The sequence below is a fragment of the Chiloscyllium plagiosum genome, unplaced genomic scaffold, assembly GCF_037043375.1.
Source record: "Chiloscyllium plagiosum isolate Xiang-an unplaced genomic scaffold, Cpla_swu_hap1 HiC_scaffold_7, whole genome shotgun sequence".
NCBI classification, from domain to species: Eukaryota; Metazoa; Chordata; class Chondrichthyes; order Orectolobiformes; family Hemiscylliidae; genus Chiloscyllium; species Chiloscyllium plagiosum.
Genome location: NW_028270145.1, coordinates 42367149 through 42439237, shown reverse-complemented (window position 1 = coordinate 42439237; position 72089 = coordinate 42367149). Strand labels below are relative to the sequence as shown.

The following is a 72089-nucleotide window of genomic DNA, read 5'->3' as shown; positions in this document are numbered from 1 at the left end:
GTCAATATAATCTAGAATTGTCAATTGCTGCAAAAACAGATCTGGTTCACTAACACCCTTCAGGGACAAAGTTAAAAATCACACAACACCAGGTTATAGTCCAACATGTTTACTTGAAAGTACAAGTTTTCGGGGTATTGCTCCTTCATCTAGTGAGGTAGGATCATAGGACACAGAATTTATAGTAAAAGATCAAAGTGTCATACAACTGATGCAATGTGTTGAACAAACCTAGATTGCTGTTAAGTCTTTAATCACTTAGAATAGGAATGCATGTTTTGATTGATAAATATGTAAATCCCAAAACTTCTTTCAAGTCAGAGTCCCGAGATAACTTAAGATTTTATCATTACATAAAAAAGGTTAAAAATCACACAACACCAGGCTATAGTCCAATAGGTTTAATTGGAAGCACTCTAGCTTTCGGAGCGACGTTCCTTCATCAGGGGATGAAGGAGTGTCGATCCGAACGCTAGTGTGCTTCCAATTAAACCTGTTGGACTATAACCTGGTGTTGAGTGATTTTTAACTTTGTACACCCCAGTCCAACACTGGCATCTCCAAATCATAAAAAAGGTGACATCTAAGCTCAGACAATGCATTAAAGGTGTGAGGATACAGTCTGTCTGCATCCCAACCTTGAGTCAGACTGGCTCTATTTCCAAAGTAGGAATTTATAAAATGTCACATAGACTGACTGCCTACAAATTGTGTGCGTTTTGAACAAAATAGAATGTACCTGCAAATGCAAATTTGCAAATGCAAATTCACCCCATAGACGTGTGCGTGAGAGAGGGAGAGAGAGTATGTGTGTGTGTGGGAGAGAGTGTGTATGTTTGTGTGTGGGAGAGAGCATGTGTGTGTGTATGTGCGAGAGAGGGAGAGAATGTGTGTGTGTGTGCATGCTTAATAGAGGGTGTGCGTGAGTGTGATGGAGGGTGTGCGTGTGTGTATGTGTGAGACAGAGAGAGAGAGAGAGTGCATGTGTATGTGAGAGAGTCTGTGTGAGTGAGATCGTGTGTAAAAGTGTGTTTGTATTTGTGCTACTGTGTGTGTATAGTATAGTGGGGTCACCTGTAGTGTGATATAAATCCAAGATCCTGGATGAGGCCATCCTCATGGGTACCAAACTTGGTTATCACCCCTCTGCTCAGCAAATCTGCATTACTGCCTTTCGCAATGACCACTTTGGAGGACATTCACCTTAAGATCCTAGGCTGAATGTCCTTGACAGCTGAAAAGTTCACCCACTGAGAGGTAACATCCCTGTCTGGCTATTGTTGCGTGGTGCCCATTCATCCACGTCTGCTTGGTTTTGCCAATATACCATACCTCAGGGCATCCTTGCGTACAGCGTATGAGATAGACAACGTTGGCCAAGTCACGAGTACCTACCATGCACGTGGTGGGTAGTGTTCCCACATGTAATGGTCGTATCCATGTCGACACTCTGATATGTCTTGCAATGATTGCCATGAGAGAGCTGTATGGTGCTGTGGTTGATGTTGTCCTGAAGGTTGAGCAGTCTGCTGTGAACAATGGTCTTTTTAAGGTTTGGCGATTTAAAAGCGAAAAGTAGAAGAGTAAGCAAGATCTTGGCAAGGTGCTCATCCTCATCAATAATGTGTTGAAGGCTGCAAAGAACATGGCATAGTTTCTTCGCTCCCAGGAAGTACCAGACGATGAAGGGTTCCCTATCGGTTGTTTCCTGTGTTTGTCTCCCGAGGAGGTCATTACGACTTCTCACTGTGGTGCATCGGAACTGTCAATTGATGAATTGGGGAGAATTTGCATTTCCAGATTTGTATTGGTGACTACATTCTATTTTGTTCAAAAAGCACACAATCTGTAGGCAGTCAGTCCATGTGACATTTTATAAATTCCTACTTGGAAACAGAATCAATCTAACTCGAAGGTTGGGACGCAGACAGACTCTAACCTCATACCTTTAATTCATTGTCTGAACTGAGAGATGTCACTTTTTTTAATACTGATAAAACCTTAAGTTGTCTTGGGACTGTGACTTGAAAGAAGTTCTGCAATTTATATATTAATCAATTGAAATCCCCATTCTAAATGATTAAAGACTGAACAGCAATCTAGATTTGTTTAATACATTGTATGACACTTTGATCTTTACTATAAATTCTGTGTCCTATGATCCTGCCCCACTACCTACCTGACAAAGGAGCAGCACTCCAAAAGCGCAAACTTTCAAACAAACTTGTTGAACTATAACCTGGTGCTGTGTGATTGTTTGCAAAAGTGAATACTGCAGATGCTGGAGATTAGAGTCAAGAGTGTAGTGCTGGAAAAGCACAACAGTTCGGGCAGCATCCGAGGAGCAGGAAAATCGATGTTTTGGGCAAAAGCCCTTCCCAAAACGTTGATTTTTGGGCTCCTCGGATGCTGTCTGATTTTTAACTTTGTCCACCCCAGTCCAAACACCAGCACTTCCACATCATCGCTCTCTTTTAGGGAAGAAAATCAGCAATCCTACTTGGTCTGGCTGACCTCAGGGCCACATCAATATGGTTGACTCTTAACTGCACTCTGAAATGGCTTATTGAAGCACTCAGTTGTATCAAATAAAGTTTAAAGACAATAGACAATAGACAATAGGTGCAGGAGTAGGCCATTCTGCTCTTTGAGCCAGCGCCACCATTCATTATGATCAAGGCTGATCATCCTGAATCAGTATCCTGTTCCTGCCTTATCCCCATAACCTTTGATTCCACTATCCTTAAGAGCTCTATCCAACTCTTTCTTGAAAGTATCCAGAGACTTGGCCTCCACAACCTTCTGGGGCAGAGCATTCCACATACTCACCACTCTCTGGGTGAAAAAGTTTCTCCTCAATTCTGTTCTAAGTGGCCTACCCCTTATTTTTAAACCGCGTCCTCTGGTTCGGGACTCACCCATCAGTGGAAACATGCTTCCTGCCTCCAGACTGTCCAATCCTTTAATAATCTTATACATCTCAATGATTCCCTCTCAGCCTTCTAAACTCAAGGGTATACAAGCCCATTCGCTGCAATCTTTCAACGTTGCCATTCTGGGAATTGACCTCGTGAACCTACGCTGTACTCCCTTAATAGCCAGAATGTCTTTCCTCAAATTTGGAGACCAAAACTGCACGCAATATTCCAGGTGCGGTCTCACCAGGGCCCTGTACAGCTGCAGAAGAACCTCTTTGCTTCTATACTCAATTCCTCTTGTTATGAAGGCCAGCATGCTAATAGCTTTCTTCACTGCCTGCTGTACTTGCATGCTTGCTTTCATTGACTGATGTACAAGGACAGCTAGGTCGCATTGTACTGCCCCTTTACCTAACTTGACTCCATTTAGGTAGTAATCTGCCTTCCTGTTCTTGCCACCAAAGTGAATAACCACACATTTATCCACATTAAACTGCATCTGCCATGCATCTGTCTACTCACCTAGCCTGTCCAGGTCACCCTGTAATCTCCTAACATCCTCCTCATATTTCACCCTGCCACCCAGCTTTGTATCATCAGCAAATTTATTAATATTACTTTTAATACCATCATCTATATCATTAATGGACATTGTAAAAAGCTGCGGTACCCCACTGGTCACCGCCTGCCATTCCGAAAGGGAGCCATTTATCACTACTCTTTGTTTCCTGTCAGCCAACCAATTTTCAATCCAAGTCAGTATTTTGCCCCCAATACCATGCGCCCTAATTTTACTCTCTAACCTCCCATGTGGGACTTTACCAAAGGCTTTCTGAAAGTCCAGGTACGCTGCATCCACTGGATCTCCCTTGTCAATCTTCAGAGTTACATCCTCAAAAAATTCCAGAAGATCAGTCAAGCATGATTTCCCCTTCATAAATCCATGCTGACTCTGACCTATCCTGTTAATGCTATCCAGATGTGTCATAATTTCATCCTTTATAATTGACTCCAGCATCTTTCCCACCACTGAGGTCAGACTAACTGGTCTATAATTCCCTGCTTTCTCTCTCCCTCCTTTCTTAAAAAGTGGGACAACATTAGCCACCCTCCAATCCAAAGAAAGGAATCAATCTGGCTGGACCATCATGGCATTGACACAGACACTGGAAATGACAACAGCAATTGCAGCAAATTTTTCCCAACTTTTAAAGCTTACCCCAAAATTGGGAGAGCGATCCCATAGACAAGTTAAGTGATAGCCTGACATTGTTGTACTCACATTTATCTAGCATCTTGTTGTGTTATAACCACTGTTTTAAGTGAAACAGGTAATTCACCTTGAGCAAAACAGAAATGCATAAAAATGATTGGCCAACAGAGTAGAATGAAGCTTGGTGCTAGCCCCAAGGCTGTTGAATATACATACAAACGACCTGCTAAAACCACATCTCACAAGTTCATCCATGCTGATGACATCTGGTGTGCCACCCAAGCTCCAGCCTTCTGAATATTAGACTAGAACCTTAATGAAGGTATTCTAAAGTTTCGAGACTATTGCAGCACAAGATGCCTCTCATTGATTCCATCTCCAGCTATTCAATTCCATCTCCACAATGCCAGTGCCTAAAAGGAACTGCATATCTACTTGGATGGATGGAAAGTTGAACTTAATCCCAATGCAGTATCTTTGGGAATGATCAGACTTTAGCCTTCGGGGAGCTATAACAATCCAGATTTCAGCACATGACCTCTCCTTCTCCACAAATGAATACCATGCACTTTTGAGGCATAAAGTTAAAAATCACACAGCACCAGGTTATAGTCCAACAGGTTGAATTGAAAGCACTAGCTTTCGGAGCGCCGCTCCTTCATCAGGTCATTGTGGAGTACACAGTTGTAAAACATAGAATTTATAACAAAAGTTTACAGTGTGATGTAACTGAAATTATACATTGAAAAATACCTTGATTGTTTGTTAAGTCTCTTATCTGTTAGAATGACCATGATGGTTTTATTTCTTTCACACGTAAATCACAAAACATTTTTTTTAAGAAGTCACATTCTCAGGTTAACTGTAACAATTGGTGTCAGCGCAGATAAGATGTTGAGATGTTGAAGGTGTTAGCCCTCTGTGTTTCCTGTCTGTGCCATAATGTTTAGACTGATTCTAATCTAAAAAGTGAGTTAACAGAGTCTTACATGGATTCATGCAGTTTTTGAGCAAACACAACTTATTGACACTCAATCAACTGCAACAAAGTGCATCACATGTAACCCTCTGCTTTACACCCCTCCTTGGTTTCCTGTCCTCGCAAATATCATGACCATACATTTGCTGACTGATGAAGACTCACAAGCTAGTTGAAACCTTACATTCTACACCTCCATGATGATCTGTTCAATTCACCTACTGCCTGCCTTCTGTCTTGGTACCTCACATAAAGCAACCTTTCTGAACTACAAGCAAACATCCTTTGAAGCAAAAATTGGGAAACACAGGAAGTCACTAATACGTTCCTCGTTACAAACACCATCTAGCAACTAGCAATCTTTTAATGACCATGGAGAAAGAGGTTGCTAAACAGATTCAGAACAAATCAATGTCTGTTACACACAGCACTTTCCATCACTTTCTCCATTACTTTACACTATGTGGACCTTGCAATTGGTTTCTCTAAATTACCGGCATTGTAAAGGCCATGTGGGTATTAGGGTCTCCATTGTATGATATTCATGACCTGAAAGAGCCATTAATATTTAAGTGGTGTCACTTACCACAAAAATGTTATTATGGATGTAAAGGTCTGTTATCCATATTGCAGCCACTGTACTTGTCTTCCACAGCCCTGCGTAATGACTGGGTAGTTGGAAATTTGCAAACTCTAAACAATGACAGCACTTCTTTAGACTGCTTTGGGAATCCTCTCAGAGCATAGGATGTCATGAAGCTGTATTTTACCAGGACCATAAGTAGATATGACAAAACACTACTTTATGCCAGGTAGTATTTACACTGGACAGTATTTACACCTAGCTGTATTTATTTTGTGCAGGATTTACTACAGGTGAATTTACATTAGACAGGATTTACACCAAGTGGGACTTACTTTACTGGGGTTTACACTGGCAGGTTTACACTGAGTGGTATTTACTCTGGGTTGTATTTACATTGTAGGACGTACTCCATCAGGTTTTAGTTGATAGTGTGGTGCTGGAAAAACACAGCAGGTCAGGCAACATCTGAGGAGCAGGAGAATTGACATTTCGGGCATAGACCCTTCATCAACTCATGCTTGATAAAGGGCTTAGGCCCGAAATGTCAATTCGTTTGCTCCTCGGACGCTGCCTGACATGCTATGCTTTTCCAGTATCACACTCTCAACTCTGATCTCCAGCATCTGCAGTCCTCACTTTCTCCATCAGGTTTTATATTGAAAGTTTGTGAGAAGATTTGTAGCTCGGGTGCTCGTTGCCTAGCCAGAGAAACAATAGCCAACCTGCTGAACAGACATAACAGACAACAGGACGTTGAACCCATCAACAAAGACGGCATACTTAAACTACTGGACTTGTGCCTCACAACACACTTCACATTCAACAACCAGATATACGAACAAATCAACGGAACATCCATGGGCTCACCGATCTCGGGACTCATAGCAGAAGCAGTAATGCAAAGGTTAGAACAAACAGTCTTACCACAAATTCAACCCAAACTCTGGGTCAGATACGTTGATGACACCTTTGTAATCATTAAAAACACGGAAATAGAGAAAACACACCGGATCATCAACTCCACACTCACAGGAATCCGATTCACGAGAGAGGAAGAAAAGGACAACCAACTCCCATTCCTAGACGTGAGGGTACACAGAACACCAAACGGAGAATTAACCACTAAGTTACACAGGAAAGCCACACACACAGACCAAGTCCTGAACTATGAAAGCAACCACTCCAATACACACAAACGAAGTTGCATCAAGACACTATTCAAAAGGGCTACAACACACTGCAGCACACCAGAACTGCAAAAAGAGGAAGAGGAACACCTATACAAGGTATTCGGCAAAAACGGATATCCTCGCAATTTCATCAACAGATGCCTAAGGGAAAGACAACGGAACGAGGACATGCCGCAACCCAAAGGACTAGCCACACTACCATACATCAAGAACATCTCTGAAATGACAGCCAGACTACTGCGACCACTAGGACTTATAACAGCACACAAACCAACAGCCACACTCAGACAACAACTCACTAGAACGAAGGACCCGATACCCAGCATGAGCAAAACTAATGTAGTGTACCAAATCCCATGCAAGGACTGCACAAAACATTATATAGGACAAACAGGAAGACAGCTAACGATCCGCATCCATGAACATCAACTAGCCACGAAATGACACGACCAGCTATCCCTAGTAGCCACACACGCAGACGACAAGCAACATGAATTTGACTGGGACAACACTACCATTATAGGGTAAGCCAAACAAAGAACAGCCAGGGAATTCCTAGAAGCATGGCACTCATCCACAAACTCCATCAACAAACACATCGACCTGGACCCAATATACCGGCCACTACAGCGGACAGCTGAAACTGACAACCGGAAGCAGCAAGGACAGGCCACTATAAATGCCGGAGGAAACACCACAGAAGCGCTTCACAGGAGGCTCCCAAGCACTGAGGATGTCACCTAGACAGGGGACGAAACATTTGCAACAAAAACTTCCAGCTCGGCGGACAGAACCACAGCAGGTTTTATATTGGGCAGCATTTACACTGTGTGGCATTTACATTGGATAGGATTGACCTTGAAAGGTTTTAGCTGAAAATATGTTGCTGGAAAAGTGCAGCAGGTCAGGCAGCATCCAGGGAACAGGAGAATCGACGTTTCGGGCATAAGCCCATTTCCTGAAGAAGGGCTTATGCCCGAAACGTCGATTCTCCTGTTCCCTGGATGCTGCCTGACCTGCTGCACTTTTCCAGCAACACATTTTCAGCTCTAATCTCCAGCATCCGCAGTCCTCACTTTCTCCTTGAAAGGTTTTACACAGGGTGGGTTTGGCACTAGATATGATTACTCCACTGGATTTTGCATTGGGCCAGATATACACTGGGTACGATTTACTTCAATGGATTTTATACTGGATCGGATATACACTGGGTAGGATTTACTCCACTGGGCGGGATTTACTCCATCAGTTTTAAACTGATTTACAGTGAGTGAGATTTACTTCAATGGGTCTTACACCAGACGGGATTTACAGTGGGCTATACTTACACCAAGCAGCATTTTCATCAGGCTGTATTTGCACTGGGTTATATTTACACTGAGTGGAGTTTACAGTGGGTAATATTTTTTTCCTGCCGTGATGATTTTATTAACTGAAACGCTTATGCCAGACAGTATTTACACCTAACAATATTTATGCTAAGTGGTATCTATATTGAACATCTTTATGTTGCGCTGTATTTAAACATGATCACATTTACACCAAGTGGTGTTACATCTGGTTGGACGTTTGCTGACAGGATTTATATTTAGCATTATTTATACTGGGTATTATTTATGCTGAGTAGTCTTTATGCTGGACAGGATTCACAACTGCACCGAGCAGTTTCAAAGCTGAATGGTAATTAAGCTGGATGGTATATACAGGGAAGGGGGAACGGAAATGAGGAAACTGGTGAAATCCACATTGATCCTGTGTGGCTGCAGGGTCCCATGGTGAATATGAAGCATTCTTCCTCCAGGCGTCGGGTGGGATGGGTTTGGCAATGGGGGAGGCCCAGGACCTGCATGTCCTTGGTGGAGTGGGAGTCACCAGGTGCAAGATTCCCCCAGGTGCTGGATTTTCCATGGTGGAGGATTCCCCCAGGTGCTGACTTTCACCATGTGTGGGGTATCCCCAGATACAGCATTCTCACCAAGTGTGGATTCCCCCAGGTGTGGGACATTAACCAGGTATGGAACTCTCATGAGGTGCATGATTCACACCAGGTGCAGGACTCTCACCAAATGTGACATTCCCCCAGGTGCGGGACTCTCACCAGGTGCATTATATCCCCAGGTGCGGGACTCTCACCAGGTGCAGGATATACCCAGGTGTGGGATCTCACCAGGTGCAGGATATACCCAGGTGTGGGACTCTCACCAGGTGCATTATATCCTCAGGTGCAGGATATCCCCAGGAGTGGAACTCTCACTGTGCGGAATTCTCCCAGGTGCACGACTCTCACCAGGAGTGGGATTTCACCAGCTACAGGATTCACCCAGGTGCGGGACTCTCACCAGGTGCGGGACTCTCACCAGGTGCAGGATATACGCAGGTGTGGGACTCTCACCAGGTGCAGGATATACCCAGGTGTGGGACTCTCACCAGGTGCAGGATATACCCAGGTGTGGGAATCTCACCAGGTGCAGGATATTCCCAGGTGTGGGAATCTCACCAGGTGCAGGATATCCCCAGGTGTGGGACTCTCACCAGGTGCAGGATATCCCCAGGTGTGGGAATCTCACCAGGTGCAGGATATCCCCAGGTGTGGGACTCTCACCAGGTGCAGGATATCCCCAGATGCGGGACACTCACCAGGTGCAGGATATCCCCAGTAACAGGTCTCTCACCAGGTGCGGGACTCTCACCAGGTGCAGGATATCCCCAGTAACAGGTCTCTCACCAGGTGCGGGACTCTCATCAGGTGTGGGACTCTCACCAGGTGCAGGATATCCCCAGGTGCAGGATATCCCCACGTGTGGGACTCTCACCAGGTGCAGGATATCCCCAGATGCGGGACACTCACCAGGTGCAGGATATCCCCAGTAACAGGTCTCTCACCAGGTGCGGGACTCTCATCAGGTGCGGGACTCTCACCAGGTGTGGGATATACCCAGGTGCGGGATTCTCACCAGGTGCAGGATATCCCCAGGTGCGGGACTCTCACCGGGTGCGGGACTCTCATCAGGTGCGGGACTCTCACCAGGTGCAGGATATCCCCATTACCGGGACTCTCACCAGGTGCAGGATATTCCCAGGTGTGGGACTTTCACTGGGTGCGGGACTCTCACCAGGTGCAGGATATCCCCAGGTGCGGGACTCTCACCATGTGCAGGATATACCCAGGTGCGGGACTCTCACCAGATGCAGGATATCCTCAGGTGCGGGACTCTCACCGGGTGCGGGACTCTCATCAGGTGCGGGACTCTCACCAGGTGCAGGATATCCCCAGGTGCGGGACTCTCACCGGGTGCGGGACTCTCACCAGGTGCAGGATATCCCCAGGTGCGGGACTCTCACCGGGTGCGGGACTCTCATCAGGTGCGGGACTCTCACCAGGTGCAGGATATCCCCAGGTGCGGGATTCTCACCAGGTGCAGGATATCCCCAGGTGCGGGACTCTCACCAGGTGCAGGATATCCCCAGGTGCGGGACTCTCACCAGGTGCAGGATATCACCAGGTGCGGGACTCTCACCAGGTGCGGGACTCTCACCAGGTACAGAATTTGCCCAGGGCTCTCACCAGATGCAGCATTCCCTCGGATGCAGGAGTCTTGCCAGTTGTGGGACTCCACCAGCTATGGGACACTCACCAGGTGCAGTATACTCACCAGGTGCTGGATACCGCCAGGTGTGGGACTTTCACCAGGTGAGGGAATATCACCAGGTGTGGGCATGTCACCAAGTGTGGGTTTCTCACCAGGTGTGGGAATGTCACCATGTGCGGGATACCCCAGGTGTGGGACTCTTATTAAGTGCGGGATAGCTCCAGGTGTGGGATTCTCATCATGTGCTGGATTCCCCCAAGTGGGGATACTCCCAGGGGCGGGACTCTCACCAGGTGTGGGAGTCACCCAGGTGCGGGTTTTTCCCCAGATGCAGGACTCTCACCAGGTGCGGGATTGCCCCAGGTGCCGGACTCTCATCAAGTGTGGGATAGCTTCAGATGCAGGACTCTCACCAGGGCAGGGGTATCACCAGATGCTGGATTCCTCCAGGTGCGGGACTTTCACCAGGTGTGGGACTGCCCCAGGTGCCGGACTCTGATGGAGTACGGGAACATCACCAGGTTCTCACCAGGTGCCGGGGTCTCATCAGATGTGAGATTCCCCCAGGTGCAGGAGTCTCACCAGGTGCAGGATTCCCCCAGCTCTCGGGCTGTCACCAGGTGTGGGATTCCACAATGTGCAGGACTCCCACCAGGTGCAGGATGCCCCCAGGTGTGGGATTCTCACCAGTTGAGGGATTCTCCCAGATGCGGGATAACCCAGGTGTGGGACTCCCTCAGGTGTGGAACTCACACCAGGTGCAGGATACCCCCAGTTACAGGACTCTCACCAGGTGTGGGATACCCCTAAGCGTGGGACTCATACCAGATGTGGGATACCCTTAGGTACAACTCTCACCAGGTGCGGGACTCTCCCCAGGTGAGGGATTCCCCCGGGTGCGGGATACCCCCAGTTGCGGGACTCTCAGCAGGTGCGGGATACCCCTAGGTGTGGAACTCTCACCAGGTGCAGGATTCCCCCGGTGCGGGATACCCCTAGGTGTGGGACTCTCACCAGGTGCGGGACTCTCACCAGGTGTGGCATACCCCAAGGTGCGGGATACCTCAAGGTGTGGGATACTCTCAGTTGCAGGACTCTCACCAGGTGTGGGATTGCCCCGGTGCGGGATACCCCTAGGTGTGGGACTCTCACCAGGTGCGGGACTCTCACCAGGTGTGGCAAACCCCCAGGTGTGGGATACCCTCAGTTGTGGGATTGCCCCGGGTGTGGGATTCCTCCAGGTAAGGGAACGTCATCGGCCGGCGCGGGACGATATGCCGGTGGCCCCGCCCTCTCCCATTGTGGTTGCCCGGGGCGTCGGCGCGTGCGCGGCGCGCTGAGCTGCAATCACCCACAATCCAGTGCGGCGGCGGTGTGGGACCGGGCCTACGCCTGAGGCCGGCTGTGGCAAGCAGGAGGAGCGGACACTGACACCCAGGCTGCGATGCCGCCCAAGAAATCCTCGAGTCAACCCAGCAAAAAGGCTGAGCAGAAGAAAAAAGAGAAGGTCATCGAGGTGAGTCGTGGGAGGCGCGGGCGTTGCGCCATTCGCAGCGCCGACAGTTTCGGCCAGGCCAGGCCAACAGAACGTGCGGTCACCCTTCGGCCGCAGCGGAGACAGAGCCAGGGCTGGGAGGAGAAGGGCCCGATTACACACACACACACACACACACACACACCTGTTTGTCTTCTCCACTGCCCTGCTCTGTGCTCAGTTTAATGACCCTGTTAACTCGTGTGTGTTAGGCCCTGAGTGTGTGTGTGTGAGAGAGAGAGAGAGAGGTGGCTCTGTGGGCATGGGGAGGAGGCATGTGAGGGAGGTGGAAATGCTGTGCCCACCCCACCACAGCCTACGGTCAGCGTCTTCTGTTTGGCAAGAACCTACCTTTCGGTTAACAATTCTGATAAAAGCCCAATGACTGTAAATGTTAACTCATGTTTTACAGTTTTTCCCTCTTCCCCTCCCTATCCCTCCGCCCGCCCCGCGCCCCCCATGGCAAGATGCTGCCTGACCCACTGCACATTTCCAACATTTTCTGTTTTCATTTCCTATTTCTTCTTGCTTTTCACAGTGCCTGTTTATAATGGGAGGGGGAACAATGTTTTCTCTGCAGTCCATGTGGTTTTAAGGGCATATTAATCAGAACACTTGGGATAATTTGCAAAATGTCAGCATTGTCTTTTATTTCAAAAGCAAAATATTAGGAGAACTGAGCACATGATGGAATACAAAATATTGGAAATGTTCAGACTTGGCAGTATATGTGGGAAAATTGGATAGCTGATATTTCAAGTTACTGACTTCTTCATTGGCTTGAAATGCAAGCCCTGTTTTGTATATAATTTGTCTGTAGACTGAAGTGATATTAACATTCTTGCATTAAAAATTGTGGCTACTTTAGTATTGCATTATAACATAAGGTGTGTTCTGAAATAACTCCTTATATGTGGACTAAATCAAGAAATGTTTGACAATATCTCTTTTCTAGTGAAAATGAAGACTGGGTGACCAGGACATAAAATTTGGATAGTGGATATAGAGAAAATGTCACCCCTCATGAGGAAGAGCATAATGAGATGTCAGCAATATAAGAGTCATCAAGAAATCCAGTAGGGCGTTAAGATGTGAAACCAACTACCATGGAGTGGGTGAAGGACATGGTATTGGTGTATCTAAAAGAAGCTAGAGAACTATGTTATAGAGAAGGGATAGTTATGGTTTTAGATGAAAACAGATAGGAGCATGTTTGACTGGAGTACAAATACCATCCTGGACCAGATGTGCTGAATGGCCTGCTTCTTTTATTAATTCTGTAATTGCAGGCAACGTAAGGTGTATAAACATAGGACCAAGTGGATGCTATTTAATCTTTTGAGCCTGTTTCACCATTCAGTAAAATCATGGATTCTGCGCTCCATAATTGTTTACTCCCTGTCTAAAGAACAAAAATCTAAATAAATACTTAGTAGCTTTAATAATCTTCGGCTATTGCAAATGTTTTACAGCCAATTAAGTAATTTCAATTAGTCAGTAATATAGGAAGGATTGCATCAAATTTGTGTATCAAACTCCCTCAGATAACAATGTTATAATTATGTAATCTGTAGTAATATCGATTGAGAGATAATAATTGGACTGGACACTTCGAATAACTCCCTTGCTCCTCTTCAAAATAATGCCATTAGATCTTTTACATACTTCTGAAAGAACACTTGGAACCTCGGTTTAACATCCTGTCTGAAAGACCGTACCTCTGACAGTGCAGCACCCCCTCAGTACTGCACTAGATTTCTGAGCTCAAACCTCTGGAGTGGGACTTTAACTCACAACTTTCTAACTCCAGTGTGATCACTATGAATTGAACCACGGCAGTTGTTAGAAATTCTAACATCCACTAAATAATGTTTCAATTTGGTACCATTATCCATCTATGATTATTAGGGAGATGCTTCTTATGTAATAACTTGTCAGATGGTAATTTTGGGAGATTTAGGATGTGTGAATTCAAAAGCAATGACAGAAAAACTAAAAAAAAATACAGGAGTAGCTCATGTCTAGCAACAGCTGTGGAGATAGAAACAGTTAATGGTTAGAGTCTGTTGTGACTCTTTAGAATGGAAGGGAAAAGCGAAGGCTGTTGAGAGTGACGATTTCGATTAAAGTTGGCGAATGATTTACAAAAAAACTGATAGCTTAGCAAAGGTGAAATGCATTAGTGACTGAAATGGCATTGGAGGAAAAATACTTAAACCTAAGGACATCAGCTCAGAATATGCAGACGTAAAAATCACGGTGACTCAGTGCTTAACACTGCTGTCTCACAGTGCCAGGGACCCGGGTTCATTTCCACCCTCAGGCAATTGTCTATGTGGAGTTTGCGCATTCTCCCCATGTCTGTGTGGGTTTCCTCCCACAGTCCAAAGATGCGCAGTTAAGTGGATTGGCTATGTTAAATTGCCCACAGTGTCCACAAATGTGTAGGCTCGGTGAATTAACCATGGGAAATGCAAGATTGGTGTGGGGGTGAGAGTCTGGGTGGGATGCTGTTTGGAGATTCGGTGTGGATAAGACGTTGAAGCAGAAGTAAGCCGTTCAACCCATTGGGTTGTCTATGCTATTCAACAGGATCATAGCTGATCTGATAATCCCTAATTCTACTTTCCTGCCTTTTCCCCATAATCCTTGATTCCTTTACTGGTATTGGGTAAGATGCTGGAGTTGACAAGGTGCCAGCGCCAGATAAGATGCATTCAATGATATTGAAGGCAGTGAAGGTGCAAATAGCAGAAGCACTAGCCATAGTCTTCCCTGGACTTGGGCATGGTGCCAGACATCTGGAGGATTGCAAATGATATGCCCTTGAACAACAGAAATTGCAAAACTTCGACTAGTCAGTTGAGCTTTGGTAATGGGAAAACCTCTGGGAATAATAATTCTAGATAGACTAAAGTCACATGGGTAAATGTGGGTGGAAGTGATGGTGTGGTGGTTTTATCCAGCTGCTAATCTAACTATTGTCCCTTGGCTTATAATCATGTTACGAACACTAAATCACCCACTGTCAACATTCTAGGGGTTCCATTAAACAAAAATTGGTGGCATCAAGAGCAGGTCAAAGGCTAGGAATCCTACCGTGAATAACTTTCTGTCTGACTCCATGTAGCCTGTCCTCCATCTAAAAGTCAAGTGTGATGAAATGTTTCCCATGTGCCTGGATGAGTGCATCAAGATTCCTGATGAAGTGCTTTTGCCCGAAATGTAGATTTTCCTTATCCTCGGATGCTGCCTGACCTGCTAGCTTTTCCAGCCCCACATGCTTGACTCTAATCTCTAGCATCTGCAATCCTCACTTTTGTCTGAGTGCACCATCCATCCAGCAGCTCTCGAAAGCTTGATACCATCCATGACAAAGCAACCTACTTGATTGCCACCACGTCCACTCCCTCTACCACCGACACTCAGTAATAGCATGTGTGCCACCTACAAGTTGCACTGCAGAAATTCAAAGATTCTTAAGAGAGGAGTTTCCAAACCCCCATCCAGAAAGACAAGGCCAGCAAATACACAGAAACACCATCATCTGCAAGCTACTCACTATCCAACTTGAAAATCATTTGTTCAGTGTCCCTAAGTCAAAATCCTCGAACTACTTCCTTGACAATATAATGGATACCTACTGCAGTGGTTCAAGAAGACAGCTCGGGCCCTTGGCTATGAATTAATGATTTCTTTAAAATATTAGGAGATTTAGCATAGACGTTTTTAAGGGAAAATCATGTTTAATTTTCTGGACTACTTTGCATGGATGAGAGGAATCGGTTGATGTGGTTTACATGGATATAATGCAAAGCCATACAGTGGGCTTGAGAAAAGTTAGTTATTGGAATAAAAGGGACAGTAGCAAAATGAATGCAAAATTAGCTGAGTAACAGTTAATTGATATTTTTCAGGACTGAGGAAGCTTTGTAGTGGAGTTCCCCAGTGTGTTGATATTGGGACTCTTGATTTTTCTGATTTATACTCAATCTATTTTAATGTTCAGGGAACAATTTCAAAGCTTGTAGTCAGTACAAAACATGGCAGAACTGTAAACGGAGGAGACAGTTTAGATCTTCAAAAGGACGTTGACAGGTTGGTGGAGTGGGTGGATAGGTAGCTTAGAGTTTCATGGGCAGAGGTGAGGTAACATGTTTGGCAGAAAGAACATGGACAGATAATATAAAACAAACGGTACTCTTAAAAAGTGTACTGGAGCAGAGAGACGTGCATAACTCATTAGGGGTGGCGAGTGCAGTTAAAGCAGACAGTATCTTCGGCTTTATTAATAATGACATAGATTAGAAGAACAGGGAGGTTATACTGAACGTGTGTTTCACATCAGTAAGGCCTCGACTGGAGAATTGTGTATTCTAGTGTAACACTTTAGAAATGATACATTTGGTGAGAGTGCAGAAGAGGTTTTTGAGAATCATTCCAGGGATGAGAAATCTCAGTTCTGAAGATAGTCCCATTTTTCCAAACTATTTGCTTGGAGAGGAGAAGGCTAAGATTGAAGTATTCAAAATCATGAGGTCCAGACCGAGCAGATGGGAAGACACTGTTCCCACTCTTTCAAAAACTCAAGATCAAGATGACACCAATTAAAATTGATTTGTGAAAGAACTAAGTGCCAGAGAAAAAATGTTTTCACATAGTGAGCACTTCACGTCTGGAATGCATTACTACAAGTATGATGGAGGCAGGTTCACGGCATTCAGTTATTAAATCGAAATAATGCGGAGAGGACAGGCGAATGACACTAAGTCAGGATTTGGAGAGCCAAATGTGATGGGCTGAATGGCTTCTTTCTGCTCTGTAACAGTTGAGATTTTCCATCACATCTGCTGGGTACTAATTAATTACTTTCCGAATTGTCTTCTGATTTTTGATTTTTCAGGCAAGACCTCCTTAGGCATTTACATTGAGGTCTGGTAAAGTGATGGCATTTACATTGAGGTCTGGTAAAGTGATGGGTCACATAGCTGAAGGCAACTGCCAACATGATTTCTTAGTATGCTTTATCTTTGGAAGGTTTTCCAATTTGGGGACTTCTTTCTCAAAGGACTGTATCCAAGCAATGCTTGTACCTTTCTTGCTGTGTGCCATGAACTCTCATCGGATATTGATGCCCTGTCAAAGATGCAATTTATCCATCCACACCGCCAATGTATCCTTGCTTTTGCTACCTGAGTACTGATACTTTGCAGTGAAGTGATGTTGTAACAGTAATGTTGCTGTAACGGTAATCTAGAGCCTGGGCTAAATCTCTGAAGCCACAAGTTCAAACGTCATCAAGGCAGCTGGAGAAATTTAAATCTGGAATTGAAATGTAGTATAGTGTAATTCAGTATAATCAATTGTAAAAACCCATCTGGTTTGCTAATGTCTTTTAAGGAAACAAGTTCAGTCCTTGTCTGTCCTACACGTGACTTGAGACTCACTCTGAGCTGTCTCCTCGATGCTGCCTGAATTGCTGTGCTCTTTCAGCACCATTAATCCAGAATCTGGTTTCCAGCATCTGCAGTCATTGTTTTTACCTTGTCTCCTAAAATAACCTAGCAAGCAATTTCATTCAAACACAATTAGGGCATGTCAACAATGCATACATCCCCAGAAAAGAATGTATTTTAAAGTCAGCCTTTCAAGAGCTACTTGTTATCTTGGGTTGCTTATATGAAAATGCTTTTTTTTTGTGGTATACATAAATTTCACAAGTATAAAGCTGGCTTGGCTTTGATTCCTTAAAAGACTTGCAAGAGGTGGAACCTAGGTAAGTAAATTCATCTGCAGTCTGAGCTGTGATATTTTTATCGTGGTGATAGTTGCATTCAGTCTTCATTTGGGACCAGTTGGAAGTATATTGCTGACATGTATATGAACGTTATGCAACTTACCAGCATTTGAGCATCATGCCATCATCCAATCTTAAAATTCTTCTGAACATCCTGTCAGCAATGTTGAATCCCATCTCAACAAGGACACAGTTCTATATTTTGCTCTTTCTTTCTCCCAGGAGCTGTCTGACAATAAACATCATGTCAGTTGTGCTCCTGCCTTTAACAAAAAATTCTGCCAAACATTTCGGTATTGAAGCTGTTATACATTACTCCTGGACAAATCTTTCCAGCATTATCAGCTAGGGAAAATGCAGTTGTAAAAGCCTTGCTTTCCATTATGAAGTGGGCAGTTAAAGCATCTTTCCTGAGCACCACCTTCGTTGAAATTATTTGCAGAGACTTATAACTACATTGCAACTAGCATTTTAATATCCCAGCTGGAATAAGATCAGAATCAATACATTCCCATCTTAAGCACAACTAAATTACCAGAAGATGGTATTGGTTTGGATGAGGTTACATTTACTATATTAATTTGTGTATGTTTATCTGTTTTTGTTCCAAAAATGCTTCGTGAGATTTAAGACCTATCTGTCAGTGAAGCACATAATTTAGCGCACTCAAAATTCCAACAAAGGCAAATCAGCAAATTTAGATGGGTATAAATTGGAGCATGTGATTATTTTATACTCCCAAGGACATGCAGCAGTTTTGATACAGTGGGATGGAAAAATATTCAATGATATAATATGCATGTACATTTTTGTTGTGTACCATGTTTAAAAACAAATCAAGTTAACAAATTATCCTTTCTCATTATTTGAAAGAAAGATGTTTGAACCTTTAAGTGTCTCTATCAGTCTCTTAATTGTATGCAGTCCATTTAAAGATTATTACTTAGAGGTAATGGGACACAAGTGTCTCTGCATAAAATTCCTTGTTTAAACTGAACCCAAAAATGCAACTAACTAGTTAACCAGCTGAGATGAGTTTTTTTTCTGGAAAAACATCTGAAGCTATATTTTAACTAATGTAAGGAAGCTGCATCACCCTGCCTTGTCAACTTTGTTTGCTAGAGATCTATAAAATGTGAAAGCAGCACTTGGTCACCCTGCTGAGCAGACCATGAATGGGAAGGGCTTAGCATGGTATCACATCTGTCAAGGCTGAAAAGGAGGCCAGTTCTATTTCTGAATTTTATTCAACTAATTAAACTTAAGATGTTGCCTTCTTGCTGATCTAGGATAAGACCTTTGGTCTGAAGAACAAGAAAGGAGCAAAACAGCAGAAATTTATCAAAACTGTCACAAATCAAGTCAAGCATGGACAGACGGGTGGAAAACAGGTACAGTAAGTTAACTGTTGAGAGTCTGTAATTTGTGGAACATTTAGTTACATGACTCACTGTATGAAAGCGACACGGTGGCACAGTGGTTAGCACTGCTGCCTCACAGCGCCAGACACCTGGGTTCAATTCCCGCCTCAGGCGACAGACTGTGTGGAGTTTGCACGTTCTCCCCGTGTCTGCGTGGGTTTCCTCCGGTTGCTCCGGTTTCCTCCCACAGTCTAAAGATGTGCTGGTCAGGTGAATTGGCCGTGCTAAATTGCCCGTAGTGTTAGGTAAGGGGTAAATGTAGGGGTATGGGTGGGTTGCGCTTCGGCGGGGCGGTATGGACTTGTTGGGCCGAAGGGCCTGTTTCCACACTGTAAGTAATCTAATCTAATCTAAAGATCAGATAAGTCTGATCAAATTTGAGAGATTAAAAGATTGTGATGAAGAAAGCTTTTCTGTTGAGCTGCAATCCTAGAAAACCCGAAAAAAAAACTTTTAAATGGTTTGAGATTATCAAAGTATTTGTTTTCAGCTAGCTTAAAAAAAATTAGAGGTTTCTATTTGTCAAGGTTTTATTAAGCTGGTCCTATGAGTTGCAGAAGTGAATTGTATTCTATATTATTGATATACCATTAGAACATAAAACTTCTGTCAAAAGATGGAGCAGGGGAGAACTGATGTAAATTACAGTTCTCCCAAGCATAGTTGGTGAGTGCTGCATTTAAATGTTGAGCTTGTGGATGTAAGTTTGCTTGCTGAGCTGGAGGGTTTGGTTTCAGATGTTTTATCACCATACTAGGTAACATAATCATTGAGCCTCTGGTGAAACGCTGGTGTTATGTCCCAATTTCTATTTGTGTTTAGGTTTCTCTGGGTGTTTGGTGATGTCATTTCCTGTTCATTTTGTCAAGATGGTAGATGGGGTCCAAATCAATGTGTTGGTTGATAGAGTTCCAGTTGGAATGCCATGCTTCTAGGAATTCTTGTGGGTGCGTCTGTCTGGCTTGTCCTAGGATGGATATGTTGTCCAAGTCAAAGTGGTGTCCTTCCTCATCTGTATGGAAGGATACTAGTGATAATGGGTCATGTCTTTTTGTGGCTAGTTAATGCTCATGTATCATGGTGGCTAGTTTCCTGCCTGTTTGTCCAGTGGAGTGTTTGTTACAGCCCTTGCAAGGTATTTTGTAAATGATGTTCGTTTTGCTTATAGGGTCTTTTAACGAGTTTTGAGAAGATTTGTAGCTCTGGTTGATGTAGGTTTGCTCGCTGAGCTGAAAGGTTCATTTCCAGATGTTTCGTTACCTTTACTGGGTAACATCTTCAGTGGGCCTCATGTGAAGTAATGCTGAAAATTCCTGCTTTCTATTTATTAACATCACTGATGTCTGGAAATGAACCTTTCAGCTCAGCAAGCAAACCTACATCTAAAAGGGTCTTTTAAGTTCATTAGCTATTGGTGGGACAACACACCCATCCTAGGACAAGCCAGACGGAGGCACTCACGAGAATTCCTAGAAGCATGGCATTTCAACTGGAATTCTATCAGCAAACACATCGACTTGGACCCCATCTACCATACTCTCGGAAAAAGAACCAGAAATGACATCACCAGACACCCAAAGAAATCTAAACACACAAATAGAAAGTGAGACATAACACCAGCGCTTCATTGGAGGCTCTCTGATGATGTTACCTAGTATGGTGACAAAACATCTGAACCCGAACCTTTCAGCTCAGCGAGCAAACTCAAATCCAGGACCTCAACCTGAGCTACAAATCATTTCAAAGCTTGCTAAATGTTGAGCTTGTTTGCTTTCTTCTTTCTTAGGTACCCTTTGAAGAAAAGAAGTCGAAAAAAGATGATAAAAAGAAAGAACTCCAAGAGTTGAATGAACTTTTTAAACCTGTAGTAGTTGCTCAGAAGATCAGCAAAGGTATTTTTACTGTTTGTCAGCTTTGACATCCACAACTAAATCAAAATAGAATGAATAATTTTACAATTCCTGTAGGTACTGATCTTTTAAAAAGTGGTGAGAGCTCCTCAGTCACTTATAGAACCTCATGAGTCCACATTTGAAAACTTCTACTGTATCAATCATAGTAAAATCAACAGGATTGCCTACTAAGCCTTGCTTGGTCTCGTACACTAAACTGCAGAAAAGGTATTCCCTGTTAACTTAACACAACCGAAAATCCAGACCACATGTATATATTACACTAGCCTCTATAGAATTGTAACCTTGTGGTTAAAGTCTAATGCTTCTCCCAGTTTTAACAGGATCTCCTTTCCTGTGAAGTCCCTTTGCCCCCCCCCCCCATTTGAACATAAACAATTGGACTTCTCATTGGAAGGTTCCCAGGTGATTCCATGAACTTATCAGAATCCTTATTTTCTCAAGTATAGGCTTTAACCTCCGTGGCCTCCATTTCGTGGTTAGCCCAAAACCAGTCGTTTTACCTAGCACAGGTGACGATTGTGGGTTGTCTTCCCCAAAGCCTTCAGTCCGGCTTCTCATGACAGTCTGCAAACAGCTCTCTTCCTTTTGAGTCCAGGTGTCACGTGTGCACCGTTGTCATGATCTGGACCTCCGGTCCTGATGACAGCGAGCTCAAAAGGACTTGTCTCCAAATAGATTTTGTGGCTTTCTCCACTACTTAGTGTTGCCTGGAATTAGAGGTTGTCTAAAGGATAGCCATCATGGAATTACCAGTAGTAATAACAAAAAGCACTCTGTCAATTTTAAAATATCTCAATTGCCTTAAAATATTTTGCACTTCATTGTATCACCTAATGTATAACAGTGCTTCACTCATGTTAATGCCACTACTTTAGACACAGAAAATGGTTATGGCTGTACTGATTCTGCTTGTGGTCAGAACTATGCAGCTTGATGAACATTTGTCAGAGTAAGTTTACCTGCTAGTCGGACTCATTGATCCAGTTGTTTTAGTGCAGCTGTTGTATAATCACGTTATTGCATATACACAAGATTGGTTATGCTTTGATCTGCAATTCTCAACATTATCTCAAAACAGTGCATTTTTTAAATTTACTACTTTCTTTTAATAGCACACTATGCACAGGATTACCCTGAACTGACATTGCCTGTTTTCCATTCTAAGCATGTCTTTACTGTTATTTCAAAGCTACTTAGGCTTCTTCCCCACCCTTACCCCACTTTTCTCGTCTGGCTTTTAGTTTAGAATCGTAAGCACAGAAAATGTTCAAAACACAAAGAAATTGTGCATGCTGTCCTTTCTGTTACTGTTTGCACGATCAACTCAGCTCGTCAGAGTATTTGTTGAAGGTTTGTTTTTGTTTTTATGTGGAAGCCTGTGTCTTTTGGCATGCCATTAGGTTTATTGCTGGTTCCCCTGCTGTTTGCAGTCTACATAAGTGATTTGGGCACAGGCAAAGGAGGTCTTATTGGTGAGTTTGCAGCTGACATGAAATATGGGGGTATGGTAAATAGGAAGAAGGCTTTAAACTGCAGGATGATATTTCCGTGCTGTACATCTCTGGCAGTCAGACTGGTGAGATGGACAGAACAATTGTAGATTAAGTTTAATTCTGAAAAGTGTAAAATGACATCTTTTTGGGAGGACAAACAAGGCAAGGGAATGATTAATGAATGTTAGGGCCTGTGTAGTACTGACGATCAGTAGGACGTTAGTGTTCATACACACAAATCCTTGAAGGTAACAAGACAGATGGATAGGATGTTTAAGAATGCATATGAAATGCTTACCTTTATTAGTCAAGATCTAGAATACAAGATCTAGACAGATATGGTGGAGCTGTAAATGACATTGGTTAGGCCACAGCTGGAGTTCAGTATGCAGTTCTGGTTGCCACACTATAGGAAATACATGATCCCTCTGGAGAGAGTGCAGAGAAGGTTCATCTTGATATAGCCTGAGCTGAAGCATTTCAGTTATAAAGAGAGATTACATAGGCTAGGCTTGTTTTCCTTAGAGCAGAGAAGGCTAAAGGAGGACATGATTAAGATCTACAAAATTGAGACACATAGGGGAAAGTTTATTGATATCAAGCTTATCTATCAGGAGGCATTGATTTAAGGAAAGGGGCAGTAGGACTAAGGGGCATTTGAGGAATTTTTTTTTCATCCAGAGGGTGGTCGGTATATGGAATGCACTGCATGACAGGATGGTGGAGGCAGAACCGTTACAACATGTAAGAAGTGTTTAGGTGTACACATGAAACACTATATACTATTACAAGATTATGGACTAAGTGTTGGGAATGGGGCTAGAGTAAAACTATGTTGCTATTATCCATAGGACCATAGGGCTATGCTCTCATTAGACAGAAATAACTAATGATGAGTTTAACCTGAGGGTCACCATGCCTCAGGTAAGTGGCAAGGTTGAGAAGGCAGGACTTTTATGGTAACTTCAGCAATTGTATTGTGCTTGATGACTTGTTCAAATACAATGGGCTGAAGAACCTATTTCTATGCTATAATGTTCCAACACTCATCCTATACCTTCCCTTCTACCTCATGCTGCTGTTCTGTTGCGCTGAATTTTTTCCTGTTTGGATACTCCACCAAAACTCCTGGAAGGCCTTAAGCATATCTTCCTCCAGCAGGTTCTTGGCCATGGCTTTCCAGGACCTAACTGCTTACTGTGGAAAGAATTTGATTTCATGTCTGCATTGATTCTTTGCAAGCAGCTTAAATTAATGTCCTCTGTTCGACATCATTTTTGCCAATACGATCAGTTTATCTATCCGCTTTGTCCAGAAGTGCCTTATTTTCAGAAGGCGCATCGGTGCATTTTCGGAAGGATATGAAAGCATTACAGTAAGTGCAGATAAGAATAAGGAGGTTGATTTCATAGATGGACTTTGTTTATCTGGCTAGATTGGAATAATTGTGATCCATCTACTTAAGAGAAGGTTGAAAGGAAATTTCTATCACTTTTTTTTCAACATTCTCAAAGAGAATAGACTCAGCTTCTCCAGTCCAACCATGGAATTGAAGTCCTTCATCCAGGGATTGGATCTTATAAATCTTGACTGCACCCTTTATGTTGCCATTAGATCCTTCCTAAAATACATTGCCCCAAATTGGACTCAACCTTCCAGTTGAGTTGAAATCACAGTTTGATAAATGATCATTGTGAACTCACTGCTTTTGCTTTTGACGCGCCACTTTGTAAGAAATGAGGTCTTGTAATGCCTTTTTAAACAATTTGCAAACCAGTTTATATACAGACCTTTTAGTTCTGTACCCTTGATTTAATATCGTCTCCTCATTCTTCCTAACAAAATGTACCTACTCTCACCCCGTATTAACTTTTATTTCCCTGTGTCCACTCATCCCATCAGTCAGTATTTGTCCACTGAAGTCAACTGTTATCCTGCTCACAATTCACTATTTATTTTGCAGATGGAACAAAACTTTTTAAGTTGTGACCTGCATGTCAAAGTCTAGATCATTAATGTTTATCAAGCAAAGAATTCCTGTTATCTCCCAGTTAATCACCTTGTTTCTTCAGCCTGGAAAACAATTGTTCATGATCTATGTCTTGTCAACTTTGCACTTATGCGGCCACTCCCCCCCAAAAAAAGTTTTATCTTTGCTAGCAAGTCAATTATGTGGCACCTTGTCAAAATCTTTTGAGTCATGCGGTGCTGTTTATTTGTCTCTGGCTGAACTTCCAGAACTGAATGCAGGTTGTGGAGCAAGATGGACTGAGGGAACTTGTGCACAATTTGACTGGTCCCCTTTGGCTGCCAGGCACATTCAAAATCATACTATCCATGATACACTCAATCTTGCAGGTTGTCTGCATTGACTCCATTTGTACACGCTGAAGAAACCTTGGTGCTCTAGCTGATGCCCCTCCCTGTATATATGGTTCTCCAGGACACTAAGCATCCTGGAATTCTTACTCAGTAGAATGTGTATTGTGGTCTGGGGTACCCTGCCACATCTCTCTTTATTTGGCCAATTGAAGTAAGTAATAAACTAAATACTACTGTATCTTAAAACTGAAACTCTTAGCAACCAATACTCTCTAATTAAGTCACTTCTGTTTTTTATTACTTTGCTCCCTGACACTTACCTTTCATTCCAACCTGCTGCTCAGCCCAGAACTTCAACTATGCACTCACCCTCCAGACTTTCCAAACAAGCTATCAGTTCCCTAATATCCATTGATTCACATGATTCCTTTATTGATTTGTTCTCATTCTGTCATCTGCTGACTCCAAGCCGCCACTTTTTTACCTGTTAGTCTCTGGCAGTGTTTTCCCTTGAGCTCACTTTCTCTGACGTGCCCTGTATCTTTCCCAATTATTACACTATCTTTCACTGTCTGTTTCCTACATTGTTTTTTTTTTCTCCTATTTCAGCAGCAACTTCAATACAGCATCGCAGGACATTGGGCCAGCAAGAATAGTGCACCATATCAGTCTGATTCTTCAATTCTTCATAGACCTGCACAGACTTTGGTAGGGAGAGAGATGTTTCAGAAATCAGCTGATGACATTAACTGCATTAATATAAAGGATGTACTAACATCCAGAATCCCCTGCTGCCCTTCCCCCTCCCCAATCAAACGCCAGCCTTAGCCCTAAGAAATGCATATAAACTGTGTGTCATAATGCTGAGAATTCTGGACAATTTTATCACAGAAATAACTTTAACAGAAACAATCTGTTAAATATCCTTCTTAGCAACTGCTGTAGTGCTGGAGTTTTACAACTGACTACATTTGCAACTCCATTTATTTGCATTGGACTGTGTTTTCCTGTGCATGTTTCTATTACTGATTCTAAAAATCTGTTTGCAAATGTTTGGACAGAGATAGCACATAACAGTGATTGAGGTCTATCATGTTCTAGTGGAGGAAAGTGTTATAGTGACCTTAATGAGGAACTATAGAAATCATTGCCAAATGTGAACCTTTTTGATGAAAGTTAAAAAGAGAAACTTTTGAGAAGAAAAACATAGTCAAAAACAAGATCTCCGGAGGAGGAAGAATAAGATTTTATTTCTGACTGTCTAAACTTAACTTCTGTTACTTAGGCCAAGTAATTGAAGATTTCAATTGTAGAGGATAAATTCTGAAATAGCACTGATTTCCATGTTGGAATATTGAGTAAAATACATTTGCTTTGAGTTGAAATTATTCCTATTCTTAATGGGATAGTTTGGTCAGAATACATCCATATAATATATTTTAATTTTATTACAGCTATGGAAACCTTTTTTGTGTAGTCTCTTTCCTGCGATTGATAGTAATGGAGCAGTCCTTGTGTTGATTTACAGTGGCACTTCTTATGTGCATCATTTTGGTTTATTATTGAAACCACAAAGCAAGAAGGGCACCCCTTCCCCTGTAACTTTTACAGCAGAAGTTTCTGACTCTTTGTACAGTTTCTTCATTCAACAACAAGCAACAATTTGAACATAGGGTCTCATTCCAACTTGTTGTGCTCCTTCATAGTCCTTATCACACAGTTCCCCTTTCAATTTGTAACCAATTTTATTATCTTTAACTTTCTGATGTATTTACTTTGGTGTAAAGTGCATGAAATTCTCAGCTGTAAATGAGCTGCTTGAATTTTCAACAATTTCTTTTTGCTTAGTCTCAGATCCCCAGTGACATTACTGTGTAATTCCAACTAATTAGTATAATGGATAAAAGCATTAAAAAGTCAAGTAAAGGTAGAGTTACGACTGTATGTTATAACTTGTTTGCTTTCCCTTCTAGGAGCAGATCCCAAATCTGTGGTGTGTGCTTTTTTCAAGCAAGGTCAATGTACTAAGGGTGACAAATGCAAGTTTTCACATGACCTATCTTTGGAAAGGAAGAGTGAGAAGCGCAGTATGTATGTAGATGCACGGGACGAAGAGCTTGTAAAAGGTATGTTGACAAAGCAGAGATTTAATAGAAGTTTTTTTTAAAAAGAGTACCTTTTGATTTGATCTTCTCTCAGTTCCCTCTTTTTTTGTTTAAAAAGTAAACTATTTGTGAAACGTTTTCAGTGCTTCTAACTGAGCATATTCCAAGAATGTTTTTATGGGGCAAACATAATGATTAACTTGCCTCTACTCATTCAGCCTTTATGATTTCATCATTAAGTACTATTCTTAATGTGAATTACTTGAGCATTCTAGCAGATTATGCAATAGATAATGAAACCAAGTGAAGAGCACTTTTTTCATAGCTTAATTCAATAATACCTTCCCACACCAGTTACTGCATGATGTGAATGTGATTGAAAGTTCCATTGAGAGACTTGATTTTAGAAAGTAGATGCTTTGTAAAAATCCCCTTGAGCTGAAGATGAGGATTGCAGTTTACCTCATGATGTACCTCTGGATCCATTTTTAATGTTGTATGGTATTTAACTTTGGTTCTGCTTTGCTTTACTTGCTTTGTTTCAGACAATGTGTTTAATTTCTTTGGCTGTGGATATGCCTAGTAAGAGTTTTATCCAATCTTTCTGCTTGGCATGGATTAATTAATATCTGAAGAAATTCCCACATTACCCTTCTTTGAAGAGAATGTGTTAATATTAAGTGTACTGAAAGTACAATGTACTTTAATTTTAGAGTTATTTGTTCAAAAAGATTCAAACTCCCCATAGTAGTGCAACTTTATTCACTTATTCATGACTTTTTGCTCTAGAATTGAATTAATAGGTAATTTAAAAGAAGCAACTTTGAACTGAGTGAATTGTACCTGCATTGTCTACAAAATCTATTTTGCATTTATTGCAATAAATCATCAACAGTTTTTTTTTAAGTTAAGAATAAGACTCTGAACTTGTGTTTATTGACCATGATTAACTATCTCGGCATGATGGTATTTGTATTTTGGCAATGCACAGTGAAATGTCACTTTTATCCAAACTGTCTCATTAAGTCTGATGTATTGTGCATTACCAGATAACCAGAGCAAGTTCTTCTGTCAAAAATTAATTTTGCAAGAAGGAACTTCATCTTTTATTTTGGGAGTGTTTTATTTGTATTGCATTGAAATATAGAACATAGAACAATACAGCACAGAACAGGCCCTTCGGCCCACGATGTTGTGCCGAACTTCTAACCTAGATTAAGTACCCATCCATGTACCTATCCAAATGCCGCTTAAAGGTCGCCAATGATTCCGACTCTACCACTCCCACGGGCAGCGCATTCCATGCCCCCACCACTCTCTGGGTAAAGAACCCACCCCTGACATCTCCCCTATACCTTCCACCCTTCACCTTAAATTTATGTCCCCTTGTAACACTCTGTTGTACCCGGGGAAAAAGTTTCTGACTGTCTACTCTATCTATTCCTCTGATCATCTTATAAACCTCTATCAAGTCACCCCTCATCCTTCGCCGTTCCAACGAGAAAAGGCCGAGAACTCTTAACCTATCCTCGTACGACTTCCTCTCCATTCCAGGCAACATCCTGGTAAATCTTCTCTGCACCCTCTCCAAAGCTTCCACATCTTTCCTAAAGTGAGGCGACCAGAACTGCACACAGTACTCCAACTGTGGCCTAACCAAAGTCCTGTACAGCTGCAACATCACTTCACGACTCTTGAATTCAATCCCTCTGCTAATGAACGATAATACTCCATAGGCCTTCTTACAAACTCTATCCACCTGAGTGGCAACCTTCAAAGATCTATGTACATAGACCCCAAGATCCCTCTGTTCCTCCACCTGACTAAGAACCCTACCATTAACCCTGTATTCCGCATTCTTATTTGTTCTTCCAAAATGGACAACCTCACACTTGGCAGGGTTGAACTCCATCTGCCACTCCTCAGCCCAGCTCTGCATCATATCTAAGTCCCTCTGCAGCCGACAACAGCCCTCCTCACTGTCCACAACTCCACCTATCTTCGTATCATCTGCAAATTTACTGACCCACCCTTCGACTCCCTCATCTAAGTCATTAATAAAAATTACAAACAGCAGTGGACCCAGAACTGATCCCTGCGGAACTCCACTTGTAACTGGGCTCCAGGCTGAATATTTACCATCTACCACCACTCTCTGCCTTCGACCGGTTAGCCAGTTTTCTATCCAATTGGCCAAATTTCCCTCTATCCCATGCCTCCTGACTTTCCGCATAAGCCTACCATGGGGAACCTTATCAAATGCCTTACTAAAATCCATGTACACTACATCCACTGCTCTTCCCTCATCCACATGCTTGGTCACCTCCTCGAAGAATTCAATAAGACTTGTAAGGCAAGACCTACCCTTCACAAATCCGTGCTGGCTGTCCCTAATCAAGCAGTGTCTTTCCAGATACTCATAAATCCTATCCCTCAGTACCCTTTCCATTACTTTGCCTACCACAGAAGTAAGACTAACAGGCCTGTAATTCCCGGGGTTATCCCTATTCCCTTTTTTGAACAGGGGCACAACATTCGCTACTCTCCAGTCCCCTGGTACCACCCCTGTTGCCAGTGAAGACGAGAAGATCATTGCCAACGGTACTGCAATTTCCTCTCTTGCTTCCCACATAATCCTAGGATATATCCTGTCAGGCCCGGGGGACTTGTCTACCCTCAAGAAATATAGTATTGTCAAGACAATGTATCTCTTGGTGGCAGTTGTCATTCTTTAACTTCTGTGTAAATCTATATATTTATATAATATAAATTGGAATTATGATTTATATATTTCACATGAATTATTTAAATTGAGTTACTTTTACTGTGATGTATAGTGAGGCAACATCAGCAGCAGAGAGTTGTGTGACTGGTTAATGTTTGATTCTGTTGGTTGAGGGAGTTGACTGACGTATCATAATTTGTATCTTTACACAACGTTCTGTAAAGAACTTAGTCCTTTGGTACTTTTATCACTCCCCTCCAAAGCTTGGCTTCATAGTTGAAAGGTTGCAGCCATAAAGCAATTTGAACTTGTATTGCACAGTATGATTCCCATGAATTGATAACCCTTAAAAAGGTATGATTTTCTAATGACTAGCTGGAAGACTCACTTGACACGATTTCACATAATTCAGATCAAATATACTCTGACCTACAGGAAAACGTCTGAAGTCATTTGTCAAATGACCAGAAAAATCCTGCTCCCCAGTTGTATTATACTCCATTCTCAAGGAACCAGTCCAAAACTATTTTCAGATCCTGATGATTTTTTGTTTCTTTTTTTGTAAGAAAACTACTGACTTTCATGGTGTCTATTATCCTGAAACATCCTCCCACTAATTAAAGCTAGATGAACCTTCTGCATTCTCATTCATTTTCTTTATTCAATCTCAGCACAAGCTCCCAACGCATTCTGCATGGTAAAGCAGAGAAACTAGTTGTTCCTTTCTGCCCCGTGTCCCCCATATTCTGCTTGGTGAACAACAGAAACTAGCTGCTCACTTTTGTTCACCCCCCGCCCTGCAGATTCTTATAGACTGCTCAATATTGTCAGCCGCTACTACACTGGCTTTCTCTGGACAGTTTCCCTTCAGACCCCACTCCACAGCAACTCATACCTAGGTAGAAATGTTTATTAGCTATCTTCTAAATTCCCATTGTGTTTGCTTTTAAATTAAGCAGGCAGTTATTGCTATTCATTAAGCTTTGCATTCCTAAAACCTTCTGAGTACAAACAGCGTATTCACTGTTGGTACAACTGCTCTGTCCATTGTTGACCAGTTTGAATGCCTTATGGTTCTTGCTAGTACGTTAATCTGGGTCTTGCTGATCTTTTGATGAGTAAGCCTCTCTGGTTTATCAAATAAGAGTTAGGATCAGGCATGTTACACATTATTATTTAATTCTTCTCCTAAATAAGCCAGCCCCAAACCATATATTTTTAAATTTTATATTTCTAATAACAACAAGAGTCGTGCTTTCTTCTATCAGTTTCTCATAATGGTATTACAATTATTTAGCCAATTATGTAACATTAATATTTAGTAAAACAATCCAATTTGTTCATGTCCTGCAGCAGTGAAATACTGATTTTTTTTTCTATCAATAGTTAAGGACAGTAACAGAGTAGTAATGTTACAGAACAAGAGTAATATAAGTTGAAGTAGTTAGTAATTCTGAATTTTAAAAAGCTATAATAAAGATTGTTATGAAATCCTATCTGATTCCCTAGTCTCCATTCAGGAGACACAATCTGCATTCCTTCTCCTGTCTGTCTGACATTGGTTTGTGATTCCATCTTAAATGCCCTATTGAAATAACCAAGTATGTTACCCAGTTTTTAGGGCAATTAGGGATGAGCAATAAACACTGACCTAACCAGTAATAAACTCATTCCAAGCACGCAGTTTTGTTTTCCCCACAACGACTTAATGTTGTGTAGTTATTGAGCCTTGCTGCGTCAAATTCCTAATTGATTTTCCATTTTCTACATTTTACTGAAATCAACTTTTGAACAGTGCTCCATCCCATTTGAAGTGCAATTAATGAACTGGGTTTATCTAATTGAAATCAAATGTTAATTTTTTTTTCTTAGACACAATGGAAAATTGGGATGTCAGAAAACTGGAAGAAGTTGTACAAAAAAAGCATGGTGATGCAGAACAGAAGAAAACTGTAATAGTAAGTACACTATAAGGAAGTCCAGTGTGCAGTGCTGATGCAGAGGCATATCATTGATTCCAGAGGCACTCAACATTGATTCAAAATTTTCTAGCACACCAGTGATACAATGTGGCTAATGCTGTGCAGCCTAATTCACTGTTGTGACACAGAATTCAAATTTTGGTGGTGCAAGTGCAGATAGCATAGACAGTATTCCTTCTACTGCAAAATGGGTGTTTTGTTAGCATTATTTAAAGAATAATGCATTCAAACTACTAATATGATTTGTTGGAAATTTTATTGCATGCTGCAGTACTTTGAGCTGTTTTGAAGGTACGAAGAATTTCTACTTTTATCAGTGTGTTGCTGAATTCTGTTTGAGGGTGAAGAGGTATTGTAAGGATTAGGTGACCAGTCCATGCCCAGGCTACACCAGGTATGGAGACAGGAGTGGCAGTGTCTTTAGATTTGCAGGATGTAGGCAAATGGAGCAGATACTATGCAGAGATTAACCTGACTGCTGTAGCCTTTTCCAAGTTGGAATCTGTTTTCTAGTCTTGTCAGGAGGCTATATTACAGGACAGCTGGTTAACATCTTATATTTGCATATTCATCAGTGTCCACTTGGGTGCTCCCCCACTGAGATCATTACTTGAGTTCTGTTCAGTAGTATTGACCTACAATTTATTTCACCAATAGACTGTTATGAGAACCATGATATGGGCTTATAAATCATCTGCCGACATTTCCGCCATCTCCAAAAAGACCCCACCACCACCAGCGATATATTTCCCTCCCCACCCCTTTCCGCCTTCCGCAAAGACCGTTCCCTCCATGACTACCTGGTCAGGTCCATGCCCCCCTACAACCACCCTCCCATCCTGGCACCTTCCCCTGCCACCGCAGGAACTGCAAAACCTGCGCCCACACCTCCTCCCTCACCTCCATCTAAGGCCCTAAAGGAGCCTTCCACATCCATCAAAGTTTTACCGGCACATCCATTAATATCATTTATTGTATCCGTTGCTCCCGATACAGTCTCCTCTACATTGTGGAGACTGGACGCCTACTAGCAGAGCACTTTAGGGAACATCCCGCACCAATCAACCACACCGCCCTGTGGCCCAACATTTCAACTCCCCCTCCCACTCTGCCGAGGACATGGAGGTCCTGGGCCTCCTTCACCGCCGCTCCCTCACCACCAGATGCCTGGAGGAAGAACACCTCATCTTCCGCCTCGGAACACTTCAACCCCAGGGCATCAATGTGGACTTCAACAGTTTCCTCATTTCCCCTTCCCCCACCTCACCCCTGTTCCAAACTTCCAGCTCAGCACTGTCCCCATGACTTGTCCTACCTGCCTATCTTCTTTTCCACCTATCCACTCCACCCTCCTCCCTGACCTATCACCTTCATCCCCTCCCCCACTCACCTATTGTACTCCATGCTACTTTCTCCCCACCCCACCCTCCTCTCACTTATCTCTCCACGCTTCAGGCTCTCTGCCTTTATTCCTGATGAAGGGCTTTTGCCCGAAACGTCAATTTTGCTGCCCCTCAGATGCTGCCTGAACTGCTGTGCTCTTCCAGCACCACTAATCCAGAATCTGGTTTCCAGCATTTGCAGTCATTGTTTTTACCTTACAAACAACCAAGCTATGTGCAGTGCTCGTATCTAATTGGTAGCTAAGAAACAGGTTTTTCATTAGTACGGTGCTGTTCCCTTTTTCTTTCTGCCTATACTGCACCTGGGTGGTCAGCATATCATCCTTGTTGTAAATCAGGAACTCCAGGTTCGTACATTTGGCAACTTTTTATTATCAGAAAGTAAGGTGATGTCCTTGGTGTCAAGAAGGGACATAAAGGAGGAACATGCTCTTATCCTCAATGTTCTCAGCAATGTTGTATGCTGTGGTATCCCAATCACTGCAGTCCCATGATTTGGAAACCCGTCGCCCCGGAGGGAAATGCACATGACTTTCTTCTGCCAGTTCTGCTCTAATTTTTTTACTTGTTGTTTTGCTGGGTTCATTTACTAGGCCGTTATTTATTGCCTTTGAGCTGTTGTATGTCACCTTTCCTGAAAGAAAGAGGGCTAATGGTCAGTGTCTGGATGATGTCAGCATTTTTCTTACAATTTATTTGCATAATGTGCCAGCAAAGCTGAATAGCTGGAGGAATATGGAAGCCATGCAGGTGGATTGACTGTTAATGCAAGTTCTGGGTATTAATGGAAGAGCCTTTAATGGGGAGAACAGGAAAGAAAACTGCTGGTGCAGATAGGATGTTGATTGGGTCTGAGGTTCACTGCAGAGTATGTGAACTTGGTAATCTGGTGAGAAAGTGTCATGCATTCACTGTTGAATTGTTGGTCTTTTTGTTACACTGCTGGATAATCCACAGCTACAAGGCATTTACAATCTTGGTCGCCTGCTTGAACTCCATTCTTGAACACCACCTCTTCCTTTTTCTCCTTTTTTATTCTCCTTCTTGTCGTCCTTTTTCTCCTCCCTCCTCCCTCTCACCCTGGCCAAAAAAAACCCCTCTCTGACCTGATATTCAATTTACCACGATATAACATGTCTATTCTCGGAAGAGCAGACTAGCTGTGTTTGCCTGGCCTGCTAACTGACTGCGGTGGAATTTGGAGAAGTGATCAATCGATCAATCAAAGTGGATCAACTCAGCTAAGCACTTAATCATGTCATTGAGGTTGATGCAACAAGTTTGGATATTAACTGCCTTCATCAGTGGAACTTCAATGACGAGCAGATGTCCTGCTTTTAAGTGCCAACACCAGTTTTTTTGCACCCCCTGAAGACTGTCAGGGTGGTTGGCTCACTTGGCTAAATGGCTGGTATGTGGTTCAAGATTGTATTTAACAGCAGGGTTTCAGTTCCCGTTTGGTTGAGTCAGACTTGAGACCTGCATCCTTCATTTGCCTCTGAATGTGGAAAGAAGTGTGTGGTGAACCAACACTGAAAAAAAAACTATCAAGAAAATTGCTTAACATGAAGCATCAATAAACAGTCGGCCAAGGATTGCCCTTGGACAAAGCACCCTTGACATGTCATGATAGAGACTTTTTTTTTCCCAATCACACGAGGTGTCAGAAGCTCCCTGTGGGAAGGGGTGTGATTTGATGAAAGTTTGTTTTTAAAGTTTGCTTGATTGTTCAGCATTATTGGTATCAGACCACAACTGTCACAAATGTTTGTTGTGACTGAAGTTAGCTCATCTTAGTCATCCAGAGTCATTACATTTGTTTTCATGTTTGTACTTAAAGGAAGATTGGCCTTCCAGGAAATTTGTGTATGTGTACATTTGGTTAATCTTAACAGTTTCCAGCGTAGAATTGGTTTTGTTACTCCAAAGCTGCAAAGGTTTTGAAGAATTAGAATAGTTACTACTTTTGCAGATGTTGTAGAAAGATCTGGTGGCAATTCCTACTTTGGGAAGGAAAGTAAGAAAACTGTTTTCCCCAATTTTTTTTTCCTTCCAGTACCTCTGAGTTACACGAGTTCCATTCCAAAGGAGAGAGAACTTACCTTTACTTAATGGAGCAAAGCACATTTCAGTTGCTTTTAAATAAGTATAAATTTTGATATGCAATTTGTTATCATGGTATTTTGATATTTAATAAGATTAAATCACATGGAATACAGGGTGAACTAGCCATTTTGATACAGAACTGGCTCAAAGGTAGGAGACAGAGGGTGGTGGGGGAGAGTTGCTTGTCAGACTGGAAGTCTGTGACCAGCGGTGTGCCACAAGGATTGGAGCTGGGTCCACTGCTTTTCGTCATTTAAATGATTTGGATGTGAACACAGGAGGTATGGTTAATAAGTTTGTAGATGACACCAAAATTAGTGGTGTACTGGACAACAAAGGAGGTTTCCTCGGAGTACAAGGGGACCTTGATCAGGTAGGCTGATGGGCAGTGGAGTGCCAGATGGAGTTAATTTAGATAAATGTGAGGTGCTGAATTTTGGTAGGGCAAATCAAGGCAGGACTTATTCACCTTAATGATAAGGTTCATGGTTCCTTTAAAGTGGAGTACCAGGTAGACAGGATAGTGAAGAAGGCATTAGGTATGCTCGCCTTCATTATTCGGTGCATTGAGTGTAGGCGTTGGGAGGTCATGTTGCGGCTGTACAGGACATTGGTTAGGTCACTATTGAAATACTGCTTGTAATTCTAATCTCCCTCCTACAGGAAGGCTGTTGTGAAATTTGAAAGGCTTCAGAAAAGATGTACAAGGATGTGCCACGGTTGGAGGATTTGAGCTGTAGGGAGAGACTGAATAGGCTAAGGCTATTTTCCATGGAGCATCAGAGGCTGAGGGGTGACCTCAGATGTTTATAAAACTAAGGGCCATGGATAATGTGAATAGCCAGAGTCTTTTCCAAGCGGTGGGGGAGGCTAGAGCTAGTGGGCACAGGTTTAAGGTAAGTGGGGAAAGATATAAAAGGGACCTAAGTGGCAACATTGTCATGAAGAGGGTGGTGCATGTATGGAATGAGCTGCCAAGGAAGTTGTGGAGGCTGGTAGAATTACTATATTTCAGCAAGATCTGAATGGGTATATGATTAGAAAAGGTTTCGAGGGATATGGACCAAATACTGTTAAATGAGACTAGATTAATTTTTAGGATATCTGGTTGGCATGGATGAGTTGAACTGAAAGGGTCTGTTTCCAAGCTGTCCAACTCTGACTGTAAAACGTGTACTTAAGAGTTGACTTGTATCAGAAGAGTTGATTAGATCTTTGTGTTATTCCATTGTTAGGTATGTAAATATTTCCTTGAAGCCATAGAGAATAACAAATATGGCTGGTTCTGGGTCTGTCCTGGAGGAGGAGACAGCTGTATGTACCGCCATGCCTTACCACCAGGCTTTGTATTGAAGAAAAACCAGAAGAAAGAAGTAAAGGAAGAAATTTCACTAGAAGACTTAATAGAAAAAGAGGTAATGGAAGAGTGTTTTCTGTAACTTATACTCACCATTAGCTTTAAGGCACTCATGAAGACTTCACTTATTTATATACAAGTTGTTTGGATGTTTGTTTATCTCTGGAGTATCCGCTTTCTTCTGTACTTTGATTATTCTTCTAAGTGTTAATATTGCAGAAAAAGTTTGAGCCAAGACCCTTCAGAATCTTCCACCATTTACATAGCCTAAGATAGGAGTATGATGGCATTAGCGCTGCCAGAATAATACTCAACAAGCCAACCACCTTCAAGGACAGTGATTTTTATTTTGACACTGCTGGCAGCAGACTCTGCATTAGCAGGAGGAGTAGATTGTGGCTGCACAATGTACTACAGCAGCTCTTAAAGCTTAGTTTGCCAGTGTGTCTTCCTTCCCTACCTAAAATACCAGAAAGCATGATATCATGGAATGCCATCAGCTCAAATTTTACCTCTGGTCACAAGTATGCTGAATTGCATATATTTCCACTCATACATTATTGCAGTTGAAAAAGGTTCCCTCAAACACCATCCTAGGAGCAACATCAGCACATGGACTTCAGTCCAACACTCCTGTGCCTCACAGCGCCAGAGACCCGGGTTCAATTCCCCCCTCGGGCAACTGTCTGTGTGGAGTTTGCACATTCTCCCACTGTCTGCGTGGGTTTCCTCCGGGTGCTCCAGTTTCCTCCCACAGTCCAAAAACATGCAGATTAGATGAATTGGCCATGCTAAATTGCCCATAATGTTAGGTGAAGGGGTAAATGTAGGGGAATGGGTGGAGGTGGGTTGCTCTTCAGAGGGACGGTGTGGACTTGTTGGGCCGAAGGGCCTGTTTCCACACTAAGTAATCTAAAAAAATCACCTGGGATTTCACAATAGATACATCTTTTCTTAAATTTCCAGTGACACATAAACAAACATATTTGAGCACTTAAGGTTTCAATTGGTGGTGAGGTATATGCTGTTTTTACGTTATATTCAAAAATCCTAAATATCTGGATAAAATAAAAATACAACAATAACTTGAGCTTTTATTTCTGGTGAAAGCAGTACTGCACTACATATTCTAACCACATGGTGACGCTGAATATTTAAAAATCTATTGGGCATGTCTATTGAATTGCAATACATTCATTTATATTGAGTCTTAAATGGTTTGAATTACCTTGAATTCTTAGCTCTGTAACAAGGTCAAACATGCACCTGTTACTCACCAACATTGGAACAAAAGAGTAAATTATTATGTTGCCTTTAAATTTTAAGCGAGCAGCTTTGGGGCCGGATGTAACCAGAATCACCCTAGAAACCTTCTTGGAATGGAAGAAAAGGAAGAGACATGAAAAATCTGAAAAAGCTCTGCAAGAACTAGAAAAGAGAAAAGCCGATTTTAATGCTGGCAAAGCCTTTGGTGTATGTAGATTTTTTTGTTCTTTACCATTTATTGAAATGGTTCGTTCTCATGCTAAATTCAAAAGATGCTTGATTATAAACCTACTTTCCATATGTAGGTGAGTGGTCGTGAAGTCTTTGAATTCAGACCTGAATTGATTAGTGCCGATGATGAAGAAGCGGATGAAACGCAGTACACACAAGAACAAGGCGAAGAGGTAATTCCAACTGCACAGAATAACCACTTTCTGTTACTGTCATTATAAATTTTTGACTGACTCTCTTAATTTCAGGTTGAAGAGACAGTACAAGTCAATGACATTGACGTTTCCCGGTTTGTGCCAATAGAGATCAATAATACTGGCATTACAGTGTCTACTGGATTTGAACGGATGGGTGCAACACATTCTGCAAGTTTACCTAAAGAAATGTCTAGTGATACTGATGGTAAGTGATGGAGTCCAGAAGTATTTTTATTCGCATACTAAATGTCTTATTTAAAGAGCACCTGTAACAAAAGTCAAAATGGGAAGAATTAGCTTATTGCAAGTTTTCTGAGGCCAAATTCTAGAATTTGAGGTTAATTTGAATTGTATGTAATGATCATTCGTATGCAATTAGTTTAAACTTTAGTTCCTTCATACGTTGCATTGAATTGGCTATTTCATTTTGTTCTATATAATTGACTTTGCATGAAAAAACTTGAATTTATATAGCACTTTACATGAGCATTTGACCTCTTAACATGCTATACAGTCGATGATATGTACTCAATGTTGCGATGTAAAAAAACAGTATGTTCACAGCAAACTTCCACAGGCAGCAGGATGATAATGATCAATTAAACTTTTGAGAAACTCATTGAACGATAAGTATTGGTCAAAATAATGTGAGTAATACCCCTGGTGTTCTAAGAACCTTTGACAATTACTTAAACAGGCAGGTGGGACTTATTTTAATATCCTATCCAAAAGAATGCACCTTTGTCAATGCAGTTATCAATTAGAGTAGCAGCTTTGGGTTTTGTGCTTAAACAGCTGAAGTCATCTTGAACCTGGGATCTTGTGACTGTCTTAAATGCTATCAACTGAGCCAGGGTTGATAAGTACCAATACTAACTTTTCTTCTAAGGAATATTGATCCAAAACAATGGATAATTATAATGCTATTAAATGGTTTCATAATATACAATGATATTGCTAATTAATATACCATCTTGCTTTTGGTTGGATAGATTTTAGGAGTCGATTTTAAATAAACATAAAATTAGAATCATAAAATGATTATGGCACTGATGTAGGCCATTCAGCCCACGGTTTATGGAATCAGAACTCACGCTGTTCATAGCCCTGCACCATAGCATTTTAATGATTGTGCTTCAAAATTAATTAAAGGTAAAACATACTTGAAAGTGACAGCATTATTAGAATTGCTTTAATTGCAAAACAATGCGAATTATACATAAGGTAAACCAATGGGAAGTTCCCAGATATTAACCAGAAGGTTCCGTGTACAATTGATTTTTGTTTAAATGATGCATTGCATCAATACATTACTGTGTGCATTGTACACTTGAACAAGTTGAGAAGCTGATGAAAAATGGGAGAATAGCACAGTCCTGCAATGTTTCCCCCAACTCTGGGATCTGTTATCAGAGATCATTAACTATCTCATACAGTTAGAAAATTGCATTCTGTCAAACCTATGACTGTGTCAGACATTTGGCGCAGAAAACTCTTAAATTTTAGTTCTTGAGGTTCAGGAGTTGCGGGTATGCTGGAATGTGAAAAAAGCAAAAAAAAGCAGTTGGTTAAATTTGTAGAATTAGAACTGTTAGATGAAAAATAAGTTTAAAGAGATGTGTAAAAATAATTCTAAGCATGAACTGAGTTTGTGTGGCCAAATAAAAGCACCAGCAGTGAAAAGAAAATATTATACAAATTAATAGACACTCAGCAGTGAAGTAATTTTCATTCATTGAACAGGGCAAGATCATGAACAAATTTTTAAAATTTTCAAGGCGAGGATTCATGTGATATGGTTTGTTGGTGTAGTTCAGTAAGGATGGGAATTGCAGGCAAATTGGGTAAAGTAGGGCAACAGATTTTTGAATTTGATTGGCATTAACAAAGGATGCACAATGGGTTGCCTTGGAGATTAGAAAGATGCAAGCTCAGGTTTGATTGATTGGACTTGTGTGTGCGCGCGCGCAATGTAGCAAGAGATGTCATTGTTTTGATGTGTGAATTGCAATCAGGTGTGAAGAAGTTTGATATGAAGTAAATGGAGAGGTGCTATCATGGTCAACTCTATCAAATACAGCAGATAATTTAATAGTGTAATCAGTTATTAGTTTGACTGTCACCACTGCAGTCTAATGGAACCATTAAGATAGCAGTATAAAATATGCTGAAATATTGCCTTTGTTGATTTTCAAGTCGAAGGAAACTATAAGCTTGATAGCCTAACATCTGTTATGGGGATCTTGCCAGAATCCATTATTTAGGAGATTGGAGCAGGGTGCTTAGAATATCACAATTTGATTAATCATTGTCGGCACAGCTCTGTAACAAGGAAATAATGTTTAATCTGAGCATTTTTGACAACGCAACATTTACTTTGATAAAGTACAAGTAGATAGAGGAGTACCGGTGGATACGGTTTGCTTGAATTTCCAAAAGGCAGTGAACAAGGTGCCACATCAGGAGTTGCTGGATAATGTGAGAATCTATAGTATAGCTGGTAATATAGTGTGAATAAAGTGCTGCCTAGCTAACAGGCAAGTTGGCGCTATTGGAGTACCACGGGGATCAATGCTTGGCCCTTAGCTATTGGCAACCTGTTGTTGATTTGGACAATGGACCAAATGTGTAAGATAACTAGTTTTGCTGACAGTACCAAGATAGATGGGAAGGTAAGTTTGTTATGGTACAGAGGGATCCGGATGAACTGATAGGTCAAACACAAAGTTAGTATATTGGTATATCAAGTTATTTGGCAGTTAGAAAGTTGTTTATTGAAAAGGAAAGGGAAGTTTTACTGCAGCTTTTGAATTTTGGTAAGACCACATCTGGGATACTGTGTACAATTCTGGTTTCCTTTTTGAAAAAACTCAGTTGCAACAGTAGTAGTTCAGAAGATTCACACAACTCATTTTTGGGATGAAGGAATTATTTTATAAGTTGAATAGGCTAAGCTTATATTCATTGGAGTTTGGAAACCTGAAAGGTGATCTTATTGAAGCATATTGATTTCTCAGTGTATCCTTCTCACTGCATTGGGAAAGCAGCCAACTTAATCAAAGACCCCTCCCACCCTAGTTATACTCTCTTCCATCCTCTTCCACCTAGCAGAAGATATAAAAGTTTTAATACATGTATGAGCAGACTAAAGAACAGCTTCTTCCTGTTATCGGACTTTTGAACGAACCTGTCAAATGTTAATTCTGATCTATATCTCCCTGAACCTTCTCTGTGGCTGTAACATTGTATTCTGCACTTTGTTTTGCTACCCTGATGCATTTTGTACACTACAATCTGCCTAAATAGCATGCAAGACCACATTTTTTCAGTGTATCTAAGTACGTGTGACAACAACAAATCAATCAATCAAATGAAAAGAGAAATTGCTGAAGCAACTCAGCAGGTCCATTTGTTTTTATTTGTTTCTGATCTCCAACCTCAGTTGTAGAGTCATAGAGTTGTATAGCACAAAAGTTTTATTATACTGAAGATCTTATGGAGACTGAATCGGATAGATACTGGGTTGATAATTGTCCTTTTGAAAGGGACATAGTTTAAGAATAACATGCAATTCTCTTAGGCAAATAAAGGTTGTTAGAGGCTGGAATTCTGTTCCTTAGAAGGTACGGAGACTGGATCTTTAAAATTATCCAAGGTTGCGTTAGAGTTTTTGATAGTGAAAAGAATTGAGGGTTTTGGGGTGCAGACAGGAAAGTGGAGTTGAGATGGCAACCAAATGAATCAGATCTTATGGAATAGTGCAGCAAGCTTAAAGGGCCACCTGGCCTACTCTTGTTCTGTATTCATCTGGGCTAAATTTTATTTTGCCACATCAGCACTATCTAATATTTTATAAACTTGCTATTAAGTTTTTGTGGTTTTAAAGTTTAATGGCTCGATTTAAAATGCTGGTTATAAACTACTGAATAAATTGTGGTTTACTGACATGGAGAAAAAAGTGCTGAATTATTGGCTGAGTTCGACCATTTGATGTTGTATAAGCTAAAAATCTTTGTCTAGCAAAGGTTACTTGAGTCCAAGTCAGTTTCAAGGTATATAGAATTCAGTTTTTATTGCGCATGTAGCTTGTGTCCCACAATTTGGGGAGGAGCATTAGCTTAACCCATTGCTCTTCAAACTCCTTACCACAGTTTGTCAACTGAAATAGTAAATACCTTGTTACTTATAACTATCTGAAATTCTCGATGCAAAAATGATTCTGGGTAATCCAAGATGGAGAACAGGAAAAATTTCTGGCTGTAACAGGCTGCTCCATTTGTTTTTGAGGCATTTTAGGTATTGGAGGTGATTTCCTCACATTCCGAGAGCAGCAATTACTGTTTTATATGCTGTTGCAATTGTTTTGGAACTTTTGGAGGAAGAAAGTCAAAGCAGCAGCACTTTTAAAAGGGAGAAAGACAGATAAAGGCAGCAAGCACACGGTCTGTAAGGGAAAGAGAGAAAGAAAACCCACACTGCTAGCTGACACAGCAGTGAATCTGTGTAGTTACTGTCTTTGCTGTTTGAATTAATGTATTGCTGGACATCTGAGTGTGTCTAGGAAAACTTGACAAACAGCGAAATTCACAACAGATCTTGGAGGAACCTGTTTGAGAGAGGTCACGGCACAGAAACAGATAGGTAAATAGTTTTAAGTATAGGCTTGCTGTAAATCTACATTAGTGAGTACAGTGGGTTGTTTCTTGAATAAAGCAGAGAATAAGATAGGACTGATTAATTTAATTGCATTTATTTCAATGCAAGAGGCCTAACAGGGAAGGCAGATGAACTCGGCATTGTTAGGAACATGGGACTGGGATATCATCGCAATTACAGAAACATGACTCAGGGATGGACAGGATTGGCAGCCTAATATTCTAGGATACAAATGCTCTAGGAAACAAATGCTCTAGGAAGGATAGAAAGGGAGGCAAGAGAGCAGGGGGAGTGGCGTTTTTGATAAGAGATAGCATTACAGCTGTACTTAAAGAAAATATTCACGTAAATACATCCAAGGAAGTTATTTGGATGGAACTGAGAAATAAGAAAGGGATGATCACCTTATTGGGATTGTATTATAGACCCCTTAATAGTCAGAGGTAAATTGAGAAATGAAGTTGTAAGGAGATCTGTTATCTGTAAGGATAATAGGGTGGTTATGGTAGAGGATTTTAACTTTTCAAACATGGACTGGGACTGCCATAGTGTTAAGGGTTTAGATGGAGAGGAATTTAAGAGCGTACAAAAAGTTTTGAGTCAGTATGTGGATGTACCTACTAGAGAAGGTGCAAAACTTGACCTGCTCGTGAAATAAGGCAGGGCAGGTAACTGAGGTGTCATTGGGGGGAGCACTTTGGGGCCAGCAACCATAATTCTATTAGTTTCAAAATAGTGATGGAAAAGGATAGACCACACCTAAAAGTTGAAGTTCTAAATTGGAGGAAGGCTAATTTTGACGGTATTAGGCAAGAACTTTCAAAAGCTGATTGGGTGCAGGTGTTCACAGGTAAAGGGACGGCTGAAAAATGGCAAGCCTTCAGAAATGAGATAACGAGAGTCCAGAAACAGGTATCTTCCTGTTAGGGTGAAAGGAAAGGCTGGTAGGTGGGGGCAATGCTGGATGACTAGAGAAAGTGAGGTTTTGGTTAAGAAAAAGAAGAAAGCTTATGATAAGTATAGATAACAGAGACTGAGTGAATCCTGAGATATAAAGACAGTCGGAGTATACTTAAGAGGGAAATTGGGTGGGAAAAAGAGGGGACATGAGACAGTTTTGGCAAATAGGATTACCGAGAATCCAGAGGGTTTGTACAAATACATTAAAAACAAAATGATAACTAGGGAGCGAATAAGACCCCTTAAAGATTAGCAAGGCAGCCTTTGTGTGGAGTCGCAGGAGATGGGAGAGATACTAAACAAGTATTTTGTATCAGTGTTTACTGTGGAGAAGGACATGGAACATATGGAGTGTGGGGAAATAGATGGTGACATCTTGAAAAATGTCCATATACCAGAGGAGGAAGTGCTGGATGTCTTGAAGCACAAAAAGGTGGATAAACCCCAAGACCTGATCAGATGTACCCTAGAACTCTGTGGGAAGTTAGGGAAGTGATTGCTGGGCCCATTGCTGAGATATTTGTGTCATAAATAGTCACAGGTAGGGTGTTAAAAGACTGGAGGTTGGCTAACGTACCATTATTTTAAAAAGATAGTAAGGACAAGCCAGGGAATAGTAGACGGGTGAGTCTCACATCGGTGGTGAGCAGGTTGTTGGAGGGAATCCTGAGGGACAGGTTTACATGTATTTGGAAAGGCAAGGACTGATTGGGGATAGTTAACATGGCTTTGTGCGTGGGAAATCATGTCTCACAAACTTGATTGAATTTTTTGAAGAAGTAACAAAGAGGATTGATGAGGGCAGAGTGGTGGACGTCATCTAAGTGGACTTCAGTAAGGCGCTCGACAAGGTTCCCTATGGGAGACTGGTTAACAAGGTTAGATCTCATGGAATACAGGGAGAACTAGCCATTTGGATACAGAACTGGCGCAAAGGTAGAAGACAGGGTGGTGGTGGAGGGTTGTTTTTCAGACTGGAGGCCTGTGACCAGTGGAGTGCCACAAGGATCAGTGCTGGGTCCACTACTTTTCATCTTTTATATAAATGATTTGGATGTGAACATAGGAAGTATAGTTAGTAAGTTTGCAGATGACACCAAAATTGGAGATGTAGTGGAAAGCAAAGAAGGTTACCTCAAAGTACAACGGGATTTTGATCAGATGGGCCAGTGGGCTGAGGAGCGGCAGATGGAGTTTAATATAGATAAATGAGAAATGCTGCATTCTGGGAAAGCAAATCGCAGCAGGACTTTTACACTTAATTGTAAGATCCTAGGGAGTGTTGCTGAACAAAGAGACCTTGGAGTGCAGGTTCATAGCTCCTTGAAAGTAGAGTCGCAGGTAGATGGGATAGTGAAGAAGGCATTTGGTATGCTTTCCTTTATTGGTCAGAGGATTGAGTATAGGAGTTGGGAGGTCACGTTGTGTCTGTATAGGGCATTGGTTAGGCCACTTTTGGAATATTGCGCTCAATTCTGGTCTCCTTCCTATCGGAAAGATGTTGTGAAACTTGAAATGGTTCAGAAAAGATTTACAGGGATGTTGCCAGGGTTGGAGGATTTCAGCTATGGGGAGAGGTTGAATAGGCTGGGGCTGTTTTCCCTGGAGCATCGGAGGCTGAGAGGTGACCGTATAGAGGTTTATAACATCATGAGGGGCATGGATTGGATAAATAGACAAAGCCTTTTCCCTGTGGTGGGAGAGTCCAGAATTAGAGGGCATAGATCTAGGATGAGGGGGGAAAGATATGAGGGACCTAATGGGCAACGTTTTCATGCAAAGGGTGGTATGTGTATGGAATGAGCTGCCAGAGGAAGTGGTGGAGGCCGGTACAATTGCAACATTTAAAAAGCATCTGGATGGGTATATGAATAAGAAGGGTTTGGAAATATATGGCAAATGGGACTTTATTAGATTGGGATATCTGGTCGGCACGGACAAGTTGGACCGAAGGGTCTGTTTCTGTGCTGTACGTCTCTGTGACTCTAATTGCTGCCTTTGGTCATTTTTTAAATCGAGCTGGAAGAAAATAAATAGTTATGTTCCCCATTCTTAGTTGAAACAACTGGGTTAACTGAATAGAATTAACCTAATTTTTCCTTGGTATAATTTAGCAGATTTATTTTTCTTCGCAATTTTTTTGTTCAACAGCTAAAATCTATTTTGTTTTATTGGAAAGAAAAGTTTTTCTGAAAAACTGGAAATGTTGAAATCAAATTTGCAAAGAATTATTAAATTAGATTTAATAGAAAATATGCATGAAATAGAATTTTGATCACAAATATTTGCTTGTTTAACTGCATATTATGATATAGATTAGTGCATATACAGTTAGTTTTCCCTGAAAGGCTTTTTGGTCAGTTTAACTCTAATTCTCTGAATATTTAAATTTGTCTTTGCAAAAATGACCAGTTCTGGTACTAATTTCTTATCTTTGCCACCTATCCAAATATTTGCTTTTCACCATAGATACACTTGTACATTCTGATTTATTTTTTTACAGAAAGTAAATTAGCTGAGGCCTCAGGCGGAGTTGCTAATGGAAGTGAAGATGGTAAGCTGGATGGGGAACTAGAAGACAGTCATATTGATGGTGTCCCTGTTGATGAAAATCTCTTCACCGGAGAAGATCTTGATGATTTAGAAGAAGAATTAGATGACTTGGATTTGGAAGATTAAGGAATCTTGGAAACAAAACTTATTTAGTACAAACTTGGAAATTCAAATTCGAAAGACTTCATACTAAATAAACTCCTGACTGATTCCTTCAATGTTTGACCCCCATAGACCTTTCTTGTGCTGTTTTTAAAATATGCAGAAATATGATATATGTTGACCCTTCCCATGGTCACGTATTGCCTTGTAAACCACTTATAGTTGAGATCCACCTTTAGAAAATTATCCAAAATGAGTAAACAAGTATTTACAAGCATTGCCAATTGTAACTTTGAAATTGAATATTAAAACAAGTTATTTATTCTGTTGGGAAGCAAATATTTTAAAATGGCTCAAATGTAAATTTTTATTTTGAAGAACGATAGCTATTTCTTTTAAAAATAATGCTTTTGACTCATTATTTTGGACAAGAAAGCTGTTTGAACCACCAAAACATAGGATATGAAATTGCTTACTTAAAGAGACAATGTTAATCATTTCAACTCAATTATTCTGAAGATCATTTCTATGTGGAATATTTCTAGTGTGTTGATCCAGGTATTGAAATGCCTAACACCACATTAAGCAGTGCATCAAGCACCACTGGTGAGTCCCTGGTTTGAGTTTATAATGATGAAGAGTATGAATTGGCAGTGTTACATATTGTACTCCTTGAAATGAATGATGCAGTTGCCCAATATTGAAATTTTTCTGGCCATTTATGTCTGTGCAGGTTGTAAATAAAGTGTATTTGAAAAAAATAGTTTTTGTATAAATCAATTGCTTTCATGCACCTTTGCTTTGTCGTGCATTTTATTTTACAAAATAGTAGAAAATGTTAGATGTACTATTATTTACACAATTTAAAATGCACATGTTCCACAAAATACTGAATACGTTATCATGGTTTAAACATAGCAATTTGTCAAGTATGGCGGTTTCTGACCCTTGAATATGAATGACGTGCCTTTCTCTCAAATACAGCAATAAAATATAGTTCAATGGTTCCTTCAATTCTTCTATTTGAAATGATAGCAAATAATGGGTCACATTTTTGGAAAAAAAAGCAGACAAGTGAGTTTAATATTTTAAGTTTAGATGTGTGTGAAATTGTACTTTTTACAGGTATATGCAAATCATTAACATTTTCATGGAAGCAATAAATAAGAAAGGTTTTCGAGCCCAATCCATTTCACTCTTCCAGGATACTAACATGGCCATTTCTGTTGTGGCACTTTTTTTAAGCAAATCTAAACCGTTAAGTAACAAGCAGGTTAGACCAAGGAGAGCCAATGGATGTTATGTACTTGGACTTCAAGAAGGCCTTTGACATGGTGCTGCACAGGAGGCTGCTGAGTAAGGTAAGGCCCCATGGTGTAAAAAGCAAGGTGCTAGCATAGATAAAAGTTTGGCTGTCTGACAGAGCAGAGGCTGGGGATAAAAAGGTCCTGCTCAGGATGACAGCTGGTGACGTGGTGTTCTGCAAGGCTGTGTTGGGAACACAAGTTTTCATTTTAATATATTAATGATCTAGATGAAGGAACTTGGGGTATTCTGGCTATGTTTGCAGACAATACAAAGATAGGTAGGGGGCCAGGTAGCATTGAGGAGGTGGGGAGACTGCAGAAGGATTTGGACAAGATAGGATGATGGACAAAACAGTGGCAGATGGAGTACAATGTGGGAAAGTGAGGTAATGCACTTGGTAAGAAAACTAGAAGCATGAGCTATTTTCTAAATGAGAAAATTCACAAGTCTGAAGTGAAAAGAGGCTTGACTTCTAGTCCAGGATTCTCTCAAGGTAATTTTGCAGGTTGAGTCAGTAGTTAGGAAGACAAATGCAATGTTAGCATTTATTTTGGAGAGGACTTTAATATAAAAGCAACAGAGGCTCTGGTCAGGCCACATTTGGAGTATCGTGCTCACTTTTCGGCCCAATATCTCAGGGAGGATGTACTGGCCTTGGAGAGTATTCAGTGGACGTTCACTAGAATGGTCCCTGGAATGAAAAGCTTAACATATGAGGAATGTCGAGAACTCTATTGAGTTTAGAAGGATTGAGGGGAGGATCAGGTGGCGCGGTGGCTCAGTGGTTTGCACTGCTGCCTCGCAACGCCAGGACCCAGGTTTGATTCCAGCCTTGGATGATTGTATGGAGTATTGTACATTCTGCATGGGTTTCCTATAGGTGCACCAGTTTCCTCCCAAAATCTAAAGATGTGCCGGTTAGGTGAATTGGCCATGCTAAATTGCCCATGGTGTTAGGTGCATAAGTCAGGGGTAAATGTAGGGGAATGGGTCTGGGCAGGTTACTCTGAGGAGGGTTGGTGTGGACTTGTTTGGCTAAATGCCTGTTTCCAAACTGTGGGGAATCTAATCTAATTGAAACTTACAGAATAATGAATAGCCTGGACAGAGTGGATGTGAGGAAGATGCTTCCATTGGTAGAAGAGACTAGGATCCGAGGGCACAGTCTTAGACTAAAGGGGAGACCTTGTAGAACAGATAAGGAGAAACTTCTTCGGCTAGAGTGGTGAATCTATGGAATTCACTGCCACAGAAGGCTTTGGGGGCCAGGTCATTGAGGATATTTAAGACAAAGATAAAAAGATTCTTGATTATCAAGGGTTACGAGGAGAACGAGGTTGAGAAGCTTATCAGCCATGATTGAATGACAGAGCAGACTCAATGGGCTGAATGACCTAATTTCTGCTCCTACATCTTATGGTTAACTTTTAGTTTTTCACAGTTGATGGACCTCTTGTATTTCCATCATTTTTTTTTTGTTTTAAATAATCTGGACAACATCTAATTCATTAGTCTTTGCCATTTATTCTTTGCACTTATCCAGCTAATGAGCTTCTAACATTTGACTTAATTGCAAGGGAAATCAGGTATAAAAGTCAGTGACAGGTGTGAGGAGTCAATAGTATGAAAGAAAAGCTTTATCTCATTCTCGCCAATCTATCTGTTGCAGATGTATCTATCACTAAGTGGCAACTGCACAGACCTCGGGGAGAAAAAGTTCCATTGTTGTATTGCAAATGTGCTCCAAAGTATAATGTGACGTCACTGTGCTAAATATATTTGACTTGAAACAGATCCAGCAGCTCAATACTACATGTCCACGAGGCATTGTGGCCATCAGCACAACCAAACTGTCACCATGTGCAACCTTCACGCCCCGTTGTATTACCTGCACTACTTTCTCCCTTTCCCCCTCCTAACACGGGATAGGATCCACCTTGGTTCAATAAGGAGTGCAGGAAGGCTTGCAAAGAGCAGCACCAGGCATACCTAACAATGAGGTGTCACTGCTGAAGCTACAAAACAGGACTAATTACAACCAAAGGCAAGTACATAGAGCTAAGCAATACCCCCAACCAATGTATTAGATTGAAGTCCTGTAGTCCTGTCACATGTAGACATGAATAGTCGTGAGTAAGTAATTCAGTGGTGGTGGAGCCTCCAGAAGCATTTCTATCCTCAACAATGGGGGAAGCACAGCACAGTAGAGCAGGATATAACATTAAAGCATTTGCCACAATCTTCAGCCAGAAATGTCAAATGTTGGATCCATCACTGCTTTCCCCAGAGACCGCCAGCATTATCAATGCCAGTCTTTGATTCACTCCACATGGTATCAAGAAATAATTGGAGGCACTGGATAATGGGAAGGCTGTGGACTTGGCAAACTTCCTGCAATAGTACTAAAGTTATTCTCTAGAACCTGCCACACCCAAAGTAAAACTGCTCCAGTACAATTGCAAATAGGCATTTACCTGATTATGTTGAAAATTATCCAGGTAAATGACAAATGCAGTCCAGCTAATTATCATCCCATCAGTCTTTTTTTATCTTAATTGATGACACCTTTCGTTACTTTAATGTGCTTGTCAAGCAGCAGTTGTTCAGCAATAACCTGCTGACTGCCAAGGCCTTCCTGCTCCTGACCACTTTCCAGCCTTGTTTAAACATGCAGAAAAGAGCTGAATTCCAGACGTGAGCTGCGAATGAGTGCCTGTGACATCAATACTGAATTTGACTAACTATGACGTTAAGGAGCTCTAGAAAAACTCAAATCAAGGGAAAAGCTCTTCACTGATTGGAGTCATACTTTGCACAAAGGAAAATTATTGAATTTGTTGGAGGTCAGTCATCTCAGCTTCAGGCATCTCTGCAGGGGTTCCTCATGGTAATGTTCTAGGCCCATTTTTGGCAGCTTTATTAATGACCATTCCTCGATTGCAAAGTCAAAAGTGGGAATGTTGCCAACAACTGTATAATGTTCTGCATCATTCATGATACGTAAGATACTAAAGCAATCCATGCTCTCATAAATATCCTTCTGATTCACCAATGCCTGTCTATCATCTGTAAGTCAAGAGTGTGATGGAGTACTCTCCACTTGTGTGGATGAGTGTAGCTCCATCAACACTCAAGAAGCTTGATACCATCTAGAACAAAGCAGCCAGTTGATTGACACCACATTCAAAAACATTCAGCACCCGTACTGCAAATGCTCAGTAACAGCACCGTCTACAAGATGTTTTGACCTTCATCCACATCCCTGAATTGAGGAAAGATTGAGAAAGTTGAGTTTGTATTCATTGGTGTTTAGAAGGATTAGAGTTAATCTCATTGAAATATTACGTTGTGTGGGGGCGGAGAGGGGGAGGGTGTACTCACCCTTGAAACAGAGTCTAAAATTCTGTGACACAGTTTCAGAATAAAGAGTCTGCGTTTTAAGATGGAGGTAGAAAGGAATTTATTCTTAGGGTCAATAATCCTCAGAATTATTTAACCCAGAATGCAGTGTTGGCTTGGACATCAAATATATTCAAGACCAAGTTAGATTCTTGATATACAAAGTTCATGATCAAAGTTCAGAAATTCCATTTATATATAGATCTTGTTAGATTTAATAGAACATTTGTGATAAATCTTATCCTGTTTTCAAAATATGATCATCAAAGAACCTGACTTGATGCAGTTGATTTTGAATTATTCACATTTAGAGGATAAACAATAGGAGTTTCCAGTCGAAATATCATCACTGAAAATGAATTGAATGCATTCCAGCATTTTCTCAGATAAAATAACAAAAAAAATTGCACATATTTGGAATCAGCCTTCCTTCTCCCTTCACTTACCACTGCTATGTCTTTGAGTGCTATTCCATTACAAATGCAAAATATTAAAGTCTCTACCAAATTTCCCATTAATTCGACAGTCTCATTCCTTAAAAGACTAATGTTTACATAAGATATTGTCTAAATATATAGACAATAGGTGCAGGAGTAGGCCATTCTGCCCTTTGAGCCTGCACCACCATTCAATATGATCATGGCTATCATCCTTAATCAGTATCTGTTCCTGCCTTATCTCCATAACTCTTGATTCCACAATCCTTGAGAGCTCTATCCAACTCTTTCTTAAATGAATCCAGAGACTGGGCCTCCACTGCCCTCTGGGGCAGAGCGTTCCACACAGCCACCACTCTCTGAGTGAAGAAGTTTCTCCTCTGTCCTAAATGGTCTACCCCGTATTTTTAAGCTGTATCCTCTGGTTCGGCACTCACCCATCAGCGGAAACATGTTTCCTGCCTCCAGAGTGTCCAATCCTTTAATAATCTTATATGTCTCAATCAGATCCCCTCTCAGTCTTCTAAACTCAAGGGTATATAAGCCCAGTCGCTCCAGTCTTTCAGTGTAAGGTAATCCCGCCATTCCAGGAATTGACCTCGTGAACCTACGCTGCACTCCCTCAATAGCCAGAATGTCTTTCCTCAAATTTGGAGACCAGAACTGCACACAGTACTCCAGGTGTGGTCTCACCAGGGCCCTGTACAGCTGCAGAAGAACCTCTTTGCTTCTATACTCAATCCCTCTTGTTATGAAGGCCAACATGCTATGTTTGTAGAACCACTTGCTATCTCTTTTTATATTTCTTGTTAATTTCATTCTAATGTCTTTTTTTAAGTCATGCTCTGGAAAATCTTTAAAAACTAGTAATCTTGTCCACTATTAATGTTCATTGCATTGTATGTCTTTTTGAATTTAAAATCATCCATAATCATCTCCTGCCTAAGGGTGTGGTGCAAGCTGATTCAGTTGAGATATTCAAAGGAGAATTAAACAATTATCTGAAAAGGAACAAAATGCACAGCTAAGGGGAGAAGGCAGGATGACACAAGTGGCACTTTCAATTGGAAAGCCTGTAGAAATAATGAGTTGAATGGTCCTCTTCTGTGATGTAACAATTCTCGGATTTCTTGTACACCACAGATGGAGTATCTTTTCTAGAAGTCTTCTCTGATAATGGAACTTATCTTTGTTGAGAGTTAGAAAATAGCTCCTTAAAAGACTACTTGTTATCTTTTTACCTATTTTGTCGATCTACTTTAGTCAATTCTTGCCTTCGTACTTTTTTACTTGGATTTCAAATGCCGATTTCAGACCCAAGTTTCTCACATTCAAACTGAATGTGAAATTTCACTGTTTTATGATCATTCTTGCCTAAATAATTTATTATGTGATCATTAATAAAGCCTATTTTATTACACATTTTTATTACTTAATATTTCATTGCAACTATAAAATAACTTATTCACTGGTTGCTTTTGGAATGCATTGTTTTCAGAAACTGTCTTGCATACACACTACAAACTCATTCTCAAGGCCACCTCTGCCAATTGATTCATACAATTGATAAGGAGAATAAAATCACACATCAATGCAAAACCCTGCAGATGCTGGCAATCTGGAATAAAAAGAGTGCTGGAGAAACCCAGCACATCGAGCTGCATCTCTATACAGAGAAAGTGTTAATGTTAGCTCCTTTTCTCTCTCTACAGATGCTGACTGACCAGTTGAGTTTTTCCAGCACTTACATGTTTTTTTAAAATCACATGATAATTGTACTGCCTTTCTTATAAGCCATTTAATCTTGTTCTTTTCAACAATCATCTGCTTGTTATATCTACTACATTTGTCCTGGATATAACTTCCCTAACCTGTCAGTTTTAAGACTCCCTTTTGATACAGCTTCCAGAGGTGGAAGATCTATAACGTATATGATAATATTTCACAAACTCTTCCCTTTGTAGCAGGAATCAGGGTGGTTGATGTTTACATTAGCTTTTGAGCCTGATAAAACTCATACCATAAATCATGTACCTTCAACATTGACGTTGAACAATTTGCAACTCCAATATTGGACCCAAGCGTCAGTATGTTTTTTTTATCAGTGCCAAACGCTGTTGAATTAGTTGAATCTGTTCTCCACCATTCATTATAATCATGCTTGTTCATCCATCTCAATATTCTGTTCCTGCTTTCTCCCCATTCCTTAGTGGAACTCCACTAGTCACCACTTGCCATCCTGAAAAAGACCCCTTTATTCCAATCTCTGCCTTCTGCCTGTCAGCCAATCTACTATCCATGCCAGTAACTTGCCCTAACACTATGGGTTCTTATTTAGCAGCCTTCTGTGCAGCACCTTTTCAAAGATCTTCTGAAAGTTGAAATAGATCACATCCTCTGGCTCTCTCTTGTCTTAACTTGTTTGTTAACTCCTCAAAAAGTTCTAACAGATTTGTCAGGCATGATCTTCCCTTGATGAAGCTGTGCTGACTCAGTCCTATTTTACCATGCATTTCCAACTACTCAACAATCTCATCCTCGATAATGGAAGCTAAACTTACTATTAACCAAGGTCAGGCTAAGAGTCCTATAGTTTCCTGTGTTGTACTTCCCTCCTTACTTAAACAGTGTGTTAGATCAGCCATTTTCCAGTCCTCTGGGACCTTCCCTGACTCCATTGATCCTTAAAGATCACTATCAATGCCTGTACAATATCCGCAGCTATCTCCTTCAAAACCTTTGGGGTCTAGTCCATCTGGTTCGGGTAATTTATCCACCTTCAGGTCCTTCAGTTTTTCTAGCACCTTCTATTTAGTGTTGACCACTGACTCTCTTGAAGTTTTGGTATGCTGCTGATGACTTCCACTATTAAAACTGATAAAATATACCTATTCAGTTTCTCTGCTATGTCTTTGTTCCCCATTAATACTTCTCCAGCCTCATTTTCCAATGATCCAATGGCCACTCTTGCCTGTCTCTTAGCATTTAGGTATCTAAAAAACTCTTTCAATCTTCTTTTACTGGTTACTGGCTAGCTCACTTTCATATTTCATCTTCTTCCCTTATTGCCTTTTCAGTCATCCTCTGCTCGTTTTTACAGATTTCCAGATCCTCTGGCTCCTGACCAATCTTCACCACATGGTTTTTCTTTTTCTTTTATGCTGCTCCCTCCTTCCCTTGTTAGCCATGGTTGCCACATCTTCCCCTTAAGGTGCTTCTTCCTTGGGATTAATTTCTGTTGTACCCCCCGAATTACCCCCAGAAACCCCTACCGTTTCTGCTCTACCATCTTTCCAGCTGGGCTTCCCTTCCACTCAACTCTGGCCAGCTCTTCCCTCATGTCTTTGTAGTTATCTTTACTCAATTGTAATACTGTTACATTTGATTCTAGCCTCATCCTCTCAAACTGCAGGGTGAGTTCTATCATATCATGGTCACTACCCCCTAGGGTTCCTTTTATCTTAATCTCCCTAATCAAGTCTGCCTTATTACCAAATCCAGAATTGCCCATTCTCTAGTGGGCTTTCCCACACACTGTTCCAAAAACAATTCTCGGAGACATTCCACTAATTCCTTTCCTTGAGATCTACTACCAGTCCTCCTATACATTGAAGTCTCCATTATTATTTTATTAGTGCCTTTCTTACATTCTTTTCTATCACCTGATTTATTTTGTTCCCCACATCCTGACTACTGCTAGGAGACCAGTATGCAACACCCCTTCGGGTTTTTTTTTCCCTTTGCAGTTCCTCAACTCTACCCACATAGATTTCATACCTTCTGACATCATTTCTTGCTATCAATTTCATTTCATTTCTTACTAGCAAGGAAACCCCTGCTCTGTTTATCTGTCTGCCCTCTAGACAGGGCATGTATCCTTGGATATTTAGTTCCCAGCCCTCATCCCCTTGCAGCCATGTCTCTGTGGAACCCACATCATTGTACCTGCCATGCTAAAGGAGGAAATACATTCTTAAAATAGTAATTAAGTCATTATGAATAGCAAAACATCTCTTTTGTAACTGTTGTGATGAAACCAAGTTGTATCTACATCATGATGACACCAAGCTATCTATGCAAATTTAAGAGTCATTGCTTAATAATGAACCAACGCATAATTAAGTTTCCAATTACCAGGAGGATTGTACAATTTCTTGATTGTATGTTGTAAGTTGATCGGAATTCTGTTCACATGACATGTGCATTTGGATACTTCTAGAGGCCATCATCAAAGATAATGAATCCCACTTGTGTCTTGGGAAAATACTAAGCTTTACAGCATTCTATAGCCGGAGATTTAATTTGCAGTTTAGAATGGAAACTACTTACAGTTATTGTCTGGCACTGAAATGCATTACAACAATTGTCAAATATAGAAATAAGTGAACAAAGCTGGAAGCTATGTTTTATTTTATTAGAACTATTAGAACAGTGTTTTCAGAATTTATCTGATGCCTTCATTGAATTCCAAATGATTATACATAAAGTGAAACAAACCTGGTTGAAACCAACTGAAAACAAAAATCACAGCAGGCCAGGCAGCATTCATGGAGAGAGAGCAAGCTAAAATTTCAAACAGCTCTGATGAAGAGTCATCTAGACTCAAAATGTTAGCTTGCTGTCTGTCCATGAATGCTGTCTGACACACTGTGATCGCCAGAATTTTTTGTTTTCAGTAAAGGCTCCAGCATCTGCAGTAATTTGTTCCTGGTGAAACCAATCTGGTTGTAAATAATTGGAGCTCCTTCGTCTAACCTCAGGCAACGTACCTACATATTTACTTCTAGCTAGAAACTTCTCATTTGTTTCATCTAAGTATCTACAATGAGTGTTATTGAAACAAGACTTAAAATTATCTCTGTGAGTTTGTTTCTGTGGATGTTGATTTTCTATGACTTAACAGTGTTTGTTCTGCAAGCAGGACATCCTCATAAAATATAGAACCTGCAAGTTCTGAAGATCAAGTCTTCAGCAATATGCTGGAATATTGATAAGGCCCATAGTCTTTATTGTTTCCAATGTACTTAGCTGTTTCTGAATATTATGTGAAATGATTGAATTGGCTGAAGAATGATACATATGATACTGGGCATTTCAATACTGACGGTGATGGATTGGCATTTCATTTTTACAGTGTTGGTCCCCAGTTTAGAAGCAGAAAGTTTGCAGCATATAAGGGGCCCTTCATGTCTGTGGTGTCCAAAAAAAGTTATCCAATTTAATCTAACTTTATAACTTTTGTTCTGATATCTTGTAAGGTAGCACTTCAAGTATGTTCTACACAAACTGTATTTTAATGTAGGCATATTTTCATGTTCCAACTGCCATTTAAATTTTGCAAAATTTTTATTATTTACATAAATATTTTAAATAGGATTATTGTTTGAAACCATGAAAGTTTGTAAAGTTTTTATAGTTCAGTCAGTTTCTGACAGTTCATTTCCTTGTTCTTTGTATCTTCTTTTCCAGCCAACAGGTCATATGATCAGAACCTGAAACAACTAATATCTGGAGCTTATTCATGTAATCATCCATGACAAAATGGAAAAATTCATATTGAATCGTATTTTAAGAGGTATCCACAAAAAACAGAAAGGGTGTAGTTTCCTTTCATTGATTAGTACCATCAAAAGAGCTTTGTTAATCAGTGTTCTGAGAATTAAATACTTCCTACATGAACATGAGGAAATAGTTTCATTTTTTTAACCCAACACATCCTCTAACAAAAAGACAAACCTGTGGATTTAGAATAGAACATTTACTTTCTCATGCTTGAACAGAATACTGTACCCAAGTGATCTTAGGAAAACTGATTCTTGATGACAAGGACATTTATTGTCACAGCTTTTTGTCCCACTTTTATGAGGGCATTTGCAAGAACATTAATGTAAAGTGGAACAGCAACAAATTGATCATACTTTGGAAGAATGGTTCACCTGAACATGCTTTTAAATGAAAGAATATTCCAGAATGAATATCCAGTCGTGGCAAATAAACTGACAAATATCCGACATCTGTACATCTAATAAATTATGTCTGAAGAGAAATGGAGTCATTACAAATTGTAAAAAGTTATTTTCAGGTTGGAAATCATATAATTTTGTCTTGGCCTGTGAAAATCTTAAAATCAAGTTCAGTATATTGCGTATAGGAGTGAGGAGGTAATGTACAGGACATTGGTTAGGCCACTATTAGAATACTGCATTCAATTCTGGTCCCCCTGCTGTAGGAAGGATTTTGTGAAACTTATAAAAGATTTATAAAGATATTGCCAGGTTTGGAGGATTTACTGGGAGAGGCTGGCTGTTTTCCCTGGAGCATCAGAAGCTGAGGGTGACCTTAGAGGTTTATAAGTTCATGAGCGACATGGATGGGGTGAATAGATAAGGTCTTTTCCAAAGTGTAAGGGAGTCCAAAATTAGAGGGCATAGGTTCAAGGTGAGAAGGGAAAGATTTAAAAGGGACCAATGGAGCAACTTTTTCACATAGAAGGTGATGCATGTATGGAATGATTTGCCACAGGAAGTGGTGGAGGCGGATACAATTACAACATTTAAAAGGCATTTGGATGGGTATATGAATAGGAAGGGTTTAGAGGGATATGGGCCAAATACTAGCAAATGGGCCTCGATGAATTTCGTATATCTGGTTGACATGGATGAGTTGGACTGAAGGTTCTGTTTCTGTGCTGTACAGCTCTATGACTTTATGAATTTACAAATCAAAACATTCATGTTACTATAACATGGCAACAACTTGATATGGTATAAGACTGCAACAGAATTGAAGGGTTCAAATGATGTTATGAAATCAAATACTTTAAAATAGCAATAATTTGTCATGGTACATTGAACAAATATTACATTTCTTATTCAGTTGCAATGATGTCATTACTTTTTCTTATAACTAACATTCCCCATTAACAACATGCACAGATTCTGCTGGATATATGTTATAATTAATATGGTTCTAGAGAATGATTTAAAATCTATGTGAAGAAATCAGGTGATTGGTTATAATTCACTTAACAATTGCTTTTTGGAGTTTATTATTCCCTTATGAACTTCTCAATTAGAAATCTTCCTATTTCAGTCATCCCTGGAATCCAGTATTTTCAATTTGCAAAATTTTTACTTTTGCTGCTTAAATTAGTTTCTCTAAAATCATAAGGACATTTGAGTTAGAAACTTCAGTGAATATTGAGGTGCAAACATTCACAGTGGAACTCAAGAATATTTCTTCATGAAAGGAGATCAGGGACATCTTGCTGTGTGACAGGAATATTCCACGTCTTGATTTTATTATAAGCCTTATAAGTTCAAGTTGCGGTTTTAAGCCTTTGCTTGTCAGTTTTTCCAGGAGTGGTGTGCATTACTTCAGCTAATGGATTTTTTGCTTAAAGGCACTTCTATAGCAACTCAGCCTAGGTCTGAAAATATTCCAGTGTGACCGTATGTCCTTTTAAACTAATTGCAGAATTCTCCAACTTTGCATACCAGCACATTTGAATCATTCTGTAGTGGTCTCATTTACATTCCTGACTGTCATGTGAATGTCTTTTCTGATACTGAACAGACATTTTTAAACATAAAGAAAAGCTTTTTGGGAACTCTCTGCCTTTTTGGTAGCCTAATACATGCTCAAATTGCCTCCCATGTTCTACCCTCTGTAAGGTTGACATAGTTCAAAACTGTCCTAATCTATTCCAAAGCACATTCACTAACTAGTCTGAAAAACTGTCACTGGAAATAAAACATTAACCATTACGGTCTCCACAGATGCAGCCAACCCGGTGCATTTCCTCAGCACTTTCTGTTTTTATTTCAGACATCCAGCATCTTCAGTACCTTGCGTTTATTTTACCAGTCATCCCTGTGCTCTCTGACTTACATTGACTCCTGATTATAGCTTACCAGAGTTAACTCAGATAAATGTTTGAGCTTTAAAATTTCGACACTTGTTTCATGTCCCTCCATGGTCTCCTCTCTCCCTCTCTCCTCACCACTTAAAACATCTGAGACAGCTATGCTTCACCAATTCTGGCATCTTGAGCATCAGTGTCTGTAGTTGCCTCAGTGTTGATGGTCAGCTCTTCAGCTGCCAAGGCCTTAGGCTCTAGAAGTGTCTCCCTAACCCTCTCTACCTCGCTTTGTTTCTTGAAAACACTCATTAAAACCTATCCCTTTAACTGAGCTTTTGTCCAACCAACATATCTCTCCCTATCTAGTGCCTGTCATTTTGTTTTATACTGCTCCTGTTAAGCACTTTGAGATATTTATTATGTTAAAAATGCAACCCGGCAGCCTATTGCTCATACAGTAAAAATTCTTATTCCCTTTGAAGTTTGGTATTCTTGAATCTGTCCTGATTAAAGCAAGACAGAAAGCTTCAACAGACTATCAATTTTCTCAATAATACTCAAGTTCTATTTAATTGATGATTAAACATTAACCTAGGTTGGTTTGGAGGATTAAGCAGTGAGTTCTGCAACTAGTCATCTTATCTGGCTTTGTAGATTCTTGTATTCCAAATTGAACAATGTTTAAATTACTTATGTTTCCTTAAACAGAGGATACGTACGAAGTTATACGTATGAAGAACTGGTAGAAAGTAAAGCATCAAAGAATTCTGAGATTCTCAAGAGAAATTCTTGATCTTTGTATAATTGTCTTATGTTCTCACATAACCGCCCTGATTTATGTTGTGAATTTACTCGATTTGTTAGCATTGCAGTTAGTACATGGGAATTATTATGAGGTAATTTCCATGTGATTCCCATATCCTCTCTCAGGAACAGAGCCCACTGTGTGGGAAGTGATTAAGGAACATAAGGTTTTAATAGGAAGTTATGCAGTGTCACAAGGAATCTCTTTAAATTGCTGTACCAAAGTGCAGTATTATTTTAGATGTTAGCAATTATTTTATGCTGTAATGCTTTAACAGTGACCCTTTCCAAAACATGCAACAAAGTTTACTTACAATGAAAGAAAATGGTGTTTGAATTTGAAGGATTTTACATTTGATAGAGAAAATTTTTAATATGTGTGTAATATGAAACTAGAATTGCTTTTTATTAGCAGCATAAGTCTACCAGAAGAAAAGGCTAGTTTCTGGTTCAGTTAAACATTCCAATTTAGATTGTTTTGCCATTGTACAATTCATCTTTACTGTATTGGCACCTAAACAGTAGATACTGAAAAGACTCTGTGATTTAGACCAGAGTGGACCACTATATTTGTTACAAGACTATTACTGATGGTCAAATCAACATTATTAAATATCAGAAATGAGTGGTACTGAATATTGATTCATTGAGCCAGCAGCTCTGTTTCCTTTGCTCAATTAACATTGTGAAGTGAGCTGAACTAGAGGATGCTTAGGGCAAGATGCAGTTTCTCTTATCTTCATATTAAAGAAAGGGATATAGAACATAGAACATTACAGTGCAGTACAGGCCCTTCGGCCCTTGATGTTGTGCTGACCTGTGGAACCAATCTGAAGCCTATCGAACCTACACTATTCCATTTTCATCCACATGTTTATCCAATGACTATTGAAATGCCCTCAAAGTTGGCAAGTCTACTACTGTTGCAGGCAGGGCGTTCCATGCCTCTACTACTCTCTGAGTAAAGAAACTACCTCTGACATCTGTCCTATATCTATCACCCCTCAATTTAAAGCTATGTCCCCTCATGCTTGCCATCATCACCAAGGAAAAAGGCTGTCACTGTCCACCCTGTCTAACCCTCTGATTATCTTGTATGTCTCAATTAAGTCACCTCTCAACCTTCTCTTTAATGGAAACAGCCTCAATTCCCTCAGCCTTTACTGGTAAGATCTTCCCTCCATACCAGGCAATATCTTGGTAAATCTGATCTGAACCCTTTCCAAAGCTTCCACATCCTTCCTATAAGGTGGTGACCAAAACTATGCAATACCCCAAGTGTGGCCGCACCAGAGTTTTGTACAGCTGCAGACTGACCTCGTGGCTCTGAAACTCAATCCCTCTACCAATAAAACTTAATACATCATATGCCTTCTTAACAACCCTATCCACCTGGGTGGCAACTATCAGGGATCAATGCACATGGACTCTGCTTATCTACACTAACAAGAATCTTGCCATTAGCCCAGTACTCTTTATTCCTGTTGCTGTTTCCAAAGTGAATCACCTCACACTTTTCCACATTAAAACCCAATTTGACACCTCTCAGCCCAGCTCTGCAACTTATCTAAATCCCTCTGTAACCTGGAACATCCTTCAGCACTATCCACAACTCCGCCAACCTTGGTGTCATCTGAAAATTTACTAGCCCATCCTTCTATGCCCTCATCTACGTCGTTAAAAAGATGGCAAACAGCAGCGGCCGCAAAACAGATCCTTGCGGTATGCCACTAGTTACTGAACTCCAAGGTGAACATTTCGCATCAACCACCACCCTCTGTCCTCTTCCAGCTAGCCAATTTCTGATCCAAACCCCTAAGTCACCCTCAATCCCATGCCTTCATATTTTGTGCAATAGCCTACCATGGGGAATCTTATCAAACGTCTTACTGAAATCCATATATACCACATCAACAACTTTACCCTCATCCACCTGTTTGGTCACCATCTCAAAGAACTCAATAAGGTTTGTGAGGCACGACCTACCATTCACAAAACCATGTTGACTAATCAACTTACTCCTCTCTAGATGATTATAAATCCTGTCTCTTATAACCTTTAACAACACTTTACCCACAACCAAAGTAAGGCTCATTAGCCTATAATTACCACGGTTGTCTCTAATCCCGTTCTTGGACAAGGAGACAACATTTGCAATCATCCAGTGTTCTGGCACTATTCTTGTAGACAATGATGACATAAAGATCAAAGCCAAAGGCTCTGCAATCTCCTCCAAGATCAAAGCCAAAGGCTCTGCAATCTCCTCCCTGGCTTCCCAGAGAATCCTGGGATAAATCTCATCCAGTCCAGGGGACTTACCTATTTTTCACACTTTACAGAATTGCTAATACCTTCTCCTTCTGAACCACAATCCCGTCTAGTCTAGTAGCCTGTATCTCAGTATTCTAGTTAACAACATTGTCTTTTTCCAATGTGAATACTGACAATAAATATTCATTTAGCACTTCCCCTATCTCCTCGGACCCCATGCACGACTTCCCACTACTATCCATGAGGGGTTTCAGAGGAGGTTCACAAGAATGATCCCAGGGATGAATAGCTTGTTAAAAGACGAGCTGTTGAAGACTCTGGGTCTGTAGTCGATGGAGTTTAGAAGGATGAGAGGGGATCTCACTGAAACTTACAGAATGCTGAAAGGCCTGGATAAAATGGATGTTGAGAAGATGTTTCCAGCAGTGTAAAAAGAAGGAAGAACAAAACAACAGTGCAGCAGAGGAACAGTCCCTTCCACTCACCAAACTGCACTGACACATGACATGCTTCTAAACTAAATGCTTTTGCCTCTACAAAGTCTGTGTTCCTCTATTCCCTGCTTCTTCATATATCTATCAAGCTGCTGCTTAAACATTGCTGTTGTATCTGCCTCTGCCAATGACTGAATTTGAGATAGTTAATCTAAAGGGTCTGACTGCCTCCCGAAACAGAGTGCCCAGTCTTCACACCCTGCCCCCAACCCCCACCCTCTCACCCCACCCCAATGTGTGACAGTGTTTGTGTGACAAGGGATGTAGAACACCTAGTCAAGAGGAAGAAGGAAACTTACTTAAGGCTGAGGAGGCAAGGATCAGACACGGCTCTAGAGAGTTATAAGGTAGCCAGGAAGGAACTGAAGAATGGACTTAGGAGAGCTAGAAGGAGGCATGAAAAAGCTTTAGCAGGTAGGATTAAGGCAAACCCTAAGGCCATCTTCACTTATGTGAGTAACAAGAGGATGGCCAGAGTGAGGGTAGGGCTGATCAGAGATAGTGAAGGGAACTTGAAGGAGGAAGATATAGAGGTCCTAAATGAATACTTTGCTTCAGTATTCACTACTAACAGGGTTTTTAAAGTTTCTGAGATTGATATATAGAGACGGTTGATGTTAGGAAGGAGGATGTGAATTTTGAAAAATGAAAGGCTAGATAAATTCCCTGGGCCAGATGGTATATACCCTAGGTTACTAGAAGAAGCAAGGGAAGAGATTATTGCGTCTTTGGCGATGATATTTGCGTCTTCACTGTCCGTTGGAGTAGTGCCACATGATTGGAGGGTAGCAAATGTTCATGAAAGGGAATAGAGATAATCCTGGGAATTACAGACTAGTCAGTCTTACGTCAATGGTTGGTAAAATATTGGAGAGGATTCTGAGAGACAGGATTTATGATTACTTGGAAAACCTTAGTTTGATTAGACGGCTTTGTGAGGGGCAGGTCATGCCTCACAAACTTTGTGACAAAACATGCTGATGAAGGTGGAATAGTGGATATGGTGTACGTAGATTTTAGCAAGCTTTTGATAAGGTTCTCATGGTAGGCTAATTCAAAAAGTAAGGAGGCATGGAATACAGGGAAATCTAGCTGTCTGAATACAGAATTGGCTGGCCCATAGAAGACAGAGTGCGGTGGTAGATGGAAAGTATTCAGCCTGGAGCTTGGTGACCAGTGGTGTTCCATAGGGATGATTCTGGGACCTATGCTCTTTGTGATTTTTATAAATTGCTTAGATGAGGAAGTGGAAGGATGGGTTAGTAAATTTGCCAATGACACGAAGATTGGTGGAGTTGTGGGTAGTGTGGAGGGCTGTTGTATGTTGCAATGGAATATTGACAGGATGCAGAACTGAGAAGTGGAAGATGGATTTCAATCTGGAAAAGTGTGAAGTGATTCACTTTGGGAGGTCCAATTTGAATGCAGAATACAGGGTTAAAGGCAGGATTCTTGGCAGTGTGGACAAACAGAGGGATCTTTGTGTCCATGTCCATAGATAAGTTGCCACCCAAGTCGATAGGGTTGTTAAGAAGGCATACGGTGTGTTGATTTCATTTGCAGGGGGATTGAGTTTAAGAGCTGTGAAGTTATGTTGCAGCTCTATAGTTCCTGGTTAGACTACACTTGGAATATTGTGTTTAGTTTTGGTCACCTCATTATAGGAAAAATGTGGAAGCTTTAGAGAGGGTGCAGAGGAAATTTGCCAGAATGCTGCCTGGACTGGAGGGCATATCAAGAAATGTTGAGACAATTAGGGCTTTTCTCATTTGAGGGAAGAAGGATGAGAGGTGACTTGATAGCGATGTACAATGTGATGAGAGGCATTGATGGAGTGGATAGCCAGAGACCTTTTCCTAGGGTAGAAATGGCTATCATGAGGGGATATCATTTTAAGGTAATTAGAGGAAGGTTTAGGGGAGATGTCAGAGGCAGGTTCTTTACACAAAGAGTGGTATTGCATGGAATGCACTGCCAGCAGTGGTAGTATAGTCAGATACATTAGTGACATTTAAGCAACTCTTGGATAGGCTCATGGAAGATAGTACAAAGAAGGGTACGCAGGTTAGTCTGATCTTAAAATAGGATAAAAGGCTGGCACAACATTGAGGGCTGAAGGTACTGTGCTGTACTGTTTTATTTTTTATATTCAATGTTCTATATTCTTCTGGCAGCACATTCCAGGCACTTACCACCCTCTGTTTAAAAAAACTTGCCTTTCACATCTTCTTTAACCTTACTCCAATTTACCTTAAACCTATGTTCCTTAGTAACTGACATTTCTACCCTGGGCAAAATGTTTCTGACTATCCATTCGATCCATTCTTTCATAATTTTATGACCTTCTGTCAGGCCACCCCTCATTTTCAACATTCAAGTGGAAATAAACCAAATTTGTCCAATCTCTCCTCATACTAATACCCTCCAAACCAGACAACATCCCGGTAAACCGTTTCTGTACTCTCCCCAAAGCCTCCACAATCTTCTGGTAGTGCGATGACCAGAACTATACACAATATTCCAAATGTGGCCTAACTAAAGGTCTATAGTTTCCATACTATACATGATGAGCCAATTTTTATATTCCGTGCCCTGACTGATGAAGGAAAGTATGTCAAATACCTTCTTGACCACCTTACCTATTTTCAAGTAACTGTGGGCCTATATGCCTAGATTCCTCTGCATATTGATGTTACTAAGGATCCTTCCATTTATTGTATACTTACCTCTTGCATTAGGTCATCCAAAATGCATCACCTTGTATTTGTTCAGATTCAACTCCATCTGCCATTTTTCCACCCAACTCTCCAGCCGACCTATATCCTGCTGTATCCTCTGGCAATCCGTTATACAAACTCCTCCAAACTTTGTGTTGTCCACAGACTCACTAATTAGACTACCTGCATTCTCCTCCAAATCATTTATATATTAGAAAACAGCAGGGATCCCAGCTCTGATCTGTGCAGTACACCATTGGGCACAGAACTCCAGGCAAAGGCAACCTTACACTAATACTCTCTGTCTTGTATGACGAAGCCAGTTCCACATACATCTTACCAGCTCACAGCACATCCCATGTGACTTCACCTTCTGTGTCAGCCTGCCAAGAGGTACCTTGTCAAAGGCCTTGCTAAAATCTATACAGACAACAATTGTGCCCTAGTCTCATCAATCACTTCCTCAAAAATCTCAATCAATTTTGTGAGACATGATCTTCACTGCACAAAGCCATGCTGCCTATTGCTAATAAGTTCATACTTTCCAAGCATGAGTAAATTGCATCCCTAAGAATCTTCTCCAATAATTTCCTTCCCACTGACATAAACCTCACTGGCCTGTAATTTTTCATACAATCTCTGTTGCCCTTCTTAAATATAGGAACAATGTTGGCTATTTTCCAGTCCTCTGGGACATCTCCTGTGAGTAAAGAGGCCCCAAGCAATTTCCTCATCTGCCTCCTTCAGCATTCTGGGATAGATCCCATCAGGCCATAGAATCCATATGGTATGGAAGTAGGCCATTCAACCCATCGAGTCCACACTGCCGCCCCACCCCTGGAAGAGCATCCCACCCAATCCCTGGGATGCTGAATTTTCCCATGGCTAATCCACCTAGCCTGCACATCCCTGGACACCATAGGTAAATTAGCATAGGCAATCCACTAACCCCTGCACATTTTTGGGCTATGAGAGGAAACCCACATAGTAGGCGGCACGGTGGCACAGTGGTTAGCACTGCTGCCTCACAGCGCCAGAGACCTGGGTTCAATTCCCGCCTCAGGCGACTGACTGTGTGGAGTTTGCACGTTCTCCCCGTGTCTGCGTGGGTTTTCTCTGGGTGCTCCGGTTTCCTCCCACAGTCCAAAGATGTGCAGGTCAGGTGAATTGGCCACGCTAAATTGCCCGTAGTGTTAGGTATAGAGGTAAATGTAGGGGTATGGGTGGGTTGCGCTTCGGCGGGGCGGTGTGGACTTGTTGGGCCGAAGGGCCTGTTTCTACACTGTAATGTAATGTAATGTAATCTAATAAGGGAGAATGCGCAGACTCCATATAGACAGTTACTCAAGACTGGAATTGAACCCAGATCCCTGGCGCTATGAGGGAGTAGTGCTAACCATTGTACCACCTGGGCACTTATATATCTTAATGCTTTTTAAAACACTCAGCACTACCTTATTTTTTATATTGACATGCCCCACTTTTATCATAACTCACCATCCACATGTTCTTCACCTTTGTGAATATCGATGCAAAGGTCCTTACCCACATCATCTGCCTCCACGCATAAATTCCCTCCTTTGTCCTTGACTGGACCTACCCTTTTCTAGATACCCTTTTGCTCCTTGTAAATGTGTAAAGTGCCTTGGGATTTTCCTTAATACTGATTGCCAAAGATGTTTCATGGCCCCTTTTAGCCCTCTTAAGCCCCTGTTTGAGATCTTACCTGCTATCATCGTATTATGTTGCCTTAATTTTCCTAAACCTTAGGTATGCTTCCTTTTTGTTTATGACTAACCTCATAATTTCTCTTGTCATCCAAGGTTCCTGAATCTTATCAATAATATGCTTCATTTCCACAGGAACATGCTTGTCCTGAACTCTTATCAACTGGCCTTTAAAAGCTTTTCACTTGCCAGATGTGGATTTACCCTGCACACACTCTATATTCCCCAGTTCTTGACATAATGTGGTAGTCATCCAGCTGTGCTCATTCCCCAACAGCAAGTTTGGTTGGACTATCTACATATTGTTTCAAAAAAACAACCTGGTCACACCTAACAAACTCCCCCATCTAAGCTCCTTGCACTAAGCTGGTCTCAGTCAACATAGGGGAAGTTCAAATCACCCACCACAACAACCTGTTGTTTTTACATTTTTCCATATTCTGTCCAGATATCTGTTCCTCTATTTCCTGGCGGCTGTTGGGAGGACTATAGTACAATCACATTGAATTGACTGCATCTTTCCTATTCCTGAGCTCTACCCATATAGCCTCACTGAATGAGCCCTCCAAGATGTCCTCCCAAAGTTGAGCTGTAATATACTCCCTTATCAGTTACACAGCTCCCCTACTGCTTTTACATCCCTCTATAACTTGTCTGGAACATCTAAATTCCAAAATGTTAAGCTGCCAGTTTTATTACTCTCTCAACCAAGTCTCTGCAATAGCTACATATTGTTATATGTATTAATCCAAACTGTAAATTTGTCTCCCTTACTGTCATACTCCTTGCATTAAAACAAACACATCTCAGACCACCAGTTCTGCTTTGTTCAGTAAACTCTTCTTGTCTGTCCCTCCTCTTAGTCTTTCATGGCTCTGGTGTCTATCCCTCTGCCACACTGTTAAAACCCTCCTGAATGGCACTAGCAAACCTCACTGCCAAGATATCTGTGCCCCTCCGGTTTAAGTGCAACCTATCCTTCTGGTACAGGTCCCAAATATCCCAAAAGACATCTCAATGATTCAGTCTGAGCAGTGACAGTGGCAGCAACAGGGTAAAGGAGAGCGAAGCTGGGGATGAACAGTGGCAGTAGGATAAATACCTGAGGAATGGGGCATGGACCAGGTCAACAGTGCCGCAACAGCCCTCTGAAGCCCTCCCTCCTATACTAGCGTTTTAATTATGTATTTATCAGTACCATCTTCCTATTCCTAGCCTGATTGGCATGTGGCACAGAAAGTTATCCCAAGATTACAACCCTAGAAGTCCTGCTTTTCAACTTCCTAACTCCCTGAAGTCCCTTTGTAGGACCTCATCTCTCTTTCCACCTATATTGTTAGTACCAATATGAACCATAAGTTCATCCCCCTTCAGAATATCCTGTGCTCACTCAGAGACTTCCTTGATCCTGGCAACAGGAGGTAGCACACCATCTTGGAGTTTCAATCTATGCCCTTGGCTATAGAGTCCCCTATCACTACCTCTCGCCTTCACTTTGACGCTCCTTGCTGTACAACAGAGCCAGTCAGGGTACCACTGAGAGGCCATTCCCCCCAACAAATTCCAAAACAATATGCTGTTTGAGAGGGGAACACCCCTGCCCACACTTGTCCATTTCCTGGTGGCTACCCAACTCTTCTCTGTCTGAGTCGCTCTTATTGATGGTGTGCTCAGCTCACTAAATGTGCTATCCGCACTATTCGAAGCCTCATGGATGCTCCACACATCCAGTGTCCCTGATGTTGCAGAAAGAGCATTCCACAAGGCCGAATTCTCCTATCATTTTGAACTTAATCAACTAAACCAACCTTATCAACTGCAAACAAAAATCTAGGAACTGATTATACAACCCGACCCATTCGACTGGTCTCTCACTAAAATAAAACCGAAAGATCTGCGGATGTTGTAAATCAGAAACAAAATCGGAAGTTGCTGGAAAAGCTCAATAGGTCTGGCAGCATCTGTGAAGAAAAATCAGAGTTAACGTTTCAGTCCAGTAGCTAGGAAAATGTCAGGTTTATATGCAGAAGGTAAGGTGGGAAGTAAGGGGGAGGGGAGTAAATGATAGGTGGGAATAGAGCCCAAAGAGAGAAAAGGACAGTTGGACAGACAAAGGAGTGGATAACGATCTGACGAGGAGGGTAAATACAGTCATAGAATCATAGAGATGTACAGCACAGAAACAGACCCTTCAGTCCAACTTGTCCATGCCGATCAGTTATCCTAACCTAATCTAGTCACATTTGACAGCATTTGGCCCAAATCCCTCTAAACCCGTCCTATTCATATACCCATCCAGACGCCTTTTAATGCTGCAATTGTACCAGCCTCCACCATTTCCTCTGACAGCTCATTCATGCATGAAAACCTTCTGCATGAAAATCTTGCTCCTTCGGTCCCTTTACATATTTGCCGTCTTACTCTAAATCTATGCCCACTAGTTGTGGATTCCCCCCCCCCCAGGGAAAAGACTTTGTCTATTTATCCTATCCATGCCCCTCGTGATTTTATAAACCTCAATAAGGTCACTCCTCAGCCTCTGACGCTCCAGGGACAACAGCTCATTGGAAACTGATAGTGGCTAACAATAGATTGTGTATGATGGCAGACAATGTGATAACAAGGCCTGGTGGGTTAGGCTGGGCGCTGGGACAAGGGGGAGTTCAGGCCTTTATTGAACTCGATAATGAGCCCACAGGGCTGCAGGGTCCCCAAGCAGAAGGTGAGGTGTTGTTCTTCCAGTTTGTACTGCAGCAAGCTTGAATCAGAGATATTGGCCAGGGAACTGGATGCTTGTGTTAAAGTGGCAGGCAACTGGAAGTTCAGGGTCTTTTTTGCGGCAGAACATAGGTGTTCTGCAAAGTGGTCACCCAGTCCAAGCTTCGTATTCCCAATGTAGAGGAGACCACATTGTGAGCAGCGAGTGTGGTAGACTAGATTGTGAGAAGTGCAGGTAAAGTGCTGCTTCACCTGGAAGATATGTTTGGGCCCTTGGATAGTGAGGAAGGAGAAGGTAAATAGGCATGTGTTACACCGTCAGCGATTGCAGGTAAAGGTGCCGTAGGGCTATGGGAGGGATGTAGCGAGTGAAGGAAGAATGGACCAGGGTGTTTCAAAGGGAATCGTCCTGCAGAAGGCAGACAATATCATGTCTTTTTTTATGGACAGAGCAGATTTAACCTGAAATACTTCTGACAGGTTCATCAGTCCTTCAGTACTGCACTGCAGCTTTGTTTTTGTTTTGAGTTCCTAGAATGGAGCTTGAAAGTACAATCTTTCAATTCCATTGACAAATGTCTAACATTGTGATTATCATAATTCTCCAAACCGGCTTGTAAATTGAGTGAGATGAATACGCTTAATGGGTAAGTTCTGATCTAGCAGCATATGATTTGTGCACACATTGAGGTTGCAACTTCAGTTAGTTGTATCCTATTGATAGAGGGTAGTACTGGATTGTAGCTATTGCAATTCCAAATAACATATAAGTTATGAAGGGTTACTTTAAATAATTTGTCAATATTTTTCTGCTTATTACTAATCTATGAATTTCCTTTATCAACTTGTAAGTGTTAGCTGTTTTTAGAAATGCATCTGTTTGTCTTAGCTGCTAGATAGTGGCTTTTGGTTGAGTTCATCACTCGTTATTGGAGCTCTGTTATTCTAGTCTGATGTAGAAATGCTGTGCTTCTTAGTTACCATCTGTAGCCATGATCTGTTTTAATTTTAGTACAGCAATTACTGTTAATTCAATTAAGTAATCAATGTTTCAATAAAAGGGAGGGGAGGGGAATATCCTGTTATTCACCCCAGGTTGACTCTGACTGACCCAGTTCCTCAGGTATCTATCCTGCTGCCATTTGCTCTTCAACCCCCGGTTTGCTCTCCTTCACTCTGTTGCTGCTCAGACTGACCTCTCTGTAGAAGAGATAAGAACCTCAGAGTGAAGGGCCGACCCTTTAGAACTGAGAGGAGGAGGAATTTCTTCAGCCAGAGGATGGTTAATCTGTGGAACATATTGCTGCTGAGGGCTTTCAAGACCACATCATTGAGTGTATTTAAGACAGAGATAGATAGGTTCTTGATTAGCAAGGGGATCAAGGGATACGCGGAGACAGCAGGAGAATGGGGGTGAGAAACGCATCAGCCATGATCTGAATGATGGAGCAGACCCGTTGGGCCAAATGGCCTAACTCTGCTCCTAAATCTTATGTTCTTATGATTTTATAGATTACCTGCAATTTGGGATAACCCTTGTGAGAATCTTATGAAAGTATTATGTTATATGCGAGCTCAAAATGGTACCATTACACTCAGATTAAATATTTCACTGTCGAGAAGGAGGAGGCACATTGTCCAACAAACACAAAGAGGCCTTCATCACAAGGAAAATAATCGCTTGGAACCTTATTGGCACTGCTGGCGTGAAGGGAAGTCCAATTAAATAATACACTTGTATCATTAAAAAT

The 72089-nt window shown here is 41.2% G+C and overlaps 1 protein-coding gene across 1 annotated transcript; it reads left to right on the top strand.

Annotated features, from left to right (window-relative positions):
- The first annotated feature begins 11835 nt into the window (after positions 1-11835).
- Positions 11836-47609, top strand: zc3h15 (zinc finger CCCH-type containing 15). The gene is made up of 10 exons (XM_043693449.2): positions 11836-11992; positions 19097-19198; positions 21015-21120; positions 26933-27085; positions 31662-31747; positions 36516-36695; positions 37964-38110; positions 38209-38307; positions 38383-38536; positions 46451-47609. The coding sequence occupies exons 1-10, from the start codon at positions 11921-11923 to the stop codon at positions 46624-46626; spliced, it is 1275 nt and encodes a 424-aa protein (XP_043549384.1). The 5' UTR covers positions 11836-11920; the 3' UTR covers positions 46627-47609.
- The last annotated feature ends 24480 nt before the right edge of the window (positions 47610-72089 follow it).

Bases quoted from the DNA above. Each gene is read 5' to 3' on its own strand.
- zc3h15 (XM_043693449.2), top strand. From the start codon at position 11,921: ATGCCGCCCAAGAAATCCTCGAGTCAACCCAGCAAAAAGGCTGAGCAG. The intron at 19,199-21,014 runs GTACAGTAAGTT...CTTCTTTCTTAG, and splicing joins GACAGACGGGTGGAAAACAG to GTACCCTTTGAAGAAAAGAA. The intron at 36,696-37,963 runs GTAATGGAAGAG...TTAAATTTTAAG, and splicing joins AAGACTTAATAGAAAAAGAG to CGAGCAGCTTTGGGGCCGGA.